Here is a 72,089-nt window from a genome sequence, read left to right on the forward strand (position 1 = left end):
GCTTGGTTTCATGTACCAATCCTAAAACTTTATCGAAATGAATTGGTAATACTTTGCCATCTATTCGGAATAAAATTTCTAAAATGAACTTGAAATAACCTGCATGTTATGTTTGTTGAAATGAAAATAAGTCCATACTAAGTTTCTCTTCAATCTCATCCCTCTCTCTAAAAATGTTTCTCTCTCTCTAAGAGCCACTTCCCTCTCTCTAAACCGCTATTAAAGTCGGCTGAGAAAATGGGGTAAAAGCAGCGTTTTAAAAAACGCCGAGTTGAACCGGACTCGCCCGGTTCGACTCAGAAATAGTGAAAAAGGAACCGGATCGCCCAAAAATCAGAAATCGTCCGGTTCTAGAGAGAACCGGACGATTCTGTACAGTGAATCGCCGATTCACTGTACGGAATCGGCGAGTCCGAACAGTGAATCGGCGATTCCGTACGGATTTCTTTTTTTTTTTTTTTTTTTTTTTTTTTTTTTTTTTTTTTTTTTTTTTTTTTTTTTTTTTGTTTGTTTGTTTGTAATCCATGATAGATTTTTTTGTAATCCATGATCGAATTTTTTGGTTTTTTGTAACCCATAATAGAATTTTTTGTAATCCATGATCGAAATGTTTGTTTTCTTTTCTTGTAATCCATGATCGATTTTTTTGTTTTTTTTTTTTTTTTTGTAACCCATGATAGAATTTTTTGTAATCCATGATCGAATGTTTTGTAATATATGATCGAAATGTTTGTTTTTTTTTTGTAATCCATGATCGAAATGTTTGTTTGTTTTTTTTTAATCCATGATTGAATTTTTTGTTTTTTGCTTTTTTTGTAACCCATGATAGAGTTTTTTGTAATCCATGATTGAATTTTTTGTAATCCATGATCGAACTATTTTTTTCTTTTTTTGTAATCCACGATTGAATTTTTTGTTTTTTTGTTTGTTTTTTTTGTAATCCATGATCGAATTTTATGTAATCCATGATTGAATTTTTTGAAAATTTGTGATTTTTTTTGTTTAATCCATGATCGAATTTTTTTTTGTAATCCATGATAGAATTTTTTGAAAATTTGTGATTTTTTTTTTAATCCATGATCGATTTTTTTGAAAATTTGTTTTTTTTTTTTTTTAATCCATATTATTCAAAGAGAAAACGAGAGAGATGATGATTCTGAAGCCACCCTATCCCAGCCATATTATTCACATATCGAGTCCCAACAGCAACAGTGTAGGGATGAGCACGAAATACTGTAAATTAAATGCTGAATGGCAGTTCATGCAGGGAAAGAACATATCAATATTCGCATATTCATTCAAAAACATGAAAATTCTTAATGGAGTACCCTCATTTTTTATTGAATTCCTAAAAACCAATATTTATAATGAATTTTAATAATTTTTTCGGATTTTTTTGAAGCTTTATTCTGACCGATTCACCCGATTCCGATCCGGATCGCCGATTCGCCGATCCGGATCGGTTTTTGAAAAGCCCGATCCGGGTCACCAATCCGGTTTTTAAACCATTGGGTAAAAGGTTTTGTAAATGTTATGAAAGCGGAGCAAGAAAAACCTCTTTCAACTGAGAATTTCAAGGTCAACAACGGTGATTTCGTCCCTACATAGTCCATGTAATCATCCCTCTCTGGAGCTTCATTGAACAAGATTCTAGGGTTCTATCTTGGCATCATATTCATTAAATAGGTTGTTTTTCTTATTTGGGTTTTCTTCTTAGAAAAAGCTTGACGGAACTCTTTTGTTGCAAGGCTACTTGATGATAAAGATCAAAATCTATAACAATTAAAGAAGTCAACTTCGCCAATATAGACAAACCTATATACCCTTCATTCGCAAGAACCAAGAGGTCTTCCCCTAGAATTATCAAGAGAAAGACCCAAAAGTGGCTAACCACAAGTTCGTGATAGTCAAGCCGATAAAATAAATGTGAGGTGCCTAAATCCTGAGTTACAAGTATAATAACAAAGTGTTTTCTCTTCTTCCAAATCTGAGTCTAATCTAAAGAAAGAGATGCTCTATTGTTGCGGTACCTTGGACTTATAGGCTCTCCAACTTCTTCCTCACTGCCCCTCTCAAGGGTATATACCTCTCAGAGTTTTCATTATTAACTACCCCTTAGAATGGGATTGTCTATAAAAAGACTATTTATCTTTCGTACATGTCACAATTATTCTTGTCCTTTCAATTTCAAAACAGTTGGTTGTAAGAGTGCCATTAAATCGACACAATTCCAGAAAAACAAATTCTCAAACTTCTTGACCTCCATGTTGTACAAATTCTAGAAAAATAAACTCTCAAATTGAATTATGGCCTCCATGTTGTACAAAAGATAAATGGTCTCTTTTTAAACAATCTCCCCATAATAGAAAGAATAAATTTTTTATCAAACTTAACTAGCTTTAGTAAGTCTCCTAAATTCTTAGATACAGGTACAAGACAAATATTATTTTGGTAATGCCAAAATCCCTGAGTAACTGTTTTCAGCATTTTAAACTGGTGGGTTTTCTAGAAATTGGTAGTATGATTTGGAATATCTTCAGATGTGCAATAATTTGGGAGTTGCGGTTAGAAAGGAATAGAAGAACTTTTGATGGTGTATGCTTGGAGGTCCAGGATGCTCCGAAAGATGAATGCTTAAAAAGGGTGTTCTAAGATATTTAAAACAAATAGAACTCCAATTAATTTTACTAGAGAACATCACATTCATGGCCAAATTCGCCCACGTTCATATGGCAGAAATATAGGGTTTTTTATAGATATATTATTGGGAACGAAATAGTTTCAGGGGTTTAATCCTCTGTTCAAATTTACATTGACCTAATACAAGAAATAAGGCCAACTACTCTCGACTCTGGGCTTGAGACTTATACATTCGTTTCTAAGAAATAATCTATACAAACTCATCAAATAAGGGAAATAACATCAAATGGAAATCAGCCCATGTACCTTATCTATGGCAGGGATGTTACTTCTGTATCTGCTTCCTTCTTTGAGAACAGGCATCAAGTGGGTACTTCGAGCACAAAACAAATCTCTCTCTCTCTCTCTCTCTCTCTCTCTCTCTCTCTCTCTTTTTTCTCTCTCCTATGTAATACAATCGCTATTCTCTCACTCTTTTACTCTCACTCATAAATGTCTAGCACTCAGAGTGTACAAACAAGATATGTGTCCAAAAGAAATGCGAACCCCACTCTTGATTTGCAATGGGCTTTGTGAAGTGATAACCTCTAATCTTCAGTTGATAACCATAAGGATATGATCCTTCAATCTGAGCTGCTGATTTCCTGATGTTGTCAATCCTTTCTTTGACTTCTGTGCTGATTCTTGTGCAATTTTGTATTCAAATTCATAAACCAAGGCCTTATGCTTATCTTCATCCTCTTCGTAAATTAGAATCCACATATCGTTCTTCGTGATTTTGAACTTGTGAGTTGCTCTTCATGATTTTGAATCTACTTAACGGGTCTTACGAATCTGAACTTGGTCTCAGGAGAATTCGAACTTGCTCACTGATCTTACGCTTATCTTAGTCATCCGCAATTTTGAATTCGCGAGGGGGTCCTTTTAGATTATGCGTAAATCTTGTACTTGAATTTATTTTTATCTCTTCACATTGCTTAATCTGTTTGTACCTAGCATATCTTTGACGACAACCATGCATCTAGTCGATATCTTAAACTTTGAATTTAAATTTTGCAAATACGAAATCCAACCAGGACATTGCTGCTCTTTATTTCCCATTAATGGAAACTATGCATTAACAATTTGGGGGAAAATTTCACAAGGTCATATTTTCTTCATCTCGTGTCGGATCGAGCCCAAATTTTGGGAGCACGTTTATCTCGTTGACCTGATCGATTTGATACGTGGCACGTACAGTGACATTGCCTGAGCCGGGAGAAATCGAAAAGAGAAGATCATCGGAAAAACCCAAAAGTTTCAGGGAAATTCCAGCCATGCATCCCTCCGATCGAACTCCCACATCACATCACTTGCACATCGATTGATGCAAAATTAGGCCCATTACGACGACAAGGTCGACAACTTCCTCCGGGTCGAACCTCGCGAGTGATAGACGGTCAGATTCACCAGAAATTAGATATAAACAAGGGCAAATTCTGGCCAGTGGAATCCAAATTTCGACCAACGTTTTCCAATTTGGAAAGTGGTCATCCAGGCACCAAATCGAGCCGTTCTTTATATAGAACAATCATGGCAACTTGTTCGTTACGTTACAATGAAGAAATCAACGAAAAACACTGAAAAACGGGTTGAATATTAAAAATAAGATTGCACGTTTTTTCATGTTTTACCACATCATGATTATAGTTCAAAACTCAGATCCACGGCCCGAAAATGGTACCAAAATGGTCATCTTCCCAAGCTCATCAAGAAAACAGTAATCTTTCGATAGGATGGTGACCGAAAAAACCCCGAGTCAGCCACAAAAAGTCCCTACGATAGAACGGCCATTACAAGGACTAATTTGAAAGAGAGAGGAGAGCGAGGAGTTTGGACGGTACCCCTCTAAGTAACAAAAGGTAACTTTCTCTTTCCTCTCTTCATTCTCTATCTTCATTTTCACTCTCTTTATTTTTCTTCTATCTCTCTCTTCATTCTCTTTCTACTTTTTTTTCCTCTTTTTTCTCTCTCTTCTTTCTTTTCTTTCCCTTTTCTCTATCTTTTTCTCATCTTAGGGACACCAATGTGGACCTACCTTCTACCTTTCTCTCTCATCGCAAGGACACTGATGTGGGCCTATCTTTTTTGGTGGGCTTCACTGCCGTCTCTGCTTGCTTTCTCTCTCTGTCTTTTTCTCTCATCGTAGAGACAACAATGTGGGCCTACCTTTTTTGGCGGGCCTCGCTGCTATTTCTATTTTCTCTCTCTTCTCTCTTTCATAGACGAAAACATAAGCCGCTATCTATATTTCTCTCTTTCTCTCTTTTCTTTCTCTCTTCTTTTCTCTCCTCCCCTTCATGGACAGCAGCATAAGCAGTCGTCTATGCTTTTTTTCTCTCATCTTTCCTCTTTCTCTCTCCCTTTTCTTTCTCTCTCTTCTCTCTTTTTTTTGTTTTGTTTTTTTTCTCTCTTTCTCTCTCTTCCCTCTCTTTTTTTTTGTTTTGTTCTTCGTCTCTCTCCCTCCTCATTTTCATGATGTCAGCATAAGCCGCCGTCCGATCGACCGTAAGAGAAGTAGTTCTTCAATCGTTCAAGGGCAAGGGGAGAACATGCTCCCACCCTATTTCCCTCTTTATGCTCCCTGCACGACCACCTTCTCCCGGTGCACCCTCGCGAACATCTTCTTCCAGTGCATCCTCGCGACTACACTCCTACGTGCCGCGACAAAACACAAACGGCAGCCCGCCGTCCGTGATCAACCCAAATCTCCCCACTGTACTCTCCCTCTCTTAACCTCTGCAGCCACCCCTCACCTTCACTCGTCCCCCTTTCTTCTTCTCCTCTGCATCAGAACTAGGCAGCAGCCCCAACTGCCGCAGTCTCCACCTACCCTCGAGCCAGCACTGTGCCCTCTCCCGTCCTCTCGCTGTTCTCTCTCACTCTAAAAACAAACCCAACGAACCCCCTCTCTTCTCTCGCCCCCATCTCCTTCACATTCCACTGCCATTTGCACCCAAAGCTCCCTCTCATCCTCCTCCTCTTTCACGCCTCTTCCCCTGCTCTTGTCTTCTTCATTTCCCCGCCTGCAACCACCACCAGCCTGCTATATCCGCCACCTCTGCTGCTGTCCCTTAGGCAGCCATATCCGCCACCCATCTTCTCTTCCACCTCTGCTGTCCCCCTCTTCTCACTATGCTGCTCTCCCTCGCGTTCACCTCTCTATCGCGCCCCCATTCCCTCCTCTGCAACCTGCTTTCTCCCATACTCCCATTCTCCCTGTTCCTTCTCTCTCTAAAGCCTCCCCAAACGAAAACCCTTTTCCTTTTTTTTTTTGTTTCGTGTTGCCCACTTTTTTTCTTCGCGTTTTCATCCTTCACTCAACCCTCCTCAATGAAAACCCAACAACCCAACAATAGCTCTCTCTCTCTCTCTCTCTCTCGCTCTCTCTTTCTCAACTAATCTAATTCCTTTTTCTTTTTTTTTTTTATCCAAATATCCTCCTCTACTTACATAATAACCCAAGAGTCTATAATAAGCTCTCCCCCCTCCCTTACCAATTTACTATTTTTTTTTATTATTGTTAACCTCATCTATTCATTTATTTTAGTTTACCTTCATTCTATTTCTTCCACTTCATTCAATTTATCTTATCTTCCCTTACCCCATTTTACTTACTTCATTAACCCTATTTTATTTTACCTCATTTTTTTATTTTTTTTAATTATTATTATTACTTCTTTATTTTATCTTATTTTATTTTCATCACCTCATTTGCTTTTTACTTCTTTCATTTTATTTTACCTCAGTCATTTTATTTCATTTTCGTTCATTTTATTTTATTTTATTTTCTTTTCTTTTATTCTATTATTCTATTTATTTTATTTTACTTTAATCTATTGTATTTACCTATTTTATTTTAGTATCACTTTAATTTATTTTCATTACCTCATTTTGTTTTATCTTTTAACTCCTTTATTTAATTTTAGGAAAAAGTACGTACATATCTATTATAATTTGCGTTATTACAAAACTACCGAATAATTTTCGTTATTACTTATTTATCTGTTTTTTTCATGTCATAACGAAAATTTAAAAAAAAGACAATTTTACCTTTTTTCAGTTGTTAAACAACCGAATTCAATGGATTTTCTGTTGTTGAACAACCGATATCAGGCCTCGTAGGTCCTCTGCGTATGCTTTCTATATATTTTTCCTTTTTTAGTTGTTAAACAACTGAATTCAATGGATTTTTTGTTATTCAACAACCGAAATCAAGTCAATTTCAATTTTTGAAAAACCGAAATCAGGCCAATTTCGGTTTTTGAAAAACCAAAATCAAACCAATTTCGATATTTAAAAAACCAAAAATTGAATTGATAAACACAGGGAAGAGTTTAAACCCACCCAATATAATCGATAAACATAGGGGAGAGAACGGATAAACATAGGAGAGAGAATGGATAAACATAGGGAATAGTTTAAAGGGAAAAGACGGGTAAAAGGCATAGAGAGAGAATTTGGTTGTTCAAAATTTGAATTTAAAAAAATTTGGGAAAGAATACGAGGAAAAAAATTTTAGTTCTTGAAGAATCGAAAGTTTCTTCAACAACCGAAAATTGGCGTGATTTCGGTTGTTGAACAACCGAAAATCCATTGAATTCGATTGTTCAACAACCGAAAGAGGATAAAATTGTCTTTTGTTAAAATTTTCGTTATGTCATGAAAAGAACGGACAGATAAGCAATAACGGAAACTATTCCATAGTTTTGTTATAATGCAAACCATAATGGATATGTATGAAATTTTCTCTTAATTTTATTTTACTTTAATTCATTTTATTTTTATGTTATTTCTCTTAGTTATTTCATTTTATTTTATTCTAATTCTATTTTCTAATTTTATTTTTTTAATTTAATTCATCCTCTTTCATTTCATTTCTTTCATTTCATTTCATTTCCCCTTATTTTAATTTCGACGAGTCTAGGTCCCCAAACCTACTCTTTGGAACATCTCACGTGTGTGTGTGTAGGAACATAGAAAAATGAGTCAAGGGAGTTAAAGCCAAACCGACCACAGGCCAGGGGCCATTCTTCGTGATCTAAGAGGGTGCCTATGCGAGCTAGCCCGAGTATGTCATGAACCCACGTGAGGTATGTCCGCCTCATGATCTTTATTCATCTCTTACCAGTTAATACCCAGGTCGCATCTTCTTTACACTGTTTTCCAGAGAGCAGTCTCAAGTCTGGGGTCCATCTCGAATCCGGAACTACGACACCAGGTCACCCTGACCCGGAGGGCAAGATCGAGGCACCTAACCAGAGATGGCTTTGACTCTCATGCTAGCTTTGAATACGCTTGGCTGATGAACTATGAGCATCAAATATTTGTTGATCGTGAGTTTGGACATTTAGGGACTAACTAACGAAACAAGACTCTTTAGGCATATCAAAACCTTCATATGGTGAATCCTGATCATATCACATATTTCATATTATATGGAGCATACCTGAGTAGGTATTATCACGAATTATACTCGTATCTTATCGACCGTGCGTTAAGATATTTATCCAACATGCGTTATATAGGTTTCAATGTATATCAACATCTAACATTCCTTAGAATAAACTTTGTCTCATATGTGGCTAAGAGACACATCCACCTTTTAAAATCATATCTTCAAGGGGTTTCCTCATTGAGTTTGAATACCTGTATTGAACGTGCGTTAAAATCACTACTCATAACTGTTTAAAGATATACTTAATTCAAGACATATCATTTTAGTCATGATCATCTTGTTCTTTCATCGAGCATTCATTAGAATGTATCAAGTCCTGCATGTGACTAAAAACATACCCAACAAGTCTAAAAGCTAAAAAATAGCATACTGAATTTGGTTTGGAGCTGGTTCAGAGTAACTAATAAAAGCTTTGGGATATCTAAAGTTGATGGGTTCTTAAATATAAGGAATCTTATTTCTTATCGTTTTCTGAAGGTTAGACTGAGATTGAGATGGATACCACAAATAAAAGGAAGTCTGAATATTAATTTGGATGAATCTTCCCATGGAAACCCTAAGGATTGCAGTTATTGGTGAGGTGTGTAGAGATTGTGTGGGAAACATTATCTTCTGCTATTCTGAGCTGTGTGGAGTAATGACAGCAAATCATGCCAAGTTAGTGGCCTTTTTGCAAGGAATTTTGATATGGAAAGAGAAGGGGTTGGGTAGTACTTTGATTATTGAAGGATATTATCTTAATATCATTAATTGCTGTACTTTTGTTTCTAAAGGCATCTAAGATCCATATGGTCCATATGGTTGGAAGTGATAGATGTTATATCTTCTTTGGTAGTCTCTTTCCACCATGTCTGTAGGGAAGATAATGAGGTTGGCTAAGAAAGGGAGGAGTGATTATGTTGTTATTTTTTTTTCTAATTTAACCACTGTACTTTGTTTTTCCCATTATCAATAAAAGTTAAGTATTCTTGTCAAGAGAGGTCCCTAGTATTCTATATAAAGGACAATGAAGATTTATTAAGGGCTGCACCATCTTCTCTCGTACCTATCCTACAATTGTCATTTCCAGTCACTCTCTCTCCCCTTTCCTTGCTACAAAATCTTGAAGAAATATCCCCATCTTGGTTACCCACTGAAACTTTCCCCCATATAACAAATGAATTGTTAATAATCTTATCCTGTCTATATGTCTTATGCCTACTAACAATCTATAGATTACAAACATTATCAAAACAATCCTTCCCCCCCGCCCCCCCCCCAACCTCCAAAAAAATAAAAAAACTCGAAAGTCCATCTTTCCTAATTTAGCAAATAATTAGAACCTGCAAAAAATCTCCTCATGGAAATTATTAAATTTAAGGAATTCCAAATCGAGGGGTCTAAAAACTGAAAAAGATTTATAATTCAATTCAATACTTTTTAAAAAAGTGAAAATTAATAGAGTGAATTTAAGATGCACATTTTAGAATTCAAATTTAAATTTCGAAAGGGTTTGATAAAGCCCTATATTTTTTTGAACTTTGAAAACTTTACTCATACCTGATGTCTCACTCCTTTCCATTGCCCCACCCCACAATGTTGAATGAAATCTCCTAGTGTAACATGGCACTACTACCATGGCCATCTATTCCCTAGGGTTCTTCAATCTGTCCTCACCTAGACCCATGCCTCTATCTAAACAGACTAAGAATTCTTACTTTTATATATGGGTTCGGTTTGTATAAGCCCGAGGCTCTAAACAATCAAAGTAAAGCGCACGTTCAAATAGTATCGAGAAATGTGGTTTCAATACTGGAAATATTTAAAATATATTTTCATTTCTAATTATGAAATTTAAAGCTTTAAAAATAGTATAGATCGAGCAGATCTATGAAAACTTGAAAATCTTGAAAACTGACAGTCCAATAATATAATACAAAATGCACTATTTTCAAAACTTGAAATGCATTTTTTCTCATGTCCATGCATCTTGAGGTTGAGATGATCAATTTGAGGATATTTTAGCATCAAAACAACTTATTCTAGTGAATTTTTTGAGGTGCGCCCTAATTTGATTGTTTAGAGCCCGCACTTATAGAAACTTTTTCCTTTATATGTTCTTTATACTACCATATTCGCAAGGGGGATAGCTTTCCTCATTCGCAAGGGGGATAGCAGTAAAATCTTGAGTAGAAGCAATATGCTTCATGGCCTTCTCATCACTGCAGTGGAACATCCTATCATTATCATCAATGATTGAAACCAAGAAACCGTCATCTTTGATCTTAAGAATATTCATCTTAGGGATAACCTTATTCCAAGATAATATGATTGTAATATTCCCCTACCACAAAATTACAACCAACATCATAAATTTACCACAACAATTAACGATATTTTGAAAGAAAAAAAATATACCCTCGTCTATGTAATTATAATCCCAGATAAACCTTTAGGTCTATGGGAAGCCCATGGACCCATCCAAGTTAAGATAAAAAAGAACATTTAACCCTTTCACACCTTTGCATTGTCCAAGTTATGATATTTATTATTTTTATTTTTTTAGTGACCCTGTCATCTAAATCTAAAAAAGTTCTCCATCTCTTTCTCACAGTGAACGCCTCTCTCTCTCTCTCTCTCTCAACCTCCCTTAAAACTCATCTCACTCATTTCACATTGAACCTCTCTCTCTCTCTCTCTACCTCCCTTAAACCTCATCTCACTCATTTCACATGAATCTCACTAGTAGGTAAAAAAAGGCATTTCAAATTCTATTTATATAAGATTATTAACAAAACAAAAGGCCAATGTTATAATTTGGACAATACAAAAAAAGGTAAGAAGTGCATTAAACATCATTTTCTTTTAAAAAAATGTAAATGGAAATTAACCTTCTAGGACGGGATATACGTCTTTTTACCTATTTTGAAACATCCACTAATTCGAAGCGCTTGAGGAAAGGATAATTATTGAAAGGTATTTTGAGTGCGTTCACCATAAAAAATATAAAAAGAAATTAAACTTTGAATCGCTTTCTTTTCAAAATTAAAAGTCGATCCAATTTTTTTTCAATTTTATACAAATGTCCCTCTTTTGTAAGTTTTTTTTTAATACCAAGGCTTCTATCAATAAGGCAGAAGCAGGTTCGAATTGGCAATTGTTAGAGACTTTCAGTTAATTGGCTAGGAGCTAGTTCCATCCTTGAAGGGTCAAACTGACAATTGTTAGCACTAATTCAAACAATCATGGGTCCAATTGGGAGTATTTTTAGAAATCATAAAACTAAATAAAAGAGGTTGTCACAACCCTGCCCCCCATCCCTTTACCATACACGACGAAGGGTGACTGGGTGCGGGTTCGAGATCCCAAGGTAGCATATGTCACTTAGGTCGGATTGGACTCAACGGCTTTAACTCTGTAATCAAAGTAAATCATGGAAAATGACTAAAATCAATAATCCTAAATGCTGATAAATATATTAAGAACTAGGGGAAATCCATACACCATTATAACTGCACTACATAAAATCTCTCCAAAAAGTTGCACTTGAATATGGGGCATCAGGGCCCAATATTACATTTTTCTAAATAAATAAAATTCAGGGCTAAACTGCTCAATTACATACAAGATCTGGGTTTCTTTTCAAATACAAATGACTTCAACTCCCAACTGTAAAACACGAGCTTCTGGCCTTCGACTTGGCGCTATCAAACTACAAGAAGGGAGATGCAGGGGGCTGAACTAAAGCACTCAGTAAGTAGATCTAGGTGTTATGCATCATTAATGAGTGTATTCATACATCATAAGCAATTCTTCCAATTATAAGAAGTCATAAAGTAGCAGTAATGTAAATAAGTAATCATATCAATGCATCATTTATAGGCATCATATCCAAATGTCCGTTATCATTCAATTATTACAAACATCAGCATTCACATTCACTATTCAAATATTAACCAATGACTCATTAGTTTTCCACTACTCCCTAAGTAGAGGCCCAATCCCTCAGGCTAAGCGAATTTCATAGCTTAGGACCTCTACCGTACCTCAGGAGGGAGGGTAATGACAAGTGGGTAAATCCACTTCATAATGCCCTTTTACTCATGCACATAGTCCCCAGCGCACATTGAGGTTTTCGATTGGTACTTACCTTGAAAAGCATCACTCACTGGTCTCATCATATAAACTTCGAGGGGGGGGGGGGTGCGATCCTCCCATTCCATTTTCACCTAACCCATCACATCATTCAACGAGTTAGGGAACATTACCGGCCTCACTTTTCTTAGTGTAACAGTATCCACTACCGATGGTTGCCCCATCGCGTAGTGGCCAGTATCACAGTACTATAGCATAACAATACCTACTACCAATGGGTGTCCCCTTGCGTAGTGGTTACTATCATAGCATCATATCATGCTCAAGTATTTAATTCAATCATGTTAAACATTATGCAAAGTTTGAGTCTTACTCAGAACTATCCAGCAGTCACATAACATTATGCAACCCAGCATGAAACACCCATGATATGAGAGCTATCACATTGCATTTACGCTTAGTAGTCAGCATTAACATTACGACACTTGTCATGTAACATTCGTCATGGAACTATCACAGTAGCAAGGCATTTATAATTTTTCACATAACTCATAGCTACATAGCACTGTCTACATAACACTATGGCATTTAGAATTCATCAAATGAAAATTATCACATAAGACGCACGCTTATCACTTATCAAAGATAACATTGCGCCACTTGAGTTGCTTAGTGAGTAATTCAGTAAAAGGTAAAACAATACTAGCGTAGGACTACAATTTCTGTGACATGTAACGGTGACGTATCCCTTTTCTTAAAAGTGTAACTCCCAATCTAGGAAGAATTTCAAAATGATTTAATTATGCAACTGTAAGCTCACACATAGATCTTTAAAACGGCTGTAGTATAAAAGTGTTTGGACATCCTTTGACAAGTCAAAAGCTGGGCACAAAGTGAGTGATGGTTGCTGGAATTTCCTGAAACTGTAAATGGTGATATACCCTCACATTTTGGGGCATAACTCTTAATTTTTGGGGAATATAAAATTAGTTCAACATGAAACTTTAATTTTGTTCATAGATCTTTCAAATGGTAGTAGTTTTAATATTTTTTGACATCGTTTGATAGATCAAAAGCTCATCACAAAATAGGTGACAGTTGCTGGAAATCCCAGCAACTGTGGACAGTGACATACCCGCACATTTTGGGGCATATCTCTTAACCCATGCAAAATTCTAACATGGTGTAAAAAGAAAAATATAAATAGACAAGAATATATTTCATTTGAAACCATTTTTACCCCATTTAGACACCTTTTGGCCACTGGAAAATTCGATGCAAGATCAGTCACTGTTCTGAAAATTCTCATTCTCAAGTTTAGCATGCTTCAAAGAACACTTAATGTTTCACAAACCAATACAAATCTTGGTACAAAACCTTGTTCATATTAAACTAGCATTACAAGTAATTTATTTCACAATTTTTCACAGCTAGCAAGATCATTTACGTTTCTCAAACAATCATGGCATGTAGAGGCACATATCTGTAATTTCAAGCTCATTTTAACTCATTCACATCAATACCCCTCATCCTACCCATTTACCCCTTTCATGACTTAGATTTAATTACTTCTAAATCAAATGATGTATGAGAACTAAACCTATTTATCTGATGCTCACGATATCTTCAGATCTCCCACTCGTGGGCTTCCCCAAGCTCTGAGCAAGGGCTTCTCCAAGGGCAACAGTTCGCTCCCACTTTGCTTCTTAGAGAGAGTGAGCGAGTGATGCAAGTGAGGGAAACACTGTTGAATGGGGAGGGGAAAGGGCTTAAGTACCCACGGTAGGTGGAATTCACTGTTGCTGACTAGGTAGGTGAAGGTCACTATGGTAGACTATGGGCAGCGCTGACACATACGGCACTGACAAGTACGACGCTAGCAGCGGTCACATCCTCGTTTTTCACTCATGGTGCTATAGACGTGTGGCGCTACCTTCTCTTCTTGCGCGGCGTTACCTCTTTTCTACCTTCGCGCACGGCGTTAGTCCTCGGATTCACGCATGGCGATACTCCTTACGTGCAAGGCGATACCTCTTATACGCACGATGTTACTCCATTTCACGCACGGCGTTACTCTTTACACGCACGGCGATACCTCTTTACACACGCGGCGTTACTCTTCACACACGTGACGATACCTCTTTACACGTGTGGCGTTACCCATCTCATGTGCGGCGTTACTCTTTGCGCGCATGACAATACCTCTTTACACGCGTGGCGTTACCCATTTCACGTGAGGCATTACTCTTATTCACGTGCGGCGATGGTCCTTTACACACACGATGTTGCTCTTCCTCCTCTCTCTTCTACACACGGCGCTAGGCCTCCTCTACTACACTATTGTCGTGCATGTCTCATGACTGAGAAAATTTGTGATCCTTACATCATCCCTCTCTTAAAAAGGATTTCGTCCTCAAAATCATATTAATGTTAATAAAAAAGGTGGGGGTACTTCTCTCGAATTTCGTCGTTCTATTCCCATGTTGATTCTTCTCTTGAATGATATTGCCATTGCACCCGGACCAGGGGGATTTCTTTATTGCTCGAAATCTGAACTCTCTTGTCTAATATCCCAGTTGGTCATTAAATATAGGTCACGTCTCCCCTGAGCGGGATTGATTTGTACTCCAAAATATGGGACAGGTCAGGTTGATACCTTCTCAGCAGTGATACATGAAAAACATTGTGAATGTTGGCCAATTCAGGTGGCAAGGCAAACCGATATACCATATTCCCAACTCTTTCCAGAATCTCAAAAGGCTCAATAAATTGCGAGCTCAACTTCCTTTTTATCGAACCTCATAATGCCTTTAGTAGGTGATACTTTCTGGAAGACCCGATCACCCACTTCAAATTCGAGGTCTCTCCGACTATTATCGGCGTAACTCTTCTGCCGACTTTGGGCTGTCCCGAGCCATTCTAAAATTAAAGCAATCTTTTCAGAGGTTATTTGAACAATTTTGGGCCCCAATAATTTTCTTTCGCCCACCTCATACAAACAGATGGGCGACCTGCACTTTCTTCCATACAGTGCCTCAAAAGGCTCCATTTGAATACTGGCTTGGAAGCTGTTGATATAGGCAAATTCTATTAGAGGAAAATGATCTTCCCATCTTCCGTTAAAATTAGTAACACAAGCCCTTAGCATGTATTCCAAAGTCTGGATAGTTTTCTCTGATTGCCCATTTGTCTGGGGGTGAAAGGCAGAGCTAAAAGTAAGGCTTGACCCCAAAGCTGATTGCACACTTGCCCAAAACCTAGAGGTGAATCTGGTGTCCCTGTCGGACACGATGCTGATAGGTACATCGTGAAACCTCACAATTTCTTTGATGTATAACTGGGCCAGCTTATTCAGGGTATAGGTTGTGCAGACCGGTAATAAATGAGCAGCTTTAGTTAATCGATCCACCACGACCCAAATACTGTCATGGCCCACACTTGACCTTGCTAATCTAGAAACAAAGTCCATCATGATGTGTTCCCATTTCCACTCTAGTATGGGCAATGACTGTAACAATCCGGCGGGTTTCTGATGTTTCTCCTTCACTTGCTGACACGTCAGGTACTTAGCAACAAATTGTGCAACCTTCCTCTTCATGTTGTTCCATCAAAAGATCTTTTTCAGATCTTGGTACATCTTTATATTCCCTGGGTGTACCATGTAGCGGGAGTGGTGTGCTTCTTCTAGAACAACCTTTTTTATACTTTCGTCATTAGGAACACATACTTGGCCTTTAAACCTTAACAATTTTCTTTCACTTTTATTTCTTCAAGGATTTTCATAAGTTAAGGATTTTCTTTTAGTGCTACTCATATTTGTTGAAAGAGTTGGGACTCTACTCTCATACACGAAAGCAATCCCACCCCATCATTGAGGGGTAGTGTTGCGTGTCATTCCACTACATCCTCTAGCAATCCCATCTCTTGAACCATCAGGTATGCCACTGAGACTATGACTTTCCGGCTTAGGGCATCGGCTACCACGTTAGTCTTGCCTAGATGGTAATCAATTGTATAGTCATAATCATTCAATAAGTCCATCCATCTTCTTTGCCTCATATTCAATTCCTTTTGGGAAAATAGGTGCTTGAGGCTCTTGTGATCCGTGAACACCTTAAATTGGGCCCCATAGAGGTAGTGTCTCTAGATCTTCAATGCAAACACTACGGCCACAAGCTCTAAGTCATGAGTTGTATAGTCTTGCTCATATGACTTCAGCTGTCTGGAGGCATAAGCCATGACCTTACCTCCTTGCATGAGCACACATCCGAGCCCTTTATGGGATGCATCGGTATAAACCACAAAGTCCTCATTTCCTTCAGGCAAGGTCAGCATCGGGGCTGTGGTTAGTCTCTTTTTAAGTTCCTGAAAGCCTCTCTCACAGTCCTCAGACCACATAAATTTCACATTCTTCTAAGTCAGCCGAATAAGGGGAAGCGCTATCTTCGAAACTCCCTCTACAAAGCGCCGGTAGTATCCGGCTAACCCCAGAAAACTACGAACTTCAGTATTTCTCTTGTATCTGAGGATAAGGGGACAGTTACAGCCCAAAAGAACAAGCCAACCACTTCCGAGTTAGCTTCAATTCATCTGACGAGTATATCAAAGATACAAAGCAGACTTCTCCAGCAAGGAACTGGCCTATGAGGGAGAGCGTACCCTATTCACAATGAATTCCCTTCCACATAACAACATGGGCTTCACGGCTGTGCTGAAGGACTTTGCTTCCAATACATTGCGGTAGCAAGGTCTCCTTGTTTACCATCACTCTAGACCCCCTCGAGCTTCACCGTTCGAGGTCATTGTCGTGCGCAACACAATGTCGCATCCTAGCAGCACCACGGGCAGGCTAATGCCATGCGGGACTATCGCCGCGAGCCTCATACACCCAAATGTGACTATCACCGTATATGACCCCGGGACGTAAGAAGGCGGCGCTGCATGCGACTTAATGTCATGCATGACTTTGAAGTACTTCAGTTTTGGCTATTCTCAATTACCGAGGGACATTGACTCCCACGCCTCTTTGGTTTCTCCAACGGTTGCCCCCTGCCCAAGGTCCACCTTCTTGCGACCCTTCACCTTCCCTGCAATCCTTTGAGCTTCATCGGAAACACACCTCCAACCGCCGGGATCCCTCGGATGACCCTGTTCTTTACCCTACCGGCGTGGCTTCCCTTTGTCGAAAACACCCTTCCAACCAATGGGAACCTCCAGTTTGACCTTGTTTTTTTGTTCCTTTCTTCGATGGATGAAAAAATCACGAAAAACATTGGGAAAACTGCTCCAGCCTCCTGTTTGTTATCGGAGTTAGTGAAAACCACCGAAAGTCCCCAAAATACATCCCTGAGACCTAGCGGATTGCCCTTCGCCCCCTTTTTTCCCACTTCAGCAGTCCACCAAAGCTCACCGAAATTTCGCTAAAATTTCAGTGAGCTCAATGCAGCCCCCTCTCCTCCTCCGACAACGAGAGAGCTGACATAGCCCTGCGACCTCCCCTTCAGCAGCAGAACGACCGGAGAAACACTCAAACTCTGGCAAGGCACCTCTACAAATTCTGCTAAGGCCCCGAAAGATCCTCTTCCTTGCTCAGAAAGCTTCGATTCTAGCAAAAACTGTTCGCAAGCACGCTGCAAAGCTTCACGCTGCTTGAAGTTCACTAGAAAAATGCCCAAAGACCTTTCTTTGCAAATTCTGGCCAAGAAGTGCTCGTCGAAAAACCCTCGCTAGTAACTTTGGCTCTCTCTCTCTCTAAAAAGCCCTTCTATTATTTTACCCTTTGGTAAAACAGTAATGGGGGGTTTCTCCCCCTTTTATACCCCGCAGTACCCAACAAACTCGAAATGATGCTCCAGTCCCCAACTCTTGATGGCGATGAGGCCTGGGCGACCAAGCCCGCGACCCGAAGCAGCATCACCGCGCGCCTCGTCAAGATTTCATCCATGGGACTAATGCTACGCGCTTCGTTTAGAAGGTCGTCGCCTCACATCTCGTCCAGAGACTACCACCGAGCGCTTCGACAAGAGGTTATTTTTACGCACCCGGTCAAGGAGTTATCGCCCTACGTCCAGCCAAGGGCTATTGTCGCGCTTCACCAAGGGACCTGACGCCATCATTCGGGTTTAATGTTGCACTTAACGTCATACGTAAGCCTTGGCGCTCCCCTTCAGACCATCGGCCCATACCCTCAAGAAGTTCATTCCCTACACCACAATCTCACCCCTCAACAAGCCCAGTTTCTGGTAATGGCTCTATTCCCCACGGGGTCGCTTCCCCCATGGTCCAAGCTGCATGACCCTAAACTGCATAGCCACAGTCCTTATCTCACGACTCAAAATTGTATGACCATGGTTCGTGTTGCATGACCTTAAACTGCATCGCCACGGTCCAAGCTGCATGACCCTAAACTGCATAGCCATAGTCCTTGTCTCACGACTCAAAATTGTATGACCATGGTCCCTGCTGCATGACCTTAAATTGCACTGCCATGGTCCGTGCTACATGACCTTAAAATGCACATCCACGGTCCAACTCCATGACCCTAAACTGCATAGCCTTAGTCCTTGTCTCACTACTCAAAACTGTATGACCACGGTCCAAACTGTATGACCTTTAACTATTGTGGAGGTCCAGTTGCACGACCTCAAACTGCAAAGTCCTAGTCACATGACTTTAACTTACGACCATGGTCCAACTGTGTGACCTTAAACAATACTGCACGTTCTGGCCGCATGACATTAAAAAGCTTAGCACCACGGTGCAAACTATATGACCTTAAACTGTAGCGGAGGGTCTAGTTGCACGACCATAAATTGCATGGTCCTAGCTGTGTGACTTTAAACTACACAGCCATGGTGCGAGCTACAAGACCCTAAAACTGTAATGCGCAGCGCTCCGAATGATCCATATGCATAACTCCAACTAAACCCCCCACCGGAGTTAGATGCATGAAAGGGTCGTACTAATCCCATCATCTCCAGAGAGTTAGAGTTCCATGTACATTGATATTTATTATCCCCATGGAGTCACACTGGCCCTCCGAATCCCCAGTGAAGCCTTTCCCGTTAACTACCCCTTGTAGGGTCACCACCTTCATCTACATCTCTTTACATGTGGATAGCCTTAACTCTCTTTATCCTCAGGAGTTAGATTTCTATCCACATATCTCCCACCATGCAACCCAACTGACATTCGACTCATACACGACCTTAAATTACATAGCCACAGTCCAAACTATATAACCATAAACTGTAGAGGAGGTTTAGTTGCACAACCTTAAACTACACGGTCCCAGTTGCATGACTTTAAACTACGTAACCACGATCCAAGCTATATGACCTTAAACCATAATGCATGTCCTGGTGGCATGACCTTAAACTGCTTCGCCCAGGTCCAGGAGGCACGACCTTAAAGACACCCCATGTGCGCAAACACCTCCCTTTTTTCCTTCAACTTCACACACGTCTTCCCCAACCGGCCCATTGGTGTGCGCATACCCTCTTCTTCTTCTCTTCAGTGAGCCTACCTAGGCCCACATGCCCTTTACGTGCATCACCATGCACGTCTTCCCCAGCCGGCCCATTCGTGTGCACAGGCCACCTACACCACTTCCATTGCCTCCCCAGTGAGTCTACGTACTTGTACACACCCTTTACGTGCTTCGCCATGCACATCTTCCCTAACCAGCCCATTCGTGTGCGTGGGCCACGTTCACCATCTTTCATCTCATTCCCTAGTAAGTCTTACCCATGCTCACCAAACGGCAAGACATCTCGCCGCTAGCTAGTGGGTCACCACTTTTCACCTACCATGCAATCAACTCTCTACATGCAACTTCATGCAACCCCCAGACTCACTCTATGGCCTCTACAGGCTGCCAGTCCTTACCTATACGGTCCAGCGGTGTGACCCTAAAACTATAGTGCATGTCCTGATCGCATGATGTTAAAATGTTTCGCATAAGTATAGAAGGCACGACCTTAAAACACACATTTTGTCAAGAAAAAAATAGGCATGGTGTACACCTGGACAAGGGAACACCATGAGTAAAAATGATGGATGGGCATGGTCACGAAACCATGAGTAAAAGAGTTCCTTGGAAAAATAAACCCTGGCACGGTGAAAACCCCAATAGGGCACCATGAGGAAAAATGGATGAAAAGGGTGGACACGACCAGAAAGTCATAGGTAAAAGAGCCCAAAAATAACGAAAGTTGGTTAAAGCCGTCTTCATGGCCCCACTTCCCTTGTTCAAGTGAAAACCTGTGAAAGGACGCTTGGACTGACAAAGTAGGTTGACACACTTCCACAGTCTCAGCCGACACCTCAGCAATCATGGCTCGTCAAGGAGTGAGAGCCTCATAAGATCTTCTCATTTTCGATGGCTCATCAGGAAGTAAGAGCCTCATAAGATCTTCCTAGTTTTCATGGCTCGTCAAGGAGTGAGAGCCTCATAAGACCTCCCCAGTTTTCACAGCTCGTCAGGGAGTGAGAGCCTCATAAGATCTCCGCAGTTCAGCAACAATAAGAGTCCTTGAGGGTGAGGGCGATGACAAAAATATCCCTTCAAAAATGCTAAAGACCATTACGAAGGCAAGGAACTAACAAGGTCAGGGTTGCCACAGGATTCAGGGTACGTCTCACTAAAGCCCTCTAGCCAGCAGGGGACCAGACTTTCAGAAGAGCCAGCAGCCCCCAATTGGACTCTGCTAAATGGGACCTACAAGGATACCCTGAGCATCAAAGGAAAACCTGGTGTAGCAATAGACAGGGTCGACTAGAGGTTCGTAGCATTTGGCCTTCAAAAAGGCCTGGTTCTGTACGAGGAGGTCCCGACAAAGGCCTCCTGCTCAAGAACCGCGGATAGTCCCTTGAGGGTGAGGACTTCGACAAGATCCCTCAAAATTCCCAAATGATTACACTTCTCGAGTCTCTCGAAGCACAACATTTGGCGGGGCATGCTATTGGAAGGTATTTTTCATCAACATGAGGCCCTTGCTCAATAAAGGCATAGCAAGTAGTGGAAAATTCGGACAATCTCATAATAGCTCCAGAACTGGCCAAGATCTTCATGAGGTCTCTTAAGATTCACCTTCCAAGTTTCATCACATTCCAACATGTCTAAGGCAGTGCAGACTGAGAAATAGTTATGGCAAAATCGGCCTCTAGCACCCTGAAACAGACCCTTATAACTAGAGCTACTTTTTTAGCATCTCAAATTATTGTGGGACTACCACCATTGGATCTAGAATGGTATAAAGCCTCCAAAGGTCAAGTTTCAGCCCAAACAAACACTTCAGGAAGAAGTTATAGGCAAAAGAGTGAAACAGGAGGAGCCTTAAGCTATTCCCGTGCGGCCACTCTGCAACATTACACCATTAAAGGGACAGTCATGACCAGTGACTTTTAACACTCATATCTTAGTCGTCTCATGTCGGATTGTGTGTGCTTGGACCGACAAGACAAGCTGGCGCACAACTACTGCCTCAGCCGATATTCAATTTCTAAACGCTCACGATGCTACTGAGGTCTGCCTAAAATCCTCAAAAGCCAACATCCAGTCTCAAGGGAGATGGCTCATCAGAAGTGAGAGACCCACAAGATCTCCTCAGTTCTCATGACTCATTAGAGGGTGAGGGCTTCATAAGATCTCCCCAATTTTCATGATTCATCAGGGAGTAAGAGCCGCATAAGATCTCCCAGGTTTCATGGCTCATTAGGGAGTGAGAGCCGCATAAGATCTCTCAGGTTTCATGGCTCATCAGGGAGTGAGCCGCATAAGATCTCCCTAATTCAAACAACAAACAAGAGTCCTTGAGGATGAGGACGATGACTAAAAGATCCCTCCGGAAATGTTAAAAGCCATCGTAAAGGCAAGAATCTGACAAAGCCAGGGTCTAACCTACCACAAGCTTCAAGGTAGTCTTCGCCAAACCCCCTAGCCTACATGGGACCAGACTTTCGGGTTGGGTCAGAAGCCCTTGACTAGACCCCATTAGACGGGACCTACAAGAGATACCTTGAGCATCAAAAGCAAACCTAGTGTAGCAGCAAACAACGTCGAGCGAAGGTCTGTAGAATTTGGTCTTCAAAAAAGGCCTCGTTCTGTACGAGGTGGTCCTGACAAAGGCCTCATGCTCCAGAACCACAGATAGTCTCTTAAGGGTGTGGACTCAAAAAAGATCCATCAAACTACTCGAATGATCGCACTTCTTGATTCTCTCGAAGCACAACATTCGGCGAGGCGCTGTTGGAAGGTAGTTTTCTTCAACATGGGGCCCCCATTCAATAAAGGCCTAGCAAGTAGTGAAATTTGGACAGTCTCATAACAGCCCCAGAGTTGGACAAGATCTTCATGAGGTCTCTCAAGAGTCTCCTGCCAAGTTTTGTTACATTTCGACATGTCAAAGGCAGTGCAAATTAAGAAATAGTTCCGACAGAATCGGCCTCTAATACCCTGAAACGGACCCCTATAACTAGAGCTACATTTTCAGCATCTCAAATTGCTAAGGAACCACCACCATTGGACTGACACGATTGAAAATCCCCAAAGGTAAAGTTTCAACTCAAACGGACATTCCAGGAAGAAGTTATAAGTGAAATAGTGAAACAGGAGACGCCACACGCTATTCCCGTGCGGCCACCGTGCAACACGACACCATTGAAGGGATAGTCACGACCAGTAACTTTCGACACTCTTATCTCACTCGTCCTAAGTCAGATAGCACTAAAATTCGGTGAGCATGTTCGTCTAGTCAAGATATGAGATTCGATAGGTGGCACGCCCCGTGATGATACCCGAGTACGAAGAAAAGCTAAAGAGAATTTGCTAATCCGTGAAGAAAATTTCAGGAAATTTAGCAGCATAGTGCCTCACTTGAGTGGCCAAATCATGCCACTCATGAGCCCGATCGACGCGAGACCAATTCTATTGCGAGCGTAAGGCCTCGGGTCATCTCTGAACGGAACCCCCATACATGATTAACGGTCGGATTTTGCACACAAAGCCGATGAACAAACTTCAAATTTCATCGTCGGAATCTTGATTTCGGCCAAAATTCCAAACTCGCAAAATCTTCGTTCGGCCCCGGAATCGAGCTGCGCTTGGTGCCCCGTGATCGTAGTGGCATGTTCAGTGTGATTCAGCAAAGAAAACATAGAAAAACATCAAGGAATGAACACACTGTCGATCCAAAGTTTCAAAATCTACTCAAATTTCAAGTCACATCATCGTGTACTAAAAACACGATCCATGGCTTGAAGTTAGTATCAAATCGATCACCATGCCGAGCCCTACAAGAAAATAATCATCTTACGATCAACCAGGCACAAGAACGACCCCGGATCAGCCATGCAAGATCACGCAAGTCTTAGGGCAACACAGGGACTGTTCTGAAATTCCATGACTTGTTAGAAAGGGGCAAATATGTCATTTTTTACCCTATTTTTAAGTAATTTTAATTCAATTTAATCTTAATTTCCAACAATTAGGGTTACTTTTGATCATCCCCCCATGTTTGGGGCATAGTTTTATATCTATGTACCATCATTGTACGTAAAAAAAAAGAGGCTGAGGAATACACACACAAGAGAGAGTTTTCACTTAAACAAGTTTCTCTTTCTTACGATTGTGGTGTCACATTTAAGGAGAGAGTGAGGTGAGAGAATCTTTTGGTCGGTACCCCTAGGGTTGAGGTAAACCTTTTCTCTCTTCTTTTTTTTTCTTTTCTTCTTCTCTCTCTTGTCTCCCCTCTTCTCCCTCTTCTTCATCTGAGGTCCTTGCAGAGGTCGTGCACGGCAGTGGCAGTGCCGTGCATGCCTCTCCCTCGGCTTCACAGGTTGTGCATGGCAATAGAAGTACCATGCACGAGTCCCCCTCCCCTTCTCTTCGTCTGTCTCTTTCTTCGAGTGAAGTCTGTAGACAGTGCTGCCTATCGCCGCCAACAGACGTAGCGTGATGCCTCGGTGAAGAGCTCAGACAGTGAAGCTTCTTGCTGCCTGCAGAGGTCTTCCTCTACTATGCGTCTAGCTGAGACGACGATACCTATCACCGCTCCCTACGGGCTTTAGTAACAACTATCGCCATCCGTGAGCTTCCTCCAGGCGTCCAGTGTCCACCATCGTTCTCCCTGCGTCCCACGCCTATCGTCCTGAGACCTAGGAGAAGTAATCATTGTGTGCCTCGTCAGGAGCTGACATCATCCACAGGGGATGCGTCATCTACTTATATTGCCCACTACGATGCCTATTGACGTCCAGACCTCTCTTTTCTCTTTGTCGTCTCATTCTTTCCTCTCCACCTCTTTCTCCTCTCACTTGACTGAGGGTAGACCTAGCCTATCACCGACATGCCGATCTCGGTTTCAAGTAGTATTGCCATCGTGTTGATCTTGAGAACCATGCCTATCTTGCTACCACTCCGAGTTGGTAATTTCTGGTTGTCATGCTAGTCTCACCCCCGCGTCAAGCTCTCTTCTCTTTTCTATCTTTCACCGAACCTTGCACTTTATCGCCTCCTCAAGTGAATGTGCATTGCCCTAAGACAAGGGCGGGTCCCTTCGACCCACTTGTCCTATAAATTAACCATAGAAGTATTGCGTAGAAAAACAAGAGGATTGCAGATCAATGGAAGCGATTTCGAACCAGCTCAAGCAGTTGGGGGGCTTTCTTCGTGATCTAAGAGGGCATCCATACAAGCCAGCCTAAGTAAGTCCCTAATCCTCCTAAAATTCATGTTTCATTGGTTGGTATACCCGCCCTTGCCCTCGAGCAAAGGTTCCGACAGAGCGATCTCAAATCTCGGGTTTACTAGAAACCCAAGACACGTGCCGCTAGATCACCTAGATTTGGAGGGCGAGATCGAGGCACCTAACCATCCCCCTTGTGTTTATGTTCCACTATATCAGACATTGATTATATTCTCGCATGAGCTTAATATCCTAGGTTGGAACAAGTTGATAGGATCCCCTTTTTTACATCCCCATGTCCCTGCTAGGGTGGCAACATGGGGGAGCAAAAAGGAAAGAGAGGGATGGGCTTTCTCTCGCTTTTGGCATAGCAGGCCTCCCCACTGGGGAGGCCTGGCCTGCACGACGGGCTGCTAGCTCAGTGGTAGAGCGCGCCCCTGATAATTGCGTCGTTGTGCCTGGGCTGTGAGGGGTTTTTAATGGCCACAGAAACCCAACATATCCTACTTGACATTTGAAGGCCTTAAATCTCTCTTCCTCACATTCTCATCCCTCAATTGTAATCTCTCTCTCAAGCATTTCTCACTTATTCTCTCTCATTGCACTCGCCCAGGTGAACTCTTTCGCCATCAATCTTTTTATAAAGGATTTATGAATGTAGCTTCTGAGGGAGTCATGAAGCCTCTTTTCCTTTACAGCTCGAATCAAATGTCGAACGTAGTCATAAACCATCTTTTCATGTCGCGTCGGGACTCCCAGACTCATTGTCACTGAAAATCATCATGTACCCTCATCGCATGGTCGTATCTCAGCAACTCAAGGGAGTTCTATAAACAATCTATTCCTTTCTTAAAATCATGTAGTGTGGTATCTGAGCTTTCTTGATCCATGCTTTTGTTTGCTGATGAACTTTTTATGATCTTGGAAGAGAACACAACTGATGGAGAATCTCTTGGTCATCGGTTTTACATGTCAATGAAGCATCCACTTCTTCGGCCTTTGGATTCTCCCTTACATATATGAAAAAATACTCTTCATCATTTCATCACACCAAAAATCATAATCTTGATATTCTCACTAATCGTAGGGTTTCTATGTTGCTACTAAAGCTCTCTATACATCACTTCATTGCGAATAGAAGACGAGATGTTTTTCTACAGGTATTGTGTTTCTCCTTCTTTTTGCAATTCCCAGAATGAGCACTATTCACATAGAGTGTCATTGCTTACCAACTTTGTAATGCATCTCTAAAGCTTTAATGTTACAAACTATACTCATTTGTATTAGCCCTAAAAAGGCTTTCATTATAAGGAATACAAAGATTCTTCATAAAAAGATTTGTCTTAACATGCAACATCTTTTAATCTACTACAGCATAGAAGATGAGAATGCTATGATCAAAATATGATATCTCTCAACTCATTAAGTGTTTATCTCTGAAACTTTTGGAGGATTTAAATATATTAAAAAATACATAATAGTGCTCAGTTCTATCCCTAAATCACACCATTTAGAGAGTTTAAATTTAGTGACATTCATGTCACAATATAGTTTTCACAGTAAAAAATCAGGTTGCACAAATCTCAATAAAATAATTGTTTCTCTCAATTCACAGAGGATTTCTTCATCAAACCTTCTATGTTGAAAACTAGACTCAAAACCAAGCCTTGAAATCATAAATTGAAGCCTACATACTATTTTTCTTCATGAAAATAAATTATTGACATTAATATTATAAAACAGGTCATACTGCATAATTTCAAGATGAACACTATCTAGCAAAATTGCCTTTTGTCTCTACCCTCATGGAATTTACCTTTTGAACCTATTTTGTTTGAAAGTAAACATAGAATGACATCAAATATGTTTCTACTGGCCTCATATCACTAAGTTAAGTAGGCTTGATACATATAAATATTCATATTTCAATGAAAATACACCACACTGCAGAAATTCAAGATGAGCTCTCTCTAATCAAATATTTTTATTCCTTATTTCCCATGGATATTTATCTTTTAAATAACTTTTATTAGAAACTAGACTCAAAATGGCAGTCTAGAAACTTAGTGTGAGCCTTAAAACATTCTATTAAGTAAGGAAACAAAATCATGACTTCCAAGTTATTGAAACAGTTTTCATTGCAGAAAATGGCACTTGCACAACCTTTAACAAAATGATCATAACCTTCAACAAATTAGGTTTTTCTTCATGAAATTATTTTTGTTTGAAATTTGACTCAATTTTATGAGTTACAGTTAAATTTTATCTAAAAATAAAATCATTTAATTTATTCTTTCTCATTACATTAACCCTGGTGAACTTTTTCCCCATCAATCCTTTTGCAAAGGATTTATGAATGTAGCTTCTAAGGGAGTCATGAAGCCACTTTTTCTTTGTTGTTCAGATCACATCCTAAACATAGTCATAAATCGTCTTTCATGTCACATCGCGAAACCCAAACTCGTTGTTGCTGAAGATCATCATTTACCCTCATCGCATGGTCATACCTCAGCAACTCATGAGAGTTCATTAAACAAGTTGCTCCTTTCTTAAAACCATGTAGTGTAGTACCTGGGCTTTCTTGATCCTTGCTTTTGTTGCTGACGAACTTTTTAAGATCTTGGAAGAGCACACAACTGATGGAGAATCTCTTCGTCATCGGTTTTACATGTCAACGAAGCATCCACTTCTTCGGCCTTTGGATTCTCCCTTACATATATGAAAAAATATTCTTCATCATGTCATCACACCAAAAATAGTAATCTTGATATTCCCATTGATTGCAGGGATTTTATGCTACCATTAAAGCTCTCTATACATCGTTTCATTGCGAATAGGAAACAAGATGATTTTTATAGGTATTGTGTTTCTTCTTGTCTTTGCAATTATCTGATTGTGCATTCTTCATTCAGAGTGTCTTATCTCTCAAACTTCGTATTGCCTCACTGAAGCTTTATTGTTATAAACTATACTCATTTGAATTAGCCCTAAAAAAAACTTACAATGTAAGAAATACAAAGATTCCTCTTAAAAATATTTGTCTTAATGCCATATCTTTTAATTTACTACCGCATAGAAGATGAGCATCCTATGATAAAATATGACATCTCTCAACTCATTAGGAGTTTATCTCTAAAACTTTTGGATGATTGAAATAGACTAAAAAATACATAACAACGCTCAACTCATCCCTAAATCACACAATTTAATGGGTCTACAATTTAGTGACATTCACATCATAATACAGTTTTCACAGCAAAAAATCAGGTTGCACACATCTCCATAAAACAATTGTTTCTTTCAATTCACAAAGAATTTCTTCCTCAAAACTTTTCTTTTGAAAACTAGATTCAAAACCAAGCCTTGAAATCATAGTGTTAAGCTTAAATAATATTTTTCTTCATGAAAATAAAAAATTGACAATGATATTACAAAACAGGTCATACTGCAGAATTTCAAGATGAACATTATCAAAAAAAATTGCCTTTCGTCTCTACCCTCATGGAGTTTCCCTTTTGAACATATATTGTTTGAAAGTCAACAGAGAATGGTACCAAATATGTTTTTACAGGCCTCGTATCACATTGTTAAGCAGGCTTGATAAATATAGATATTCACCTCTCAATGATAACACTTCCAAGTCATTGAAATAGTTTTCATTGTAGAAAACATCACTCGCACACGCTTTAATAAAATGATCATATCCTTCAAACTACTAGGTTTATCTTTATGAAATTATTTTTGTTTGAAAGTTAACTCAATTTTATGAGTTACAGTCAATTTTATCTAAAAAGATAGAATAAGTCACAGAACTCAATGGACAATTTATGGATTTTGTATGGTCAAAACTGACACCCTTCATTAATGAGTCCATAACTCCCAATTCCCCTAGGATCTCCTACTAAAAATTTTCAAAAAGATTTTGCAGGGTGTCTTTTTTGTGTTTGAATGTGTCAAAAATTCTTCCTGAGGTATATCACTTGACCAAAAAAGTCATTGGCTTCCTTATATCTGATTCCCAACTCACAAAAAATAGTGAACTAAAAGAAATAGGGCAGCAAGTAGATCTCGCTCTGATACCAATGAAAGGTGAACAATGTGATCTAGCACGGTGTATGTACTTTTTAATTTTACTTATTTTCACCTGCTAGATCACTTATAATAGTCCAAGTACAATAAAATTCTATTGAAAATAAGCAAATAAACAAATAAAAGTGGTCCTCACTTGTTACCACTAAATACAACTTCTTTATACAATATAAATAAATAAACACGATGCTTTGGGAATAAGAAAGGCATAAGAAAGAAATATTACAAAAGCACAAAGTAAAGATGTCGGAGATTACTTCAATCGTGCTTAGTACACTTGACACCGAGTCTTCTCCTACAATGTTACGCGGGATCAATGGTCAATCTCGAATCTTCTAAATATGAGAAAGCTTAAGGCAAAACCCTACATAATTTGAGAGCATGTGGAACTATTATGGCCCAAGGCCTAAGCCTTATCTCATGGACTATGGGACATGCCCCTCTTAGCAACTCTAGATGGGGCGTGGCCCCCCCTTAAGATATTATGAGAGAGGAGAGAGAAGATCTTAGAGAAAGAGAGATCCTAAAGTGGGGCATGCCCCCTAGAGAGAGAGTTAAGAGAAGGGAGAGATGTGTAGAGAATATTAGAGAGGGGACCCTTTAGAGAGAGAGAGGCTAGGGTTTCCAAGGTTTGTCATCTTTAGTGAGATCAAATTTAGACCATTAATCATAAGAGACTTGTGGGATGAGAGATATAAGTCATTCATTCTTTAGATCATCCATCATAATTCAAAAGAATGTGCTAAAGCCTTTCCTCCAGCTTCCTAAATCTAATCCCATCAAATATTGAAATATGAAAAATATTCACAATCACATTTTATTTTTCTGTAGTTTTTTTATACATGATTCTTTGATTGAAATCAAGTCCTCTTAATTTCAAATCATTCCATTTTGAATATTTTAATCCTCCTTGCAGTTACATTGTTTCCTTATCACAGCAATTAATTGCATGCCTTGAATTCCAAGGCTATTAAAATTAGAAAGTGAAGCCCCTCAGAACGGGGCATGCCACCCACTGTGACCATGTGTTAAGCAATATGGGCCCCCATACAAAATATGTTTAATTAAAATATTAATAATGGTTTTTAGATTTTTAGAAATAAAAATTACTTCCTCTGAATATTTAAATACTAAAAAATCAATAACTCTTAATTTATAAAATTGTAAATTAAGAGATTCAAACAATTATAAAATTGTAAATTAAGAGATTAATTTATAAAATGTCAAGGCATTCAAACAATCAATATGAAAATCAAATATTATCGAAATAATTAAAACTAAATAATTTTGATAAGAATCGGATCGGACAAGGTCTAAGAATTATATAATCGCTGAAGCACTCCACCTTCTACTGTGGACTATAATCCACACTTGCTTTTTCAAATTGGCCTAGTGATTCCCATGAGCAACTGACCATTGTAGGGGTTGATGATTTGACCACCAAAGTCAGCCAATAGGTAAGAGAACATAATCTCAGTCTATGGACTACAAGTTCTCCCTTAGAGACAAACAAATGTCACTTAGACCTTGTACAATCACAGCTCTATAGTGCATAAGAGTAATTTGTCGCACATATACATACTTCATCCTGGAAGGTGGTTCGCTTTCCATTACAGCTATCATATATACAAGTTCTGCGATGGTTCCAGAATGAGGCTTTGGCCCTCGCCTCTAAAGTGCAACCATCACAAATAAGGGTCATACAGTCCTCAGCTCACTCATCTGGTCAACTTTGACCTCATCAAGGGATAACCCACAAAAACCTCATCTGTTTAATTTTATGCCCATGTACCATGGGTTGTCCAATTCGACTGGCTGAGCATATCAAGCTAAGTTTGAGTATCAGAGAATAGTATTTGCCAAGTATAGTCCACAAAGGACCACACTCCCCTATATTTATGTTCCACTATACTAGAAATTGATTACATGCTCTCATAAGGCCTTTAATTACTACAGAAATCCTATATTCGGCCCATATATTAACTTTAGTTGAAATTTTTCTTATTACACCCTCTAGGCACCTGAAGAAAAGAATGTCTCGAGATTGATTAAAGACCGTCCAATTTTTAGACGGTGAGATCTAAATATTTGAAAGCCCAAATTTCAAACTTTTTTCTGATGAGAATAGTCTAGTGATTCTTAGGTAGTTTCCAAATTTCTAGTTGAAAAGATCCTCCCAAGTAGGTATTCTAACCGTGAGAGTAAATGTGAAATCGTGACAGTAAATGTGAATTATGCTCCCAAGGGAGTATAGTATATTTGTCCCTCAAAGAAAAAATGATATGAAAACAAGCAAATACTCCAACTTGATTACAAAGTCAACATCCCATACATTTCAATGGATCCATCAGATTTCCACCATTTTAACAGCCCCAAATCTATTTGTTGATCCCAGAATGGAACTGCGGTGGTGGTTACAAAAGGTATTTGGGCGCTAGAATCCATTAAAAATTGATTTTTAGGGCTAGGTAGGTGGTTAGCTGTTTTGGTGCCGGCAAGGCTGTCTAATTAATATCTATACATTATTATAAACTGGTGATTTAAGAATCAGAAATTGATCCACACTAAAGGTCATCATCAGAACCAGGAATCGATCCTGTTCCCATAGACTCGCGCTGTCAAGGAACCAAGTGAGTCTAGCAAAGAACTAGGCAATTTTTAAATTATTTTTTATTATTATGGACAGATTCACCCACCAGAGAATTTGTTCTTTTCTTCTTCTTTTTTTTTTGTTGACAATATTCAAAAATTATTATTAATCAAAACTGTGGTTACAAAATAGAGTTTACATCATCACAAAAAACCAAAGCATCGAGCATTGCTTTTATCTTAACCAAAGAATCGTCAACTCATTTCCTTCCCTAAAAATATGTTGACAAGGCACCCCCATAATAGTAACAAGATCCATAATCTGCACCCAAATCTGATGAAGTTGCCATGGCACCCTTGTTCACACTTGCACTACAAAATAGAGTTTAAAGAGTCTCCTTCAATCAAACAAAAGTGACCCCTTAACTTTCTCATACCCAAGCTTAAAGCCTTGTAATAACGATGCCATCTCAGCCATATTAGCCGTAGCTAATTCACATGGACCTGGAAACCAAAAATGAAAGATCCATTACAATCTCTATCCACCAATACCCGCCACATCTGGATTGCCAAAAAAACATCCATCAAAATTCATCTTGAAATATCCACTAGGCAATGGGGTCCAAACAGATCTGGAACGACTCTTCACCTTCCTCAACTTGATAAGATTTTAGAGGTTTAGCCGTACATCAATTTTTGACACTCCCCATTCATCTTTGGTAATCGAGAACCAACTACATGAGGTATGAATAATGTTACTCAAAACCTTATCAGAGGATAGCAAACCTCCATCAAAAGTTTTACAATTTCTTTCCTTCCACACCTCCTACAAAATAGCTCCCTCAAGATCATCCAAATCACTTTGCCAACTTTAGGAATGTTTATACACGAAAATTGGGTGAGAATGTCAAACACATGAGTTGGAATCACCCAAGGCATATCCAACTGCAAGAAGCACCAATTCCAAATTTTGGTTACAAAGGAGCAATGCAAAAACAAATGGGTGTCACATTCATCATCAATTTTACACATCAAACACACATAAGGCAGTACCTTACCTCGTTTAATAAGATTATTGATAGTAATGATCTTCTCTTGCATTGCTAACCAAATGAAAATTTGAACTTTATGAGGTACTTATCATTATTAGATACGAGGGAGGTTATGGTCCAACCATTTTATGCTATCATTAAAAAGCAGTCGATAAACTGATTTGACCAATAAGTGTCCCTAATTCTCCAATTCCAAGATTAAGTCATCTAACCCCATTTCTTAGACACCGAATCCAAATAATGCATCGACAACAGAAATTGATCAAACAATCCAGTCGGAACTCTATTATAAACAAAATTACTGCTCCACACTAGCTGGCTACCCCGCCTTTCAACCAAATCTACCACTGTAGCATTAGGGGTTGATGCTCCTTCAAAGAGCTCCGGGAAAGAATCCCTCAAATAACCTTCCCCTAACCATCTTGAATGCCAAAAAGAGATACTTGTTTTTAATTCTATTCATCTAACCTGATCGGCGATTCACCAATCTAAACAGGATTTCCGAATAGCAACACTACCATAAACTAATGCTTTGTTCATCATACCTGTTTTTTTGAAAGTTCCTTATCTCAAGCTTTACAGAGAACGTATCAATGAAAACGTTTTCCCCTTTCTAAGGTTTTTGGTAACCCTTGAAAAGGGCACATAATATCAAAATTTTCAATATACATTTATTACAAATGGCCTAGAGATTACCTTTACAAGATAAAACAAGCCTTAGGGCAGGCGCGTTTGATTGGTCAAGTTTTTGAGAGTGGCAGACTAAGTTCATCCACCAATCAGGCCTCCAATATTTGTTCAGGCACGTTTGATTGGTCTAGTTTTTGAGAGTGGCAGACCAAGTTCATCCACCAATCAGGCCTCCAATATTTGTTACAGGAACGTGAAGCCAAAATTTGGAAGCATGGTGTTGCACGCTCCTCCTAAAATGGCCCATTTTTTTATCACTGGAATCCAACACAAAACATCGATACAAGGAACCTCACCTGAAATTCTTCATTAGCTTAATCTTGTTTAGGTATATTTGTCAAACAGTTCTTGATCGAGAAGACCTTTAAGAACATGAAACCAAAAGAAATGAATTATAACTGGCAATTATTATGCTCTAGATGTACAACAAATACACCCAGAGGAAAACTGAACCCTCTGTTCTCCAAATCCCCAAGACACTACTATTCAGATACCATAGGTCCACTCCCTGAGCTGCCAATTTCGGTTTCGAGGTTCATTTGTTGGTTATTGTTCTTGGGAATAATTACTCCATATCCTCCAGCTTTTCTTTTGTAGACAATATTTATTTCACCTAGAAAAAAATCAGAGAGCAGTACCACTATAAGCACAAGTAAAAGGGAAACCAACTTCCAGTTATTAATGGAAGTAAAAAGGAACCACTTACCGGTTTCATCATTGCGGAAACCATAAAAATCATGATCGACATTCTCCAACTGCTGCACAGCTTCTTCTACAGTCAATGGCGGCATCTCAAAATATTTTGTACGGACAACCTGTTTAAACATGTTCAGCTCGATAACTCAATTTATGACACTATTACTGAAAATACAATTTCTACATAGACTGGTCAATATATCAAAATACCACACAATACATCAAAATACCCGAGATAATATAGCCAATATATTATTCCCTTCTTTACATAGGTATTCCAAATTAATATACTTAAACTATCACATGAGAATTGAAGTAACATGAATATGTCATCTAACTCCAAGAATCACACAAACCAAGGCCTTAAAACCTGGAAGTGGTTTTGGATTGCCCACCCATTGTACCAATCCTGAGATCAGCTAAACATCAGTAAAAAAAATTATAAGAGATAGTATTGATGATTCGAGAGAGAAGGGCTTATCCACCCACCAAATCACATTGGCAAATTCAAATCTGGATCCTGACAAACCATGGATATATAGAGAGTTCACAACAATGTACTGCTTATATTTTTGGCTAGGAAACTATATGCTAGTTCAATAGCAGGTACACACACCATGCTTCTCCTTTTAGTACATAAAGGCGCATTCATTATCAAGAATTGACATTTACATGTTACAACAAGCTTGCACTAGGAAAATGTCATATTCATCATGCGATGGTGTCATGCTTGGAAATCATGAAAGAACCCTTACTCTTTAACTAGACGGTACAACCGACAAAAGCATACTCAGGGGTCAGTGTAGTTAGGTTGGATTTTTTTTAGCTATTCAAGGCCTTGACACCATGTAACTCCCACTATTTTATAGTGGATTTAAACTCGAGTTGGAGTGTGGGACCCAAATGGGTACCCGAACCGCCTAGGCAGTCTGGGGCCTGGAAGTGGTGTCTTGATCACAAAACCCTAACCCCAGGTTTTGGTTCATAGGCTTAGAGGGTCACTGTGAGGGTTTGGGGATCATCCCATAGTCGAGGTAGTAGGTGTGATACTAGAACCAAACACCTGAGGCTAAGCCCAGTACACAGGGGTGCCCATAAGAGATCGAAAGAAAGGATATCTGCATGAGATTTGAGTCGGGAGAAAGCATATCCCCATGGGTTGATGGCTTGTAAGGGTAAGGGCCAAAGCCTCAACTTATTTATAACCAACCTACATCATATGCATATAACAAGCGTGTAAATTGGAAGCCACCCTTCCTAGGTTATCTACTGGATTAAGGATGTGCACATGTGTTGAGAGAAGACCCTTGCACATGTGTTGAGAGAGGACCCTCGCACCATGGTTCGTGTATTTGCTTGTGATTATATTCATAAGTGCATAGTAACTTGTCCTTAGTGATGCACATTCAATACATCGAAATCAACAAATTCCACCATCTACTGGTCAACTGTGATTGTGGTCATGGTTTCTATTGGTACCATATGAGAAAGTGGTTGTGGATTTCGTGGTAGGCCATTGGAGTGCCCCAGCTTTATGGAATTCAAATTCACAAGGTATCTAATTTACCTCCAATACATTTCTTATGGCCCAAACAAATTCATTTTGACAAAATAAGTTGAAAAATGATTTTCAAATATTTAGGGAAACTTTATATAATTTTTCTAACCAAAATGGCCTTAGAAAATTGTTGATTTAATTCCAATCGAGGACAGGTGGGACACGTGAGGCCTAAGTAGCCAACAGGCTGCATATGAGCTCCAAAGGAGGCCCACACATGGTCCCTACAGTACCCACATGAGGATGACATCAGCATGATGTCATAGGTCGTCACTATTCTTAAGAACCTGTTTGGTTGTGTAAGCAAAATTATACTATACATGGGTACACTAGGGCTGATCTTCTAGAAGGGACATAGGGTTTGATATTTCAATTGAAACCCTAGGGCTAATGGGAAATTACAAAGCCCACCTGCATGCCCCTTGTCATGATCTCATTTATCCCAAGTGCAAAGTTAAGTTAAATTGCATTTAAATTTAGGTGCGAAATTAAAGTTTTGAGAACTAGGAGATAATGGAGTGAATTTCCAGCTCTTGATCAATGATAGCTAGACAACGATAGAGGGGGTCAATGGGTGATCAAGATCTCTATTGTCATTTGTGTGCGCACTGATCTAAGCATTCTAAAATGACCTATTACTATGTAAGATTCCAATCTGTAGAGTGAAGGAAGCCCCAGAACCCCATGCTATCAAAGGCAGAGTTTGTACTTGGGCGTATCAGTCTCTGGGGATAACCTCATGCAAATGATTATTGATTTAGCTTCCCACAGTTCATACTTTCACATCAAAGTTGTACTCAGTTTGTATCGATCATGTAAAGTGAAGGAAAGCAACTGGGTCGAATTTTGATGTATTTGAAAATGTATGTTAATGTAATGGAAATTGTATTGTGCTGAATTTTGAGAAGCCTATTGTCTCTAGTTGGAATGCTTCCTTCACTAGTGTAATCGAATGGAAATTGCGTGGGCTATGAGGTCTTTTCTTCTCTATTTTGAATTGTAAAAGTGAATTTGAGGTGGTGGTATGAATCCCACTTTGCTGTAATTTTGTGCTTTTATGTGCATGTATTGATGTCTAATAGGCACTCTTAATAATAATTTTAAAGTATACACCAAGGGACTGGATTATACATTTAGCAGTTAGTTGTTTCTACATGAGAATGTGAAAATGAACTTCTACCAAACTATCAAATAAACAACTTTGCTTTTCCACTTACTTAATCCAGCGATAAACAAGCTCTTCAATGCCTTAGAATCATATAAATAGGGTCTTCCATGGATGAATTACAATTTGCTTGTATAACAAGGTGCATTAAACATGAGTATATCTTATGAAATGTACATTATATTGCATTGCAATGATTGACTGAGTTAACCACCTTAGCTTGTTTCCAAAAAGTAATAGTTAAAACTATACTTGTTGGAAATGCATGTGATACCGATTTGTTTCAAGAATTGGAATCGCCGAATCACTTGTGTTAGATGATTCCTGATCTCGGAATCGCCGTCCCTACAATGAAAACCATCGGAGGTGCGATTCCTAATAATCGAAATCGCGATCCAATAAAATAGGAACTGTGACTCTTATTTGTAGGAATCGGTACCCCATCATGTTGGAATTGAGTTTCCTACTTCAGGAATCGCACATGACCCCACACAGTTCAATGACTTTTAGAATCGCGATCCGAAATAGGAATCGTGATTCCTACATTACTAGAATCATTGTCCCCAATGATTGGGAATCGAAATTCCCATAATTCAAGAATCGTGCACCCATCCCTTCAGTTATAGGAGAAGTGTTTTACAAAAAATATTTAAAGTTTTACATAGGTGATTGAGGAAAGGCTATGATGATGACGACATAGATGATTCGGGATAGACATAGATGATACCATAGCTTGACCCAAATTATCTATGTAAAACCAAGTAGATACTATAAATGATTCCTAGCTTGGTAATAGCTTAAAAGACCAAGATGCTGCATTTTCCTCAAAATCCAAAGATTGCAAATGGCCATGAATTTCGATCACTAATAACCCATTTCCTTTTCTTTCTTTTTTCTTTTTTACTCTTTTAGGGAGTTAAGTTGAGAAAATGAGTGATGAGCATTTTACTTAGCACCATAGATAATCATTAATAAGCATTTTGTTAATCACCTATCAAATATGCCCCACATAATCATTCACTTGGTATAGTAAATAATCAAAAATAAGCATTTGGTTATTGCAAGCATCCTATATGAACATCTGAGCTTGAGGTGATGCTGACACCCAAACGTCTTACCCTGAGATGGGATTGCCACCCACTTCATGATTTATAGATTCATAAATCCATTGGGTAACTTGGCAGAAATTATTGTATATGGATTCATCTCGAAAGTTTACTAAGGCTTTTTGGCTCACAATATCACAGTCTCCTCATCCAGATCATGGGTATTTAACCTTGTACAAAATTGTAACATGATACGAAAGGGTTCCTGGAACTCCTCTGGTATCATAGAATCAGTTCGTGGAGTTCCTCTCGCAACATATAACGTATTTCATTCAATATTTGCATTTGAAATTTGATTGTCATTAGAACTTGATTTGATGTTGATCGAATAATTGTTCGGCGCATCTAAGAACTACACCTTTTTTACGATGTGGAACTCGCTTCCAACATGGATTCGCGATTCAAAAATAATTGGAATAAACATCTCGCACATGTTGAATCGCATTGTTGTGCAATTATGAATCGTAGATTCTGTGATATGGAATCTAGATTCCAACCTTCCAAGAATCGAGATTTAAAAAATAATCTGAAATGCATTTTATGAAATTAGGAAATGGGATTCGTATCTTCCAGATTCGTGTTTCGTCTCGGGAACCCCGGAATCGCGATTCCGAATTGGAATCGCGACCTTGGTACGCGATTTGGATAACTATGGTTATAACGCCTAGGGGAGAAACACCACGAGTTGGTTCATAAACTTGAAGAAAGTTTGCTACTGCTTCAAAACCATGTATCACAAAATGCTTTCCTTCTTAAAATAGGAAAAATTCTCGTCATAATTTCCTTTCAATCATCCAATCCCTCTCAATCCCTCTTCATATAAGTTCCAACATGAATCATCCAATGTCTGCTACTAGAGAATACCATCCTCATCTCTCTGCCCCCACAAGAGAGGGAGGCTAAATCTCTCTCTGTCTCATCTTTTTTCACTCCTCATTTATCTTTCTACTTCTCCTGCAACATGTCGGCTATCTCGCCCAACCGTCACCACTATAATGTTATTACAAGCAATTATTACACCACCACCCACTTAAACTATCTCTCCGTAAGCCAATTACACAGGCCCAAATCACCAATAAACCACCTTTGGGTTCTTACACATTCAAACTTTGCAACTGACCACTAACCACCAGTGCCAGAGAGTACTCCTAAACCTCTGTCAACCTGGCCAACATCCTCAAACCCTAACTCCAAACTAACCCATGAAGACATCAGCCACACCTATAGATCAACGAGAGTGCAGAATTAGAAAAGTGTCTCCTCTCCCTAAAGTTCTCAACCATAGCCTCTTTCACTCCACGCAGAAACGATCTCAAAGGAATTAAAATATTGCTCGAAAACATTTTTAAAGCTTCTCCTATTCTCTACATGCCCCTCTAGGATCGGAGACATCTGATCTCCTTCCCATTTGTACACTCTACCGTCAAGGCCCAACTTTCCACAAGTTGTCTTTCAGGGGAGGCCAAATGACAACGCCAAGATGGACTGAAAGCTGGGGGCCATTAAATCGACCAAATCTTGAATCTTGGTGGAAGGAATTCTTGCTCACTATGGTCCCAACAAACTTTCAAGGACACAAGAAATTGCTTTGGAAAACTCATCTCTACTCAATGAATCAAAAAGCGTACCGCCCAACGCCTGGGCGGTCCAGAAGGCATGGGCGCATCACCCAGGCCTAAGCGTCAGAAAAATGCGGAAAACCCAAGGTGCTCGGTTAGGCACCCAGGAACCCGCCTAGGCGGGAGCCCAGTGCCCAGCCCTGGGCGGCTGCCCAGAGCCTACGCCCCTCCCAGAGGAGGAAAAGCCACTCAGTAGGGATATATTATGTCATTTTATTTTATAGTAAGGGGCTAAAATTGTGGGTTTTAGTTTTATTTAAAACCTAAAACCCATTAGGGCGCATTTTAGAGAGAGAAAAACTCCCAAACTAAATTTTGGTGATTTCTTTAAGATCGAAGGGTTTCTCACAGTTATGAGAAATTGATCAAAGCATCACCCATTGATATTAGATTTAATTTTGGACGTTTTATAAATATATTAGAGGGTTTTTTAGAAGATTTTGTGTCCTTAGAAGCATCTTAGATGTGGAAGTTTGAAAATTGAGCAATCGAAGTAAGTGATTTTTTTTTATTGCTTGTATAAGTTTGTATTATTTTCATATTTTGAGATGTCTTCTTCGAGATCTAATAGAAGTGGTCATCCGAGATGGAAATATGACTACAACCCAAATCCTTTGGATAAAAATTGCGTAAAATGCAAGTTTTGTGAAAAGGAAACAAAAGGAGGGACAAGACTTTTTTTTTTATTGGGCCACTCAGGTTCTAGGCGCCCACCTAGGCGCTGCAGCCTAGACCCCCCAAGCCACCTAGGAGCCGCCTAGCGCTTTTTGAAACACTGTCTCTATTCATTGGAGCTCGTTTGGTTCTCTGTCCATGGGATCTCTCATCATCCTTGTTTAGACATGGGATGAACAAAACATCCCTAATTCCTTGTTGATGCACTCTCAGAGACTTTGTTATGAGATCACCATCACTCTACGAGGCTCCTCTACCTCCAAAAAAGCAAAAAAGGCCTCCATACGAGCCAGACCAAAAAGCACAATGAATGGACTATGGTAGTCCACAAGAAAAAACACTATGAATTAAAACGTCAGACTGTGGACCACAGTAGCTAGCCTAAACCCAAAGTGCGCCAATCTATGCTCCCTAGACAGACTTCTCACGTGCCAAGAGCTGCATGCACAGAGGGACTTCAAGCTCCAAGAACCAAGGAGCCACAATTAATGACAACATTAATGAGGACAATAATACCCCTCATCCTCCCAAGTGCAAGTTTTGATTGTATCCTCTATTAACAAGGCTCATTATGTTATACCCACCATTTCACCTTCCCCAAGTCTCTCTATATCCAACCCACCTTTTCACCTCCAGCATCTACTGAATGTCTATCAACTACTGAGCCACCCAATCTTACCACTCAACATCAATTATCAGCACCACTATAGACATCAACTTTAACTGCTTCCCCTTCCACAGCATCTCACCCAAGCATGCCTCCACCCAGAAGTACTCAACGGTGCGTAATAACCACGGTAACAATTATCGAATCCCAGAAATCGATGCACCACAATAGAAACTTTCATCCATCACATCATCCCAAAACCCATTGCCATATTCCCCAACACATACAAGCGCCACCATCCAATAAAGCCTCGCCAACTCAGCCGCAATCTTATTGCCCCACGTCAAAGTAGTCCCACTGAGCATCATTATTTCCCCCCTCAAACCCACAGATGCGGCTCCAGATGAAACACCTTTAAGGTCTTTCAAGCCCACATCATGAAAGCTACAGGCCCAGTCTTGCATACGTCATCCCTTATAGAGATGAATTGAAGAGGGACAAGGCTGATTTGCGAGGATCTTTCCCATCACATCACAAGATCTCTATTCTCGGGAACAAAGGCGAAGATCATACTCCCAAATCTACTCAGCTCACCTAGGAAATCATACCTCAAGATGAGGCCACGCCTACAGTACCCGACACCTAAGGGATGAGGACCAACCTCTTAAAATTTGGTTCCTTGGCAGTTCTGCCATTCTAAACCCCATTTCCTTAGCTTTGGGGCCATCGGTGGGAACCACTTTACTACTACCACCATCATACCCTGCAGACAGAAAAGAAGACCTTCCACACCCAATGTCTTTAGCTCTACATCGAATAATGCTTTCAGACCAGGGCACACTGAAGCTTCTAGAGTTCCTACTACACCGGGTCCAGAACAACCTCAACCCTCTCCAACCTTCTCGTCTCGTCGCCAGACTATGCTACCCATCCCACTCCTATGCGAACATAACGCGCTACCCAGTCTTTCCCTCCTTCTTAGAAACTCCCTTCCAAATTCTCAATAATTTCCTGAACGGTCAAGACGATAGAGGCTAGGTTTTCATAGCCAAGGTCTCAAGTTCCATCCCTATGTAACCTTGTCAAAAAAAAAAAATTCCCAATAATTTCGCCCACCAGCTCCTTCACCACACTACATAAACATCCCCAACTTCCCAGCACCCAAACCTCAATTCTCATCCGTCAACCCTAGGCCACCACTACTTTGTCTTCTCAAAAAAAGAATGTCTAGGCTCCCCTTCCAACCCTTATTTCTAAACCATCATCACAAAATAGCTCACCATATTCCCATTGTTGAATCCTTTAAATGATCTTGTTCCCCTGCCCCTAAAACTAAGACTGGCACTGAACACATTCTGTACTTCTAGAGGTACACTTCCTACGTTCCTTCCTCTATTTAACTTTTCTACACCTTGCAGCCCAACAGCCTTTCTCAGACTTCCTAACAGCTCACCCAAGAGCCTCTATCCCCTCAGCCCTACAATCAGAGGTCCTACTATCAAACACAATCGTCCAACCCAGTGCCACAGTTCCACATGTCTTCGCAACCATCTCGGCCCTCAGAAACTTGGACTGGAACACCAGCTGAGGACGTCTTAGACCTAGGCTCAATGGAACAAGGAGGAGACATCAACGATGACTTCCACCCAGATATCCAATCTCTAGTGCAACCTGATGTTAACAAGCTCCGAAGAATTACGACAGGGAAGCCACATATGAATAATATGCTAGCATGGGATTCATGTATGATGGGACCATCTTGGACTAGGCCTCAGTTCTCAGAGATCATGGAGGCAGGACTCAAATAACGATTGCATCGAAGAAATTAAAGGGCACAAGAGAACTGGTTAACTTGACTTAGAAATTAATTATGATAGGAATCACACTTCTAGTGCCCAACAAGCCCACTCAACTCAAACAGATGAACTAAACCAAGATCCTTGGAGAAGAACTAGAAGAAGACTAGCCAACCCCCCCACTCTACAAAACGAAAATTCTTTCCTGGAATATTAGGGGACTAGGTAAAACAACTAAGAAAAATGCAGTAAGAGCCTTAGTTATCTCCAACAACCTTGACATCCTAGCCCTCATCGAAACCAAAACCTTTGCTCCTGAACTTTTTACCACCAATGAGGTGTGAGGAAGAAGTCCATGCAATGGATAACACCGAACTTCTATGGAGCTTCTGGTAGTATCTAGCTTCTCTAGGACTCTAGGGTCCATTGGCGCATCTCATCATCCACTCAGGTCTTCTCCATTGATATCACCATCAAAGGATGGTCCGTTAGCTGAATTGTGAAATGTTAAATAGTTTATGGTCCTAACAACCTCAGTGATAAGGAAAACATGTGGTAGGAACTCCAATCTAAGCTCCCTCAAACCTTGATTCCTTGGGTCATAGGAAGAAATTTCAAAATCACAAGATGGAACAATGAGAAAAAAGGTCAAACTACAAGTATGAGGGATCTCTCCAACTTCATTGACCAGAATCATATTACTGACATCCCCTGGTTGGGCGCCTCTTGATCCACCCATGCCATAGAACCAATCCTGACCAAAATACATCAGTTTCGGATTTTCATTGACTAAGAGGACTCCTTACTAGAAATCGTTTCATATGCTCCCCTAAGAACCACCTCTGACCACAAGCCCATCATGTTAGACCACTGTTTGTCGTTAACCCAGGAAAACCTTTTAGGCTCGAGATCCATTGGTTCGAGGAATGAGGCTCCTGCTTAATGATTCCCACTTGGGGCCTCTTTCCAAGTCACTGGTTGGGCTGGATTCTGCTTTTGAACAAGTTTGAGCATAGATTCGTCAATATATCGAGGGTTTCAAGGACAGAGTTTGCAATGACATTTTGGATTTTTTAAATTATGATAATATGATGCCTTCTAATGTCTTTTATAAAGTTGCAGTTTCTACTTTTTAATGTCTTCAAACATGGGATTTAGAGTCTCCGAACAGATAATAAACTCAGAGTTAATGATTAAATTAAATACCTATTATCGGATAAATCACCTCCATATTTTTTTAATGCGGAATTAATGATTAAATTAAATACACACTATCGAATAAATCACCTTCATATTTTTTTATGCATTACCCTATTTTTGACATCTTTTGGAATTTTTTATATTTATTGGCCGCATCGGGGTGATGTGCCTGCATCTAGACTGAATCGAGCCCGCATCGGCCCCCCAACCTAATGGGGACCACATCCCACATTTTAAAATACTAATCCAGGTCCTCACTCAAAAAATCCAATCACTGACATTTTAGAGGAAGCCATACCACTCTCGGAACCTCAGTTATCATTTCACCCAAACCCAACATATCCAGAGATTAGAGATTAGTGATTAGATATTTCAAGACCTTGTTCTTAAAAGACTCTAACCGTAGCCCTACCCTCCGACAGCAAGACTCACTTTGGCTAAGGACGTTTCACCTTAGAGGAAATTAAGGTAGTTGTCAGAACTTACCCAAGACAAAGTCCTAGGACCAGATGGTTTCTCAATAGGCATTTTCAATAGGTTTTGGGATATGTTGTCCACTGAGTTGCTCCTATACTTCAATAAACTCCACGAGAGAGGACACCTTCATTAAGGACTCAACTCATCATTCCTAGCTCTCATTCTTAAACTGGAAAGGACTGAAAGTTTAGGACTTCTAGATCATTAGTCTTCTCAACTCCACCTACAAAATCCTAACCAAGGCGCTAGCCTCCAAACTTAAGGTTGTCTTCGGAAAGGTCATCTCCATAGTTGTTTAAAATGCCGGAGATTTCGAGTTGATTTCGAAATCTGAATCGTGGGCAGTTGTAAGATTCTTGTTGTCGGAATGGCTGTCAGTAGAAGGCAAATTATAGAAAAAGAGATTCCTACTTTATCGGAATCAAGTTTCAACCCAGTTGGAATGGAAATTCCTACCTCATTAGAATCAAGTTTCAACCCAACAAGAAGCGAGATTATACCATTTTGGAAGCGAGTTTCAACCAACTGCAATCGAGATTTATACCATTTTGGAAGAGAGTTTCAATCCGCTTGGAATCGAGATCCTAACCTCTATAAGATCGAGTTTCAACCCAACTGGAATCAATATTCCTACGTCTATAGGGCCATGAACCCAAGAACTTAGAACCGCAACAGAAATCAACATGAAACATGTTTCACAGGGCAAAAGGTTCAAGGTTCTAGAGTTAATGGTCCTAAAGACCTGAACAAGGGTTCCTCGGGTAAATCGATGTATTGAGCCTTAATCACAGTATTGGAACCAAGGTAGAGTGGCCACAATGCTAGATTTGAGATTTTTTTGAGGTTTTGAATTGAATAAAGAAATAAGAAATATTTGATTTGCTAACAATGAAATTTAAAAAAATAAAAATATTTATTTTGGATTAAGTACAGTTAGCAAACACTCATAGTCCACTAGGGGAATCGATGCACACTTAATGAATTATGCCAATAAAGAATGAAGACCATTGTTAGTCTTTAATGGTCATTGAGGGGTACAGGGCTTATGATTTCTAATTATGCTAGGAGGGTGAAGACATAAGGTACATAAGATTTAATGCTCCAAGGCCAAGTTGTGGTTGGCTTCACCTAGCCTGCAAAGATATTAGTATGATAATTTGTTAACAACTTATTAACTCTAGACATTTGCATTTGAATGTTAATTCCATGTTACCAGAACTTCAACCATGTGTTGCTCGGATAATTATTCGGTAATCTTCTCCAATCTGGATACCAAATAACTCAAATCTGATGTCATAAGTATTTGAAGCGAGATTCCATGGTCATTGAATCAAGGTTTTGTGCACCTATGATTCTGTGGAATCTGGATTTCCAAAAATCCGATAGAGATTCTATGGTGGACGAGATTCCATGTTGATAGCATCATGGTGCCTTGCACCTATAAAATGCGGTATTTGATACCATAGAATGTGGATTCCAAAAAAAATAGAATCACGATTCATTAAATGTGGAAGGGAGATGCAACAAATGTAGAATCGAGATTCCTAACTTCAAGGAAATGGGTCCTATAAAGATCCCTTAACAGAAACATCGAATCGGGGATTCTGAAGCGGAACTGCCACTTGGGTGAAACATTCCAATAACTATGGTCATATCCAATACTCAGTCGTCTTTTGTGGCAAACAAATAGATCTTGGATGGGGCTCTAAACAACAACGAGGCCATCCATTACAGACATTCATCAGGTGAAAAAGGTCTTAAATTAAAATTGAATTGGAATAAAGCATATGACCACATGGACTGGTCAATTCTAGTTGAAATCCTCACTAGAATGGTTTCAGACAAAGAAGGAGAACCTGAATTCATGGATGCATTTCTTATCCACCTTCTCAATACTCATTAATGGGACCTCGAAAGGATACTTCACAGCATCAAGAGATCTTGGATAGGGGGACCTTTCTCACCCTTTCTATTTGCCATATATAGAGAACTCTTCTCTAAAGCCATTTCAAACCTGTTTGATAACGGTACTTTTAAAAGGATTTAGGACCTATAGGAACGGCCCTTAGATTACCCACCTACTCTATGCGAACGACACCATGTTATTCATTGATACCTGCCCTCTCCAGCTAGACAAACCATGGATGTTACTTAGATGCTTTGAATTGTCTACCAGGATGAGAGTAAATATCGCTAAGACCAGAATATTGGATATTAGAATGGTGGAAGATGAAATAGTTCCCCTCACTGACCACATGGGATGTGCCTGTGAAAAATTACCCCCCTCTGCATGGGAAAAACGAGAGAGCACCTTTGGGATGGCATCACATAGAAATTTTACAACACGCTGGAAAACTGGAAGGGGAGATTTCTCTCCTTAGGAGGCGGGAGAACACTCATCAAGGAAACCCTTGCCAATGAGCCCATTTACCTCATGTGTTTATTCCAAATACCAGAGAGTATAGCATGTAAGCTTGAAGAATTAATGTCGAACTTCATGCGGAAAGGGAGCAATGATGCACATAAATTTCACTTCGCTTAATAGCCTAGAATAAGGTTTGCCAACCAGAAAACGTAGCCTCTTAAGGGCGTGTTTGAGTTTTGGAAGGCGCGGTTTTTTAAACCACGTCTTCCAGTACTATAGCACTTCCCTATTTGATAACAAGGAAGTTTTGTAGTAAAGCAGATACCGCGTTAGCCACTTACGTTATCTTTAATGCTAAAAAGTGGATAATGCTAGTTCCATGGGGGACCATGGAACATGGGGTATCCACTTCCCTAGAGATGCGGTTTCCAAAACCGTGTCTTCCAGAAATCAAACACGTCCTTAACGAAATAAATCTATCCTTGTTTGGAAAATGGTGGTGGAGGTTCTCCTTGAATGAGGATACGCTTTAGAAGGAAGTTGTTTGCAGTAAATATGGATGCAAGGAGGAGGATGGCTTCCTAAATTCCCTAGACATCAAGGATCAGGGGCATGGAACTGTATAGCCAAAAGTAGAGCCTTTTCTTATCTCCAAGATTAGATTCAAAATTGGAGGACAAAAGGTAAGGTTTTGGACCAATGTGTGGATGGGAACAAAGCCAAGTACAAGCCAATGGCCTCAACTTTTCTCCCTAGCCTCCAACAAACTTTCCTTCATGAGAACCCTATTCGAAACATGAATCACCCAATTCATGTCCCTTCTAAGCTCTTTGAATTCCATCTTCGTTGCCCTAACGGGAGGGGACCGGCTATTATGGGCTCCTATGCCCACTGACCTATTCATGGTGGCCCCTTTCTACTATTCGCTGCTCCCAACTCGGGCACCCAAACACATCTTTCTGAAAATTGGTCTACCCCAATATCTTTAAAGATTCAAGCCTTCTCTTGGACGCACAGGAAAATCTTGGTAGTAGATCAACTACAGAGAAGGGGCCTACCTTTACCCAACCATTACCAAGATGAGGACGAGACAGCTAGCCATCTCCTTCTCCACTACTCAGCCATCTCCTCACTTTGGGACCATCTATTTCCTCTATTTCTGCTACCTTGAGCATATCCAAAAGACACCAACCAACTCTTCTAGGCCTATTTAGCCCCACGTTGTCTTCAAAAAGGCATAGGAGTCTGCCTAGGCATTTTGGGGGCCTGGCCGCCTAAGCGGCTAAGTGCCTGCCAAGGATAGGGGTGCAACTCGCCCCCCCTTTTGGTCATCTCTTTCTCTCTGTTCATAATTATTCTCCAAGCATGAATTACAAGCGTAAAAAAAGAGAGGTAAATGAAATGGCCGTGACCATTATGCCCTTCACTTTTGTTATTGTCTTTTAAATTTTTGAGAGGTGAATTTGATACAAGTGTTAGCTCATTTCTTTTACTTTTTCTATGTCATATCAATGAACATGAGGAGTTTATCTGTATTGAATACCTTTTATACTCCTAACTTTTCCACACAAATAAAGGACACCCCAAAAGCAAGAGAGAGAAAGAGAGACCAACTTAATCTTTTTTAAGGAGAACGAGAGAGACAAACCAACTTTAAGTCGTTCATTTTTTAAGACATCATGGGAGAGAGATATGTGTCATTGTCACTTTGTGTCACGTCAAAATTTTTTAAAATTTTTGAAGGGGTGGCAGGCACATGAGATGGACACGTCTTTCTCTCAAAAGTTAGAGACATTGAGAGAGACATGTGTGTGCACTGGCTTTGGGTCACCTGTTTTTTATTTTTTTAAGTGGGAGGCTAGCACATGAGATGGATGCATGTCTTTCACTCAATCGAGAGAGAGAAAGAGAGGTGACCGCCTAGGTGGCACCTATTCCAAGGCACCCACCTTGAGGTGACCGCCTAGGTGGCACCTTAGTCGCCTAGGCACGCACCTAGAAGCAAGATGCTCAGGGAGCCCGCTTAGGCCCTGCCCAGGCATTTTGACAGCCCAACTGCCTAGGCGGCTACCTAGGGGGCAGGCAACCAATTTTTTTAATAATGATGTCATCATTTTTGGAGGATCACCATAATGGCAGCCACATGGATTATACGGAATCAGAAGAATGTTGGAACCTTCCAAGGCCAAAGTCAGCTTTCATCCTCCCTTCTAGATTGAACAAAAGTATTGATGCTTTTTAGGCTAAAAACTTACTGGAACGTGCCAACTTAGGCTCCTCAATTTTCATATCCAATTGGACCAACATTCTAAACCTTGCACCTAGCTCAGTACCTCCTCCATGGGTTATCGAAACTTAATATTGATGTCTTCTCTACAGGAAACCCGGGCACCGAACTCTTGTCATTCTCGGGTTTTATAGGCCATATAGATTCCACCACAGCTAAAACTACTGCTTTCCTAGAGGGCCTAAAGAGAACCATTAGCTTCATTGGAAACTGTCAAATTCTCAAAGTGGAAGGAGACTCTAAGAATGTAATATTATGGGCAAATGGACACACCCAACAATGAAGATTAACCCATCTCTATGACCATATTTTTGCGCTTTGCTGGGGAGCTCAGGTCACCTTCAACCATATCCCCATGGAGGCCAATGCCGTTGTTGATCGTCTCACTAAAGAAGGAGCAGCAACACCAATGTCAACAATAGAGGCAGCGATCTAAAACATCTCTTCCTATCATCACCCCTCATCTCTCTCTCTCTCTCTCTCTCTCTCCCCTTCATCTCACCACCTCTCATCTCATCTCTCTCTCCCCCACTTCTGTACTAGATCACAATGCTGCTTCTCCCTCTCCTGTACCCCCTTGTGTAAAGCCTACTTCTTGAAGGTTGAAAACATCTTTTTTGTTCTTTAATACCCAATTTTGTAATAGAGCACCCATTTCTTGTGGGTAGTCTAAGGGGTCCTTTTTGACGTATATTTATATACTTATAACAATGTTAACCATTTTCCAAGAAAATTTTTTTTTTCCAAAGTTTCAGCCTTTTGGGGCTCAAACTTGTTCCTCCTCCTCATATACTTGCATGAGCAGTGCATGCCAAAGCTCAAGAGAACAATGGCGTCATTTTTTTCAGAGCACATAACTGCAGTCCAACTATCAATATGGCAGTCATCGCTAATTATAGGTAGGGGTGGGTGATGGGTCCTCCTGAATCAGACCTGTACCCGAAGTATCCCTTGTGAACCCGTACTCGATAGGCTCCAAAATATATACCCATACCAGTACCCGCTCGGGTACTAAGGACCCGGGACCCAGGACCCGGACCTGGACCTGGACCTGAACCTGGACCCGGACCCAACAGGTTTTTGTTTATGCATTAGATTTTGAACCTCCCCCACCCCTTTTATAGTTCTCACCCCCATGAATTTGTTCACTTCTTGGATGTGGGATTAATCCCACCCATACATTCTCTCTCTCTCTCTAAACTTGTTTTAGGGGAGCAAAATAGAATGCATTGCACTCTTTCCACCACTTCATTAAATACCTAGTTGAGCAATACATCAATTTGAATCCTAATAAGTGAAAGATAAGGTGATCTAGCAGGCATCACCCAGTGAATATTAAATAATTGATAGATCGAACATCAAAGAGACTTAACTAGCTTCAGAAATACTAGGTATTGTTCGTAAGAACCAAAAGAACTATCTAAGTCCATGGTTCTTGAGTCAATAAAGTATTCACAGAACCATACTTCATAAGAAGCTTAAATTAATGTGAGGAAAAATACAAAAACCATATCCCAAATGATTTATTTCATTTCAAACAAATTGAAAGGCCAAAAGGATTTTTCCTAGTGAGATGGTATGGTGCAGATAGTGTTTAAATTTGGATTCTGTTTTCTAAGAAATCCCCAATATGAACCACACTGGAATAAAAGCAGCCAGGCAGTTAAAAGTTACAATCATGTAAGAGATTAGAACCTCAAACAGAGTGAAGCACACGATAAACCAAAACTGAAGAGGAAGAAGTAGAAAATTATGTTGCAAACCTCATCCAATAAATCCGGAGCATCTTCTTCAGATTCTGGCTCTAATTCCTGAGCTAAGAAAGCACCAGGATCCCTGACCTTAAGCCTATTGAAACCTTTCATGTGCCTGCCATGATCAGACACCTTCTCCTTAATTTTCCTCAGTTTTCTCTGAATAATCGATGCAACCATATCAATGGACCCATAAAGAGATTCCGCATCTTCCTCCGCTCTAATTACTCCATGTTTCTTTGTAAACAATGTAACCTGCAAGTGGCAACACATAAAACCAATCACAATTCCAATCTGCACAATCAAATCACGATGACCATCAAATAAAAATTCAGTTTATGGTGAAAAATGAAACCAATAAAACCCGTGAATTATCCAGACCCAATTATAAAGAACGAAAACAAAGGGCATAAATTACTCAGTTACAATTATTAAAATGAAAATACAACAAAAAACATAAAAACCGTTCAGCCCGATTCGTAAAGAAAATAAATAAAACCCAAAAATTAGTTAGACCCAATTCATACTGAGGTTAGTTCATCAAAGATGGAGCGAAAAAACACAAAATGGTATCAGTGTTGGGCACACCTCACATCGCCGAAGCTTAGCGCCCTTCCCAAATTCCCCACCTCTAACAGATAATCGAACATCAACCTCCCTAACGAGATGACCGTGTTTCTGAACAGCCTTACCCACCTTCTCTTCAATATGGGACTTCACTGCATCAGTTAACTGCATTTTACACAAAAACCTTTAAACTCTAGATTTCTCTGAAAATCATAGCATCAGTACTCACATTTAATATAACAAGAAAACCATCGAAATACCTCCAGATTCTTTCCCTGAATGATCAGACGAACGGAAGAAAGTGGTCCATCCCAAGACATTCGAACAACAAGAGGGCTTCGATTAGAAGAAGAAAGCTCATTTGGGTTTCGTGAAGAAACACTTTTAGAGAGAGAAAGTAGAGTGCCACGCCTGAGGAATGCAGAATTCATAGATGTAGTGTTTCTAGAGGCGAAGAGGGCGGTTTTGCATTGGACATAGTGGCAGGAAGAAGAGCAAGAAGGGCCGGTGAAGAAAATGCAAGAAGTTCTTTGGGCCGGTACCCGTACCACCAAAGCCATGAAGAAATCTCGGCAAGAGGGGAAGACAGATTATTGCATTGTGAGAGGAGTAGAGGATGCCAGAAACAGGCGAGAGACAGGAGTAGGTTTGGGATTTATCCATTCCAGAGTCCAGACAGATTGGCGTGTCAGATTACTACAAACAAAAGTGAGAAGATATCCATAAGAGATGTGTATGCTCTGCACCCAGCAAGGGAGCAGTGTTCAACAAAACAAGTCGGGTCGGGTACTGGACCAGTACTTGAACCCAGTACTTGACTCGTCGAGTACCTCCACCTTCGGGGAGGGGGGAGGGGGGAGCGGGCAGGGGGGAGGGGGGGACGCGGGGCAGGGGTCGAGTTCTTGCCGAGCTAAAGTATTAAAAATATTTAAAAGAATACGTTTGAAATAAACTTAAACAAAGAACATCCACATGAAGTTAAAAAAGTAATAAAATTTTGATTTTGAGAAAATCAATTTGTGATGGGGTATTTTAGAAATAATTTTTAAAAGAATGGAAAATATAAAAGTAAGTATGCATGGCCAAATAAATTTTCAAATTTACCAAAATAATAGAAAACATTAAAAAAAATATTATTAAAATAGAATTTGAATTGAATTAAATTTTAATTATATTTTAATTCTATCTTATTTAATTTTTGTTTTTCTAATTTTAGAATATTATAATTTTAGAAAATATATAATCTATAAATACAAAATGATGAAATGATAGAATATCAATCTAAAATAGAATAGAAAATTCGAAATAAACAAAATAAAAGATAAAGAAAAATTTAATGAAAAATAAAATGGATTCAAATATAAATAAATTAATATAATAAATTAAAAAACAGAATTCTAATCTAATTAAAGTTGCAACTTTATTTCTACATTTTAAGGTTGCCACCCTTATATAAATTTTTTCCTTTTCATATTCATGTTAACTTTATCTTTTAGAATATATTGTAACTTTTTTATGCGGTTTTCTTATTCATAGGATGAAAGCTAATGCTATTTGTTTGGTCTTTCATCCATCAATATGAATTTTGTTTAAGTATTAATGCCTTAAAAATAATTTCCCTAGAATACTTAATGCAGTACAATTAAAAGGAATGGATCTAGAAGCACATTCAAATAGATATTTTCGAGATACATATTTTTTCTCTATAATTTGAAGATTATATTTCCTTTGTACGTATTTTTGTAGTTTTCATAGGGATAACATGAGAAATTAAATTAATGTTATTCCAAAATCAAAACAAATAGCACTTAAGTTTTTTTTGGTATAAAAAAAAATTAAAAAATTGATATGCTGTTTATAAATGATCAAGTAATAAGTTATCAATTATATTGACATAGTGATTTCTTTTTTCCGTAATTTTACTAAGGAAAAAGTTTATATAAGGATGCGACCTTATAATGTAGAACTCCGTTGGAAAACGTAGTTTTAATGTTGAAAACCCTTTGATTGATCATCTCGACATCGAGATGTATGACCGTGAAAAATAAAAATATTTTAAGTCTTAGAAATAGTGTATTTTACAACATATTATCTACACCGTCCATTTTCAAGATTTTTATATGTTTATAGATCTACTTGATTTTAATTATTTTTAAAATTTAAATTTTATAATTAGATATAAAAATAGATTTTGAGATAATCCTAATGACATTTTACATCAAAATTATATACCATGATAAGATTTGAAGGGCACCGTACCTCTACACCTACGAATGCGTCTGTATGCCAACTGCACCCTTTTACTAATGTAGTGCATTTATTTGGGTTCTCTATCTATAAATTCTCAGTGACAAGTAGAGTTAAATTTGGATCCCTATCTAAAGGCTTTTTTATTCTCTAAAGATGGGTCCTAAGGCACACTAAAAGCACATGAATTTAATAAATTTTGACCTAAAAAACGTATATATATCTCTCTCCCAAGCTGTTGGAATAAACGGTCCAACGGCTGAAGCGGAAGCAAAATAAAAAACCCGTCACAAAAAAGTTTTAATGAATGAATTTAGAGAGGGATGATCAACTCATGTAGGCAAGTTCAACAACAACTAGTGCTGCCGAAATCAATTCCACACCGCAAATCTTGAGCAAGGTGGAAGCTCACGAATACTCTCACAAATGTGAGATGATAAGTATTCCAAGCTCGAATCTCTCACACACAACTCTTTCTCTTTTAGGGTTGGGTCTCTCCTTAATACTGAAATGAGAGAGTGATTGTACTCTCTCTTTCAACCTCTCCCTCTCTCTCAAGTGGAGCTCCCACACCCTTTTTCGTGTGTATTATTGTGTGGAGAGACCTTCACCCTCACCCTTTTACAGTGAGAGAAAGGGCTGACCTATTCATGTGAGGGCATATGCCTCATGAAGAGGTGCAACCTCTCCCCATCTCCCTTCATGAAGTAACTTAAGTCATGAAAAGAGTGTAGTCCACTTGGGTGTGCCATCACATGAGTAATGCACCCTAATATCTACATCTCCCACTCATCCCATATGTGAGAGGGGTTAAACCCAAATAAGAGTTGATGTTCATTATTGCATTGTGAGTATTTTTTCTTACAAAAAGAAAATACTATTGTTTGAACACATTTTTCAGCACCTTGGGTCCCCGATACGAAATAAAAGAGAAGCTGGTCAATAAAGCCCCTACTTATAGTGAAATTTTTAACAATCTTAGAATTATCCCAAAACGTGTTAGAATCTTCCTAAGGACTTCAAAAGGCCTCCTGCCAAGTTTCATCGCAATCCGACTTGTCTAAGGTAGTGCATACAAAGAAACAGTTTCAGAAAAATCATTCTCTAACACCCTAAAACGGACCCCGAAACTAGAACTCTATTTTTAGAGTGTCAAACAGTTGTGGGACCATCGCCATTGGATCCAACACAGTCGAAAACCCATAAGGGTCAAGTTTCGGCTTAAACAGACGCCCCAAGATAAAGTTATGGGTGAAACATTACAAAGGTGTAAGCGGCACGCTATTCCCATGCGGCCTCCCAGCACCAATCTCCATTAAAGGAGGGTGGTTTGCACAGTTATGAGCAGTAACTTTTGAGGTTTATATCTCACTCGTTTCAAGTCAGATCGCGCTCAAACTTTACGAGCGTGTTCGTCTCATTAAGACGAGCGTTTTGATATATGGCACGCCCCGTGACAATGCTCGAGCAGAGCGAAAACCTAGAGAGAAGTTGGTAATTTGTGAAGACAGTTGCAGGGAATTTAGCAGCGACACGTCCCACTCAAGTTGCCATATCATGGTACTCGCACACCCGATCGATGCAAAACCAGTTCCATTGCGTACGTAAGGTCCGAGGCTATGCGTGGTATGAACCCCGCACGTGATGAACAGTTGAATTCGGCACACGAAGGCGTCGAAATTGTTACAGATTTTGGCCACCGGATTTCAAGATTCGGTCAAAAACCCAAGATGGTGAAATCTTCAATCGGACAGGAAATCAAGCTGTGTTTGTTGCAACACGATTATGAAGGCATGCTTAGTGCAAGTCAACGAATAAATCATGAAGAAACATCAAGAAATGAGCGCACTATCGATCGGAAGTTTCCAAGATTCATGCAAATTTCAAGTTAGGTGATCGTGGCCTAAAAACGCGATCCATAGTTCAAAGTTGGTATCAAATCGATCGTCATGTCGAGCCCAACGAGAAAGTAATCATCTTTCAGCCAAACGGATGTCGGAGCAACCCCAAATCATTTATGAAAGATCATGCACGTTTTAGAGTAGCAATTAGGGACTGTTTTGAAATTTCATGTATTGTTGGGTAAGGGCAAAACCATCATTTTGCACCCATTTTTAGATTTTTTTTTAATTCAAATAAATTGTAATTATCATCAATTAGGTTAGATTTTGAGCATCCACCCATATTTGGGCCCAGTTCTATAAATACATGCTAAACCTAATTGTAAAAGGCTTCCCTCAAATTTCAATCTTATGAATAAAATTTGAGAGTTTTAAATTGAAATTGTGGGCACATCCAAGAGAGAGAGAGAGGAGAGAGGAAAAAAAGTCTGGTACCCTTTGGTGAAGGTAACTTCCTCTCTCCTCCCTCTTCTCTCTCTTTCTTTCCTCCTCTCTTCTCTCTTTCTCTCTCCTCCTCTCTTCTCTCTCTTTCTCTCTCCTCTTTTCTTCTTCTTCTTTCTCACTCCTCTTTTTCTTTTCTGTCTCTCTCCTCTCTGCCTCAAACACGTACGACAGTAACCAGTGGCGTGCATGTTTCTCTCTTTCTCTCTCATCCATTGTCTTTCTCTCTTTCTCTTTCTTTCTCTCTCTCCACTCAACATGCACGGCAGTGGGCCATCGCCGTGTCATCCCCTTCTTCTTTTCTCTACTCTTTCTTTAATCATCCCCCCATCTTTCTTAATCTTTCCTCTCTCTTCTTGATTTTCTTTCTTCACTTTCTTGCCCTCTCTTCTTTCCTTCCTTTATCTTGTCTCGCTTTCCTAATCTCTCTCTGCTTTCTATCTCCATGTTCCTTTCTCTCTCTTCTCCATTCATGCACGGTGGAGCTTATTGTTGGGCATGATGTCCTACGTCTCCTGGAACATACACAGTGAGATGGGTCCTTTCCCGAGTTACAGGCCGAGTCATGTCTAGGTCCCTTTCGACACTCACGACGATGCTTATCACCGCACATATCTTTCTCTTTCCTCTTCTCTCTTTCGTCTCTATCTCTGTCGTAGACGGCAGAACCCCATCGTCGTTTATGGTCTCTTTCTCTCCTCTTTTCCTGTCATGGACGACGGAACCCCATCACTGTCCATATTTTCTTCTTCTTTCTCTCTCCTCTCATGGATGGCGGGACCCATCATCATCCATGTTTTCTTCTTCTTTCTCTCTCCTCTCATGGATGGCGGACCCATCACCGTCCATGTTTTCTTCTTCTATCTCTCTCCTCTGTTGTGGACGGTAAAACCCCATCGTCATCCGTGTTCTTTTTCTTTCTTCTTTTCCTGTCATGAACGGCGGAACCCTCATCGTCGTCCATGTTTATCTTCCTTCATCTCTCTTCTCCCCTTACCCTCTTCTTCCTTCTCTCTCTTCCTTTCTCTCTTCTTTCTTCGCTCTGCTTTCTCTTCTTTCTCACATCTCCTCTCTCCTTCTCTCTCTTCCCTCTTTTCTTCTCTTCTCTTCCTTTCTTCATCTTCTCTCTTCTATTCCCTTCATCTCTTCTATTCCCTTCGTCTCTTCTTCTTCCCTCTCTTATGTCTTCTCTCTGAATCTCTCATCTTTTTCACTCACTTCTCTTCTCGCTTTTTCTTTCTCTTTCTTTATTCTATCTTATCTCTCTTACCTTTCTCTTCTATTTTCTTCTCCTTTTCTCTTTTTCTCTAGTTTGATCAAGGGAGACTAAGTCTAGCACTGCCATGACAGTCTCGTCGTCAAGTAGTTTTGCCACCGTGCCGGTCTTAGTTACCGTGCCCGTCTTGCTGCCACGACAAGTTAGCCATCGTGTTGGGTTGATCGATGATCGTTTTGTCGTCGAGTAGTATTACCGTCATGCCCGTCTGAGTTACCGTGCCCGTCTTGCTATCACGTCGGGTCAATCACTTATTGTTCTAGCATCTGTGTTAGTATAGTCACCTAGTCAAATATTTCTCTTCTCTCTCCTCTATTATATCTCTTTCTTCTCCTTTTATCACCCCAATCTCTACCCTCTTATTCATCCTTTCTTCTTTTGGATGTACATTCACCCAAAGACAAGGTGGGGTCTCCTGGCCCACTTGTTTTGTAAATTAATCATGTGTGTGTGATCACATAAACAGGAGAGTACAGGTTAAGGAAGGCGATTTCGAACCAGTTGAAGGACTGGGGTCTTTTTGTCGTGATATAAGAGGGTTCTCATGTGAGTCAGCCAGAGTAAGTCACTAACCCAGGTGACATGTGTGCTGCCTCACATCAAATTCCTCTCTCATCGGTTGGTATACCTGCCCTTGTTTCTTAACAAGGTTCCCGAGAGAGCGGTCTCAAGTCCTGAGTTTCCTTTGAAACCCGAGACATGTGTTACCTGGTCATCCAAATCCGGAGGACGAGATCGAGGCACCTAACCAGTTGTATGTGACCTATTAGAGCAAACATTATGTTAAGGAGAATCATACCAAGTTTCCAACCAACTGACATTGAATACCATGTCTTTTCAATACTTGCAAAACAAAAACTAGTCCACCTGCCCTGGACCGAATTTGACTACATCAGGCTAAGTTCTTAACTAATCTATCATGAGTCCAACTCAAAAGACTCTTAGCCCATTCTTACATAATTGCTTTCAATGCGCATGCAATGTGTATTGTTTTCTTGTGGCACCAAAACAGAGTGGGAAATTAAATGGTCTTTCCTTACAACATACATTATTCTATTCTGCCCTAACCATTGTCTCAACAATTCCTAAACGAGTTTCATACTTGACCCTAAAGACTATATTCCAAAGTGAATGATTGAAGCAAAGTTTCCTATTGCAGTCTAAGGTCCTTGAATGCATCATAGGTGTTTTTGTCGCTAATATAGCACGTATGGTATGAATCACACGTCTTGGTGATCACATCAAATGTGCGTCAAAATCTACACCATGCAGGTTATAGTCTTTTCGCAGCCATGCAATCGGTCACCACATAGCGCCCCACAGTCACATCCACATGTCAACCTGAACATCAGAGATGTTCATCCCTGGCTACTTACATGCTACATGATCTTTGAGATGTCAGTTTAAATAGATTATGTCAATTCCCTTATGGAATCTAAAATGGATCATTGGTCGAGGAGATAAACAACACTATGAGTATATCTCATCCTCCTATATCCTAGATATAGAGGGTCGCTCATTCAAGTAATGAGCTTTAGCCTCCTGACGAATTAAATAATAATCTCTACTATGTGCGAATTAAAGTGCACAAATAATCCATCATAACCCAAAATAACATCCATATTCCATTATAACAGAGTATCATGATCCCACAGTGTGATGTAAACTTATAGGGTCCGAAGGCCCAAAGTTCTTATGTGAGTCTGATGCACCGCCCTGACAATTGTGTTAATCAGGGAATCCACCACCATTTCAGTTGTAGAAATATGAGTTGACATCACATGTCCATATACAACAATGTCTCGAACATAGATATTTAACATCAATGTTCTTTAACTTTTCATGGTACTTGGGGCCTTTTACAAAAGCAAGTGTCATTGCATTATCACAAAATACAGTGACAAGCTTATTAATAGTTGCTACAACACTCAAGTTCCTTTGAAATCTTCTCAACCATACGACTTCTTGCACTGCTCCACTACAAGCAATGTATTTAGACTCTATAGTGGAGCGAGCGACAGATGACTACTTCCTTCTACACCATGAGACTATACCTTCTCATAGCAAGAAGACATAGCCTGAAGTCGATTTATACTCATCTAAGTCTACTGCCCAATCAGCATCATTATATCCATGTAACTGCAAATCGGTTATATGGAAACATAGCATCTGACTCTAAGTTCCCCAAAGGAATCGAAAAATCATCTTCATTGCTTTCTAATGACCTTGTCCTAAATTACACTAGTACCAGCTAATGAGACTCACAGCATAGACAACATCCAAACATGTGCAGAGCATCGTGCACATCAAACTACCAATTGCACTTGCATATGGAACACGAGACATTTTGTTCTTTTCAGTTTCTATCTGCAGATACATATCAAGACTAATAGTATGACCTTTCTCAATTGGAGTATCTATGAGTTTCGAGTCTTGCATACGAAATAGCTCAAGAATCCTTTGGATATATGTTTCTTGTGATATAATAAGAAATCTTTAAGAGCGATCACGATGCATCTTAACACAGAGTATGTAACACGCCTCTCCCATAACAAATTTGGAGGACAAACGCTCCTTTGTGACTACAAGTTGCTTCAGGTCATTCCCAACTAATGAAATACCGTCAACATACAAAGACAATATCTGAATGTTTTTCTTATACTTCTTAATATACACAGTGGTCTTCTTGAAGCATTTCAAAACCATAAGTCATTATAGCCCTATGAAATTTGATATATCACTATCTTGATGACTGCTTGAGACCATATACAAACTTCTTGAGCTTGCATACTTTATGCTAAAGGCCAGGTGCTACAAAACCTTTAGGTTACTCCATATAGATCTCCTCCAATAAGTCACCATTTAGAAAAGCAGACTTCATATCCATTTGGAAGAGTTCAATGTCTATATATATAACGATTGTTAGGATTAAGCGAATCGAAGTCATTTTCACCACCGGGGATGATGTCTCACTGTACTCCACTCTCTCAATTTGGGTGAACCCTTTCCACTAAGCAGGATTTATACTTATCTATAGTTTCATCTTCCTTCCACATGACTTTTGAGACCCACTTGTCTCCAATTGATCTTCTATTAGACGTAGATCCACAAATTCCCAGACTTGATTATGCTCCATTAAAACTAAACCCGTCTTTCATAGCAAACATCCACTGATCCGTAACATGAGAACTCAAAGCCTCTTGAAATGAGTTAATCTCATCAGCATCAAGTGCAATGCATGTAAGACCCTTTACTTCGAAGTGTCTATCTACATTGACTCATTCCAAATTCGGCCTGCGATTCACTCTCAATAGGTGCCTCTAGTATGGTCGGTGACTCAATCTAAGTCATTTGTTGATTCTCAATCGGTGGCTCACTCCCACTATTATTGACAATCATGAGAAAACTCTTACTAATACCCTAAAGTGGAGGAACCACCTCAATGTCTATCTGATATTCAGACTCTTCATAGAGCTCTTCAGACATACTAGACTGCAACCTATTAAGAAATTTTGTCTCCATAAAACCTACATCGTGAGATTTTATTTCCTTCAAACCCCACCACCACATTCTTGACAAAACACATATCCCTTCGAGTACTCAGAATATCGGACAAAAATGCACTCAACGGATCGCCCGTCTAGTGTCCGTGTCAATTGAGAAGGGATGTCAACATGTGCAGTTGACCCGCAATGATGTAATTGGGAAAGATCTGACTTTCTACCTGTCCATAACTTACAAGGGGTCTTGGGAATGGATTTTGATGGTACTCTGTTTAGGACAATAAAATTGGGAGGTTGAAATGAGCCATCATATACCTCTTTATATCCAACAGAGTACGATTCCTTCTTTCTGCAACACCATTTTGTTGTGACGTGTATGTTGGAAGATATTTTTCATCATCATGGGGCCCCTACTGAATAAAAGCCTAGCAAACAGTGGAAATTTCGACAGTCTCAGAATAGCCCTAGAACTGGCTAAGATCTTCATGAAGTCCCTCAAAAGTTTCCTGCCAAGTTTCTTCACATTCCGACATGTCTATGGTGGTGCAGACTAAGAAACAGTTTCGGCAGAATCGGCCTCTAGACCCTATAACTAGAGATACATTTTTGGTATCTCAATTTGTTGTGGGACTATCATCAATGGATCCAAAATGGCTGAAAACCCCAGGGCTCAAATTTCAGCTTGAACAGACACTCTAAGAAGAAGTTATAGGCAAAAGAGGGAAACAGGAGGAGCCGCACGCTATTCCCATGCGGCCACCCTGCAACTCTACACCATTGAAGGGACAGTCACGAGCAATGACTTTTGACGCTCATATCTCACCCGTCTCTAGTCAAATTGTACTCAAATTTGGTGAGCATGTTTGTCGCATCAAGACAAGCGATTCGATATGTGGCACGCCCTGTAACGATACCCAAGCGCGAAGAAAAGCTAGAGAGAAGTTGCTGATCTGTGAAGAAAGTACAGAAAATTCAACAGTGTCATACCTCACTTAAGCAGCTGAATCATGCCGCTAGCGAGCCCGATCGATGCGAAACTAATTTTATCGCATACGTAAGGTCTCGGGCCATCTCTGACCTGAACCCCGTACATGATGAATGGTCGGATTCTACACACGAAGCTAATGAAGCCACTGCAAATTCTGTCTCTAGAATTCCACATTCCGGTAAAAATTCCTAAGTTGCAAAATCTTGGTTCGGGCACGGAATCGAGCTACGTTTGTTGCCTCGTTATCGTAATGGCATGCTCAGTGTGATTTAACGGAGAAATCATCGAAAAACATCGAGGAATGAGCACACTATCGATCTGAAGTTTCAAGATCCATTCAAATTTTCAGTCACAAGATCGTGCACTAAAAACACGATCTATGGCTTGAAGTTAGTATTAAATCGATCGCCATGTCGAGCCCTACAAGAAAACAATCATCTTTCGATCGATCGAGCATCGAAACGAACCCGGATCATCCATGAAAAATCATGCACATTCTAGGGTAACATAGGGACTGTTCTGAAATTCCACTAATTATTAGGAAGGGACAAATATGTCTTTTTGCATCCCTTTGCTAATTTATTTTAATTCATTTTAGTCTTAATTTTTATAAATTAAGGTTACTTTTATTCATCCACCCATGTTTAGGGAAAATTCTATATATACTTACCATCATTATACGTACCAAAAGGACTCAATCCCTAATAAAAGAGAGAGTTTTTACTTAATACAGTTTCTCTTTCATACCATTGTTGGATCACGTTTGGAAAGAGAGAGCAAGGTGAGAGAAACTTTTGATTGGTACCCCTAGGTCTGAGTTAGATCTTCTCTCTCTTCCTTTCTTTTCTTCTCTTTCTTCTTCTTCTTTCTCTTCCTCTCTTTCTTCTTCCTCTTCTTTGTTTGAGTTCCTTGCGGAGGCCATGCGCGGCAGTGGCAGTGCTGTGTATGCCTTTATCGTGCTCTAACAGGTTGCGCATGGTGATGGCAGTGCCATGCGTGAGTCTTCTTCCCCTTCTGTTCGTCTGTCTCTCTCCCAGTGAGGCCTGCAGATGGTACTGCTCATCATCGTTCGCAGACGTAGTTTCGACATCTCAGTGAAGAGCCCAGACGGCGAAACTCATTGCCTCCGGAAGGGGTCTTCCCCTGTTATGCACCTATCGTAAACGGTGATACCTATCTCCACCCGCTAGAGGCCTCGGCAACATCTATCGTCATCTGCGAGATTCCTTTGCAGACTCGGTGCCCATCGCCATCCATGAGCTTCCTCCACGCGTTCGGTGCTCATCGTCATCCCCCTTGCGTCCCACGCCTGTCGTCGTGCGCTTCATGAGAACTATTGCCGCGTGCTTCGCAAATGCCTATCGTCGCGCGCTCCATGAGAGGTTATCGCCGCCCGTGTAGGGGCGCGTTACCTTCTTATGTTGCTAACGACAATGTCTAGCATCATCCGTAGTCCTCTACTCACCCTCTAGCCGTGAGCAGTAGTGTTTAGCACTGTTCCAGGGCCGTGACACTGCTACTCCACTGTCATGGGTGGCAATGCCTAGCGCCATTGGAACCCTATCCCCTCCGCCGCCTCGCTCTCTTTCTTTTCGCTCTCTTTCCTTCTCTTCACTCTTTTCTCTCCTTACTTGATTGAGGTGGACTTAAACCTAGTATCACCGCATCGATCTCTGTTTCGAGTAATATTGTTGCTGTGCTGGCCCTGAGTACCATGCTCGTCTTGCTACCACTCCGAGTCAGTCACTGTCCGGCTATCAAGCTAGTCTCGTCCCTTCATCAAGTTTTCTTCTTTTCTTCGACCTTTACTTAAAACTTCCACTTCATCACTCTAACCCTGGACATTCTTAGCCCCACTAATGTGCAATGCTCTAAGACAAGAGTGGATCTCTTCGACCCACTTGTCTTGCAAATTAACCATAGAAGTGTTGTACAGAAAACAAGAGGATTGCCGGTCAAAGGAGGAATTCCGAACCAGCTAAAGTAGCTGGGGGGCTTTTTTCGTGATCTAAGAGGGCGCCCACTCAAGCTAGCCCAAGTAAGTTCTGAACCCACCTTAAATTCCTCTCTCATCGGTTGGTATACCTGCCCTTGCCCTTGAGTAAAGTTCCGAGAGAGTGATCTCAAATCCTGAATAAACTAGAAACTCGAGATACGTGCCACATGATCACCTTGATCTGGAGGGCGAGATCGAGGCCCCTAACCAGCTGGCGACTCCACTGGGGACTTACTACCCTTAGTCGGTTTGCTCTTGTTTGATCAGTGTCATCTTTTACTTTCTGCATTAATTTCTATGGCACTTGGGATGTTCAACCCGTTCATCCGAGTAGAGGACTTCCTTATCCCTGCACTCGTGACTGTCCCATGGAAGCGAATTGCTCAAGCTTCCTTCCCTACTCTCCTTCTGAGTTAGGACTCACGGTCCAACTCCTAGGTTCTTGCCTGGGTTAGTGCAAGAGGGGACTTAAAAGTCATTGACTCCCCGCTTCCTTGCCTTGGTGGACCCTCCACTAAGGCCCCTTGCATCGGTGGCACGTTTGATACTGCACACAGCACACACCTTGCTACTGGCAAGTCTCTTGCAGGTCATATTGCTGGGGCACGTCGAAAGGCTGCCCTAACCACTTTTACGGGAGGCAAGCAAGTTGTCGTCGCTCCTGAGGTTCGCCGCAAGGCAACCCCCTATAATCTTTCATTTCTCCGAACCTTTAGACTTAGAGACTCGGCACACCAAGGTAGAGACCCTGTAGCCTCCACCTCTTGCACAAACGCAAGGGCTCGTGGTCCACTCACTCGAGTCACACCTCGGGGCAACCCCCACATTGCCTTGAGGTCGCATCAAGGGCCAGGCCTTGGGGCCAACCCTGCGTGTGCCACGCATTCGCATTCCACAACTCGGGGCAACGCTAGCTCTATGCCACCTCGATCACACAAGGGTCGACCACTTCGTCCTCCCTCCCAGCACACACAGCCCCACTCTGTGAGAGATGAGCTTTCGACTTGCCCCTCACAAACACAAGCTCGTGGGTCTCACCCTCCCAAGGTCAAACCAATTGACTGAGCCCGGGTTGACCCCCAAGTCACCTGGAGAGCTAACCTTAAAGGTGCACATGCACCACTTTCGCAGGTCCCTCCCCGGTTCAGACTCAAGTGGAGTCATGAACCAGCTACTTCCTCTGATGCTCGCCCGACATCAGTCAAGCTCCTCGAGCCCTGGTACTCAAAGGTCTTCCCTAAGAGCACCATCTTGAGCTAGCCTCAAGACAGCTGTGCACATGGGCCCAACAAAGGTACTCGGGGCAATAACCTGATGTCAGACAGAGGCCTCCAGCCTCCAAGGCAGAAACCCAGCCTGTGGAATGAGGTCCACAACAGTCTCAGGGTTAAGCAGAAGAGAGGCCTTCAGATCCTGACCAAAGAAGCCTCCAAGGAAGTCGAGGTCGCCACCATTGATGACCTCCTTCCCTCTTCAAACTCCAGAACTTGAGCGAGTCCAAGAGTATTGCTGGGTAGTCAACTCCAAGAAACCACGGTCCCAAGACCGTCGAGAACTGATCCTCACAAGATCAGCATACAAGGCTCGAATCTAGTCAAGGAAAGCTGAGCCCCTGCAGACTCATTTGCCACCCATGACTCGTCGACCCTGGCAGTCCGCTCCCCCTCCTGTATCTGACCTCTTAGAAGAGACGGTCAGCGTCATGATGATCAATGACTTGGACGACCAGGAAGACAAAATGACCAGGTTCGAGGTAGTGATGCAATCCATCAGTGAAAAGATGGAACGCCTAGAAGCCTCCAAGCCTACTTCATCTCACCGTGCGACCGATTCCCCGATTGGTGAGGACACAGTTCCTAGGCAAACTCCCCCACCAGTCTCCCAAGATAGTTCTGCCTCTCGTGGAGTCTCCCAAACAGACATAGATGCTATGGTGTCCCATAGCCTCAAGAACAAGGTCCCAGGCATGCAAGAGACACCACTTTACCAGAAGCCATATCCTTTGTACATTAACCAAGTACCCTTCCCTACGAACTATCAAAAGACTGCTCACTTCCAGGTAGCCTGTTGAGAGATGGCAACTAGCGAATGACTCCGCCTCCGTCAGTCAATCTAGACTCTTGAAGGGCCAGCCTTCCAGTGGTATGCTAAGCTGCCTCCCAAGTTGGTACACACGTGGCAAGAGATGGAGCAGTTGATTTACTAATGCTTCTATGAAGTCCAGAGGAATGTGGAGACCATCGAACTCCTCACCCTAATGCAAGACTCTGGTGAGCCAGTTGATAAGTTCATCATCAGATGGAGAGAGTTAGCAACCTTCCATGCCACTCCTATGACTAAGAAGGAAGCAGTCCAAACCTGCATACGAAACATGCTTCCCGAGATCACCATGCATGTCGAGGCATCCAATCCACCCTCCATGTCAGAGCTCATCTATAAGGCAGTTCGTATTGAGTGATTGTTCAAGCACCATGGCAGCCCTTGTCAGCAACCCTCCGGTTCAAATTCTAGCTCCAACAGTCGGGGCAACCAAAAAGCAGTGATCAGCTCGGCCGTCACCATGACTAATATTAAGAGCGTAGCTCCTCAAACCCTGGACCTTTCCAAGGCACATACATCTCCGGCCAAGGGCACGCAACAATCCTACAATCAGGTCTCGTCTCCTAAAAATTCTAAGCGAAATGACTTTTGGATCCAGCACCAGAATAAAGTTTACCCCTTCGACAAGAGTGGACTCATGCGCTGCTTCGACTACTGCTAGAGCAAAAAATGATCCAGCTTCCAGAGGCCAATACTGAAGAGTCAGTTGGGCAGGAGACAAATGAGAAGTATTGCACCTATCACAAGAGAGTAGGCCATCCCAGTTACGACTGTTATAAGCTCAAGGACGTCATCGGAGCCCTTATCAACAAGTGTCAGATAAAGCTCGAAGAGTTGAAGAAAGCGTTCGAGGTAATTGAGGCTTCTCACATAGTCACGATCCAAGAGGGTGACAAGACACCCGCTATTCTCCGTGCATTTTTCTCCATAATGTTCTAAGAAGGACTCGTCACTCTCAAGCCGACAAGGCAGCCCAAGTTCTTGCCTTCAGGAACCGAGAATCTCTGGTGTGCATATCACCAGATACGAGGTCATGACGTCAGTGAGTGCATCAGCTTCCATAAGCTTCTACCTAAGAAGATGCAGCAGTGTCAAGAAGTTCAAGGCAACCTAGGAGGATGCACTCAATTCCCTCTTCCGCATGTGCAAGAAGACCTCTCGGTGCTAGCCTAGGGAATAGCGGGTCCAGACCCTCTGCAGGCCCTCTTTGAGGTGATGCTCCAACATGGCCTCGTCACTCCCAAGCCCGCCAAGCAGCCTAAGTGACTTTCCCAGGGCACAACAAAACTCTAGTGCCCTTATCACCATGTATGGGGCCACGAGCTAAAAGAGTTCTCGGGATTCGAAGCTCGTGGAGAAAGTCTATCAAGGCCGCATCGTTTGTGCCATCCTCCCGGAACACTTTCAAGCCGTCACTCTCGTTCAAGAGAAGCGCACACTACAAGCGCTTCACGAGCATGCACAGGACCTTTCGGAACCCTCGACCTCTCAGCCATGGGAAGTCTACCATGGGTGAAGTAGGCTCAAATCCCTGAAGCGTGAAGTGGTCCATCAAGCTAGGACTACTCACCAGCCAGAAAGGGCAATCTAAACATCCCCTCAGGGATCCAAAAGGAGACGGCGAGCACTTAGGTCATCCCATCGAAGGAATCCCATCCCTCAGCCACCATTCGAGAAAGAATTTCTCAAGCCTCTCCCGCCACTTCAGACTTTACAGGACTTCATCCCAGGCTCAGCCCGCTTCATCGTTTCGTCTAATCAGGCAGACATCCCTAAGCCACCAGTAGCTCAAGATTCCTCCAATATGGATGATAACATTAAAAGCACCCCACATGGTCAAAGCCAGGGCAAGACCTAAAATATCCCCTGCACATGTCCAATTCCGGAGACGACGTAAAAAGTTGCCTGGAACGTTCTAACTCTTCTCCTCTCTCCTCCTTTATTTTCTCCACAGGTGCTGCTCGACGGTGCCCAGACTTTGACACTCTAAATAGAGATTTTGGGGGCACCAGCCTCACCCAGCCATAGTAAGTGAGCCTCAAAGAGATGCTACCCCAGCGGCAGGAGTCTCAACAGTTGCTGACGCCCTGTCCTCCCAAGCCAAAACCGAGTCATTCTCAGGTTTTCGCTCCCACGAGGCCTGCCACATGATCCAAGTGCATGAAGCACCAAGCTCAAGGCAAGCACCAAGTGTTCCCAACCATGAGATCATGGACTCTTCATTCGAAGTTGACCGTTCTGTCGCTTGGACCAGCCAGAGACCGGCCTCTCCCACACTCGGCCCCCTCCCACACTCGGCCCCTCCTAGAAGCCGAGATGTCAAGATCATGAATTTCTGCACTTGAGGTCAATGAAAATCCTTGCGAGTCCCCTGACGAGGAACTTCAAGAAGCTCTGGAAGAGTGGGAAGAAGACGGTCAGGCCACGGTTGATGAGCTCGAAGAGATCAACCTGGGGGATGAGGCCGATCTGAGGCCAACTTTCATCCCAGCAAAGATGTCCCCAGAGGAGAAAGGAAATTATATTTCCCTCCTTCAAGCAAATCGAGACATCTTTGCCTAGCATTATCATGAAAATGCCTGGTCTAGACCCTCAAATTGCTCTCCATCGACTCGGCATTGATCCACCCATCAAACCCATAAAGCAGAAATCAAGAAGGTTTAGACCCAACCTTGAGATGTCGATCGACGCTGAAGTGAATAAACTCAGGCTTGCTGGATTCATACATGAAGTCAAATACCCAAGATGGCTGGCAAATGTCGTCCCAGTGAAGAAGAAAAATGGTCAAATCAGGGTATGCATTGACTTTCACGATTTGAACACCTCTTGCTCGAAGGATGACTTCCCCATTCCATTCACCGATATGCTTGTCGACTCTACGGCTCATTGACGGATCTTCTCCTTTATGGATGGATATTCTAGTTACAATCAAATCAAGATAGCGCCAAAAGTTGAGGAGGCCATTGTGTTCCTGACCCCAAAAGGTGTCTTTTGCTACATTGTGATGCCTTTCGAGTTAAAGAGCGCGAGACCCACGTACCAGGGAGCCATGATGACCATCTTCGAGGACATGATCCACAAGGAGGTCGAGTGTTATGTGGATGACTTGGTGGTGAAGTTTGAAACAAAGGATACTCATATACAAGACCATAAAAAGGTCTTTGAACGGCTTCGACGTCACCACCTCAAGATGAACCCTCTGAAATGTGTCTTTGGTGTACGCTCAAGAAAGTTCTTAGGGTTCATTGTGAGGTACCGTGGACTGGAGATAGAGTCAGTCAAAATCAAGGCAATTCAGGACATGCCGCTGCCTACAACCCTCCATCAACTGCGGTCTCTCCAAGGACAGCTCGCCTACATTCCGAGGTTCATCTCAAAACTTTCAGGGCGATGTAGACCCTTTTCACACCTCCTGAAGGACACTCCTTTCATATGGGATGAAGCGTGCCAAGCTGTGCTAGATGACATCAAGCAGTACTTGTTGAACGCACTGTACTCTCCACTCCAGTGTTAGGAAGGCCTCTTATCCTTTATGTGACCGCCCTTGCTGAATCACTCGAGGCACTACTAGCACAGAACAATGATGGAGGGAAAGAGACAACACTCTACTATCTCAGCCGCAGAATGCAAGGAGCCAAAAATAATTACCCTCCTATGATGTGCTTAGCCTTGATCTTTGCAGTATAGAAGCTCCGCTACTACTTGCTCAGTCACGAGGTCAAGTTAATCTCCAAGGCCGACCCGGTCAAGTTCCTCATGACCCGGCCATGCTTGTTAGGACGTTTGGCGAAGTGGGCATTATTGCTGATGGAGTTCGACATCATGTATGTACCACAAAAGGCGGTCAAAGGTCAAGCACTAGTAGATTTCCTTGCAGCTCACCCAGTCCCTTCAAAATCGCCACTGTCAAGCGACCTCTCAGATGAAGAAGTTTTCTGTACGGTGTCATCGTAGCCGTGGGAAATGTACTTTGATGGAGCATTCCAGTGTGATAGAGGGGGCGCTAAAGTTGTGTCCTTAACTCCTGATGATAGAATGATCCCTCTATCCTTCTCCTTGTAAAGATGTTTTCTCATAATGAAGCCGAGTATCAATCCCTCATAATTGGATTGGAGATCACCTAAGAGCTAGACCTAGAGCACCCGAACATCTTCGATGACTCTGAGTTGGTCATCCAGCAGCTTAAAGGGATTTATGACGTAAGGAAGGATACTCTCAAGCCTTATCATGACACAGCCAAATCTTATATGGTCCGGTTGGATGATTTCTCCCTAAGTCACATCCCTAGAAGGCTAAACTTGCAAGCTGATGCGCTCTCAAAGCTCGTTGCCACCATTCAATTGTCTTCATCAGAGCCTACTGCAGTCTGGGTAACCAAATGGAGACACGTCGACTTGAGAACCGAAGTTGACACATATGATGAGAGGGATGTCTCCCCTGAATGCCTACCTTACCCATTCAGGGCACTTCTCGCTGCCAAAGATGCCATTGACACGGAGCAAGAGATGCCCCAAGGTCAAGAATCCAAGGTCAAGAAGCAGGAGCCCAAATTTTTTGAACAAGTCGAAGACTGGAGGGAGCTAATCATGGACTTCATAAAGCATGGAAGGCTACCTTAGGATAGGGCACAACACAATAACATACGACGGTTGTCTACCAAATACACCCTTCTCAACGGGGACGTTCTCTTTCGTCGGTCGTTTGACGAAATTCTCCTCAGATGCATCTATACACAGGAAGCAAGCAAAGTACTTGAAGAAGTGCACTCAAGTATCTGCGGGCAGCATCAGTCCCACCCTAAGCTCTACAAGCACCTACGCAGACTTAGCTATTATTGGCCTTCAATGGTGGCTGACGTCCAAAACTGTGCTAAGAGATGCCAGGTGTGCTAGATTCACTCAGGCCTCATTCATCAGCCCCCGGAGCCTCTTCACCCTACAGTGACATCGTGGCCCTTTTCCTAGTGGGGTGCCCATTGACCCTCCTTCTGCCTTTGGTCATGCCTTCATTCTAGCAGCGATAAATTACTTTTCCAAGTGGGCTGAAGCAGTCCCTCTCAAGCAGGTTCCAGGACCATGGTAGCCAACTTTGTGCGTCCCCACATCATCTACTGATTCGGGGTTCTAGACTGAATAATTTCTGATAATGGCCCCCAATTCAGAAGCCATCATGTTGATCACCTAACCAACCAGTTTGGTTTCAAGTGGAAGTACTCGACATGTACTACCCTCGAGCCAATGGTCTGGCTGAGGCATTTAACAAAACTCTGTGTGGGGTACTCTGAAAGTCATTTTCGAAGTCAAAGAAGAATTGGCATGAGAAGCTGCCTGAAACTCTGTGGGCCTATCGCACCACCACCCGGAGTTCTACAAATTCCACTCCTTATTCCCTGGTCTATGGAGGCGAGGCTGTCTTACTTGTCGAGGTTTAAATACCCTCACTCCATGTCGCGATACATCAGGGACTGACTGAAGATGAGGGGGTCAAGCTCTGTTACCAAGAGTTGGATTCCCTTGACGAAAAGATAATAGAAGCTCAGTAGAACCTCAAACTCAATCAAGGAAGAATGAAGAGAAGATTTGACAAGTCTGTCAAGGTCTACTCATTTGCTCATGAGGATCTACTCTTAGCAGTCAAGATACTGACTATCATGCATGAGCGCCGCAAAGGAAAATTCGAATCCAAGTGGGAAGGTCCATTCATAGTAAAAAAGGCCACACCAAATGGGGCTTATGTATTGGCAAACTCGGATGGAGGAGAGGCAATGCCCCCTATAAATGAATGATACCTAAAGAAGTACTATCCCTGACATATCCTTAAAGTGTGGTGCATGCAGTAAAAAGAAAGAAATGAAGATGAGGAACATCAAGCCAACTCAAGGGAAGTTCATTTATTTTATTGCATCAGGAAAAATTACAAGCTACAGTCAAAAGCCCATTACTAGGGAGGTTACAAAGCTTTTGCATCTGAGGATAAGAGGATGGTTAGAAGAAAAAAAGAAACGCTCTCCCCATGAAGAAGAAGAAAACCCACCGAAGAAATGCTCTCCTTATTAAGAAGAAGCAAAACCACCAAAGAGGATGGTTACGGGCCAAAAAGAAGAAGCCAACCATTCACGAGTCAACTTCAATTCATCTGACAAGGCATGACAAGCTGCCAAGGGACCGGCCCATGATGGAACAACATGGACTTCATGGTTGTGGTGGAGGACTTGGCTTCCAACGGACCGCGGTGACATGGCTTCCTCGTTTGCCATCACTCTTGACCCCTATGAGACATCACCATCCATGGTCATCGCGGCGCTCAACTCAACATCATGCGCAGCCGTCGCCGTGCTCAACACAATTACACATTCTACTATCACCATGGGTAGGCCAATGCCAGGTGATACCATTGCCGCGAGCAGCATGCTCTAAAAAGTGGCTATCGCCAAGCGCGGCCTATGAAC

General features: G+C 41.1%; 1 protein-coding gene across 1 annotated transcript; it reads right to left on the reverse strand.

Moving 5' to 3' along the window:
* Window positions 1-33,596: 33,596 nt before the first annotated feature.
* On the reverse strand, window positions 33,597-52,085 carry LOC18430415 (30S ribosomal protein). Its single transcript, XM_006840570.4, has 5 exons — window positions 51,450-52,085; window positions 51,211-51,354; window positions 50,632-50,877; window positions 34,024-34,132; window positions 33,597-33,930 (listed from the first exon to the last, which is right to left on the reverse strand). Exons 1-5 carry the CDS (start codon window positions 51,747-51,749, stop codon window positions 33,800-33,802), a joined length of 930 nt encoding a protein of 309 aa, XP_006840633.2. The 5' UTR covers window positions 51,750-52,085; the 3' UTR covers window positions 33,597-33,799.
* Window positions 52,086-72,089: the final 20,004 nt, after the last annotated feature.

Source organism: Amborella trichopoda, chromosome 9 (assembly GCF_054954075.1).
Source record: "Amborella trichopoda isolate Santa Cruz 75 chromosome 9, AtrichopodaSantaCruz75HAP2 v2.0, whole genome shotgun sequence".
NCBI classification, from domain to species: domain Eukaryota; kingdom Viridiplantae; phylum Streptophyta; class Magnoliopsida; order Amborellales; family Amborellaceae; genus Amborella; species Amborella trichopoda.

Coding starts and splice junctions, on each gene's coding strand:
- LOC18430415 (XM_006840570.4), bottom strand. CDS start 51,749: ATGGCTTTGGTGGTACGGGTACCGGCCCAAAGAACTTCTTGCATTTTC. Junction 51,355..51,449: donor TTCAGGGAAAGAATCTGGAG/GTATTTCGATGG, acceptor TGTAAAATGCAG/TTAACTGATGCAGTGAAGTC. Junction 50,878..51,210: donor CTAAGCTTCGGCGATGTGAG/GTGTGCCCAACA, acceptor TGCCACTTGCAG/GTTACATTGTTTACAAAGAA.